We start from the raw sequence: 70,936 nt of genomic DNA, 5'->3' as shown, positions 1-70,936 counted from the left end.
CATTTATAAAATGGGCGGGGAGGGGAGGGTTGGAACAGATAACCTGTAAAGTCCTTCCTGGCACTGATAGTCTACGGCTTATTGAGAAAACCTAGCCATTCTTTGGTTCCTTACATGGCTGGGTTCACTTTCCGTGCGAACTCTCTCCCTGGCACACATCTCATTATTTGCCATTCTTTGTTAAGTGTAGTTTTCTCTGACTAGACCATGAGCCCTCCCAGGTCAGCACTGTGTCTTGTCCAGTTTCGTGCCATCCTGACTCAGGGCCTGGCACATAACAGACGCTCAGTGAATGTTGTCAAATGAAGAGGTCCGAGGTGCTGACGACATCTCTGTCCTCAGGTGATTGAAAGGCTGGGCTGATGAATGAAACTGAACACTCATATACTTAGAAAGGACTTCTACTGGGAGAAAAAGATTTCAAACAGTCTGTCTGAAAACGTTCTTCAGGGGTACTTTCCCATGTCATCTGAGGCTGGTGAATAAGGTAAAGTTAAAAGGGTGGTACATCTCCATTGGACACCGTATTTTCAGTTTGTATTAGTTTTCTGACTTCTCAGTTTAGCTGGTGTCTGGCCATCTCTGATCCCTGACAGAATTTTAACATCATAAGCATCTTCGCAGGCTGATGGAGAAGAACCTACCATGTACTCCTAGCCACTCGTTCAGGAGTGCCTGGGGTGGTGTTGGGTGCTTCATTATCTCATCTGAGCTCAGGTGATGTCAAGACATCATTTCTTAAGTGGAAAACTCAGTCATTCACCCAGATGTTTTGTCTTTGAGGGTTAGAAACGCTGACCTTTGGTAACATAAAGTCCTTATCATGGAGTCCATTAATTTGAAGACATCAAAGAATATATAAAATGATGAGACTGTACAAAGACTGCTGAGCTAGAGGACTAGATTGAATGATTTCTTTCCCATCAGAACGGCTACCATGGTCTTAGCTTGGTCACTGTTTTTTTGTTTTGTTTTTTTTAGGACAGCTTACATTACTGTTAGATTTACTTTCCCTTGTGAAAAATTATTTTCATTAATAGGATCATTCAAATGGGAAACATTGAGAGAGGATGCTGCAGTTGGGCAACAGTTAGCATGACAGCTCATGCATCGGAGTCCTGGGTCTCATCTCCTTCGGGCCTGGAAAGGATCCTCGACAGCACAGGGTCCAAGATGTGTTGGCTGCTGGAGTCCTCGCCAAGGAAGTTCAATTCCTGAACAGAGTCAGTGGGCAGAACGTTCTCTGTAAACCTAAGTCAAGAGTCTGGAAAACGGCCGGACAAGTACTATGTCTTGCTTGACTGAGCAGATAGAATGAGAAGAAAAAATAAAAGAGAAGATGAGGATTGAAGCAATTCGAAAAGTAAAATTCAGAGGTAGAGAAATAGAAAGAGGGGAAATATTTTACTGGTCTAAAATTGAAGAAATGTAGACTTGAGTATATAGGGACTTGTGCCAATGAGTTCAGTCCTCTGGTTATATCAACAGGGGAGCTGAGGCTCAGAGAAGGGTCAGGACTGCCCGAGATCACACAGCTAGTTAAAGACGTACCTGAAATTGGAATCCAGGTCTCCTGGCTCCAGGGCTGGTAACAGGACACCGTAAAGTTAGCCAAAACTTATTTTATTAAGATCATCTATGTTTATTTAATAAAGACAGAGAGTCAGGGAAGACAAAACAATTTAATTAGTTATGATTCACCAACTGGCCTTCAATTCCTTCTCCCCTTTTTTTTTTGTGAAGAGTGTTTATTAAGGTTCAACTGGCCTCCCATTCTCTCTGAAACTTTGAGTCTTGCAAGAGGAAGAAACTCTAATCTTCTACTTTGTCTCAAGAGGAACCTATAAAAACACCTACTTGAGGTCTCACCACAGCAGCTCCTCAGAGAGTAAGATCTTATCCAAATCTGCTTTTCTTTTGAAGCCTTTTTTTCCAGTCTTTAAACATAAGACAATTCAAACATTCCTTGGGTAGCATATGCCTCTTTAATTGACTGGGTGGCGGATAATATTTTTGAAGAATTGACTGCTATATTCTTATTCCCCTCCCATCTCCATCTCCAGCAGACGTATGAACAGCTGAGATTTCCTTCTGCCCCAGGCCCTTCCTCTCTGGTCCAAACAGCTGGGGCCTAATCCCATCACTCACTGCTTTCAGCAAGGGTGTCTCAGACAAATGCAGAGAGCCACGCATCAATTCCTGCATGTCACTAGGGAAAAGCAAGGGACAAAAATGGAAGAGTAACCAGGGTCAGCTTATGAGGACTTTAAATGCTGAATGAAAGAGTGTTTTCTTGATCCTATAGGACTGGGATGGCCAGAGGAAGTCTTTAAAGTGGGAACACCATGATCAGATTCGGTGTTTAGAATAGACTGTGGTTGCACAGTAGATAGGGGTAGCAGACAGAGTTAGCAGTAGGGAGGCCAATACCAATCTGTTGTAGAGGTAATTGCAGAGGGAGAGGTGCTGATGGCTTGACCTGGGGCAGTTCCAATGAGGATGAAAGGGAGATGGATTCAATAGGAAAAAAAAATAGAAGGGAGGATTAGAAGGACCTGGCTATGCTGAGTGTAGAGAGTGCAGGCAACTGTGAGACTGGGGAGAGGAAATGAGGGAGGGAAGTTGAGGAAAATGAGAATTCTGGCCTGGGGGCTACAGCATATCCAGGGGAATATGGGGGGCAGAGGGGTGCGGCAGGATGTGGTGCAGAGGTTGGGGGTAGGGTGAGAAGGAATGGCAAGTTCAGCTGTGGCGCATTTAAGGAGTTTGTGGGACATGCAGGGGGACAAGCCCTGTGGGGAGTTGGAAACCCAGGTCTGGGGTCAGGAGGGCCCACAGCCAAACATGTGGACTCGCAAACCAGATGGTGATGGAAGCTGAAGGCAGGAGGTGCCGATGAGTTTATGCCTAAATGAACATCCAACGCCTTAACCATAGGGTCTGCGTCCTATGTGCTGTCACTGTATTAATCTTTCTAAAGCACCACTCAGACCCAATTACCCTACCTGTACTTGCAAATACTCCTACATTTCTTATAAATTCAACTGCCCATTTTTTTTTTTTTTTTTTTGCGGTACGCGGGCCTCTCACTGTTGTGGCCTCTCCCGTTGCGGAGCACAGGCTCCGGACACACAGGCTCAGCGGCCATGGCTCACGGGCCCAGCCGCTCTGCGGCATGTGGGATCTTCCCGGACCGGGGCACGAACCCATGTCCCCTGCATCGGCAGGCGGACTCTCAACCACTGCGCCACCAGGGAAGCCCCCATTGTCTTTTAACTGAGATCACATACCTGGTCTCAGGATTTCATGAAGCTCAGGTTCTTTATGTCTCATCACAGCAAGAATTCAGTGAGAGACAAAATGATAGGTAAGAAGTGGATTTATTTAGAGAGATAACACATTCCATAGCCAGAATGTTGTCCATCTCAAAAGGCGAGAACGGCTCTGGGAGAAACACATTCCACAGACAGAGTGTGGGCCATCTCAGAAGGCGAGAGGCCCAGAATACGGGGTGGTTAGTTTTTATGGGCTGAGTAATTTCATAGGCTAATGAGTGGGAGGATTATTCCAACTATTTCGGAGAAGGGGTGGGGATTTCCAGGAATTGGGCCACCACGCACTTTTTGGCCTTTTATGGTTGGCTTCAGAACTGTCATGGCACCTCTGGGTGTGTCACTTAACATATGCTAATATATTACAATCTGTGTATAATGAGGCTCCAGGTCTACTGGAAGTTGAATCTTCCACAGTCTTGGACCTAGTTGGTTCTAACCAGTTTCTGTCACGTCCTCAAGGGCTATGTCATTCTTTAAAGGTTATGCCCTGCCCCCTTCCCTCCTGTTTCAAAGGGATTTGGGGTGAGAGAACCAGGCCTGGCGGGACCACTGAGACAGAAGAGGAATCAGCCTCCAGGGATCAGGCAGTCTCTGCTCTGGTGGGCACGGGCGCTGGCAGCCAGAGCGATTCTGCAGACCACCCCATCCCCATCCCAGCCAGTCTCCATCCCACCACATTGTGGGTGTCGAGGGGCCCCAGCCGCTGTCCTTCCTGTTGGACCACTGCCATGGACGGCCAGGAAGCACTTCTGTCAATGCCCAGAGGGTCTGCATAGTCCTGTCTGGCTTGCCTATGTGGACAGCTCCCTTTCCAACTGCGCCAGGATGAAGGGTGGCATCTCAAGTATCCAGAGGACTGCTGGTGAACTTCTCTTCACCATATCTACACTTCTGTGAGATTACATGGAAATGGCTCAAAATTTCCCTCTTGCAGAAAGAGATATACTCCTGTTACAGATACTTTTCTACTGGCATCCGATGATGATCGCCCTTGTGTTGTAGATATTTCTTACTGCTGGATGTCTTCTGTTTGCCTATCCAGATACACTCTCTGCTCTTGTCCACTCTGCTCTCTTCCCCAGAGGCTGGTCAGTGTGGGCTGTAGGGCTTTGGACTTCCTGCTGGGTTCAGCCAGTGGGGAGCCTGGCAGGAGATTAGAAGGATGAGAAGAGTGAGGTCAGGGCATTTATTCCCCCAGCTGTGCTTTCAAGGGAGCCCTTCCTGAACTCTTCTCTCCTGAGTTCCTGCAACCTCTCCTTCTTCTTGTTCTTTCCAGTAGGGGTGGGTAACAATTTCTCTGTTACCAGGCACCTCAGGATATCACACTTATTTCTTGTTTCCCTAAGCCCTGCCTATATCCTCATAACTAGTGCCTTCGTTAAGCTTCCTTGAATTATCCTAATTTGGTTGTGACATCTGTTTTCTGCTGGAACACTCCTGCAGATTATGTTTTCCAAAGATGGTTAAAACAACATCTCCCATTCCGCATGTTCTTCTTATCTTATAATATGACTTTGACAACTCTCCCTTGAGAGGAAATGACACTGTGACTTCTGAACTACTTGTAAAAGACGATACAGCTTCTGCCTAAGTCTCTTGGGAAACTTACCTTTGGAGCCGAGAGCTGTCATGTAAACAGTTTATCCTAAGGCTGCCATGCTGTGAGGAAGCCCAAGCTGGCCCACTCAGAGAGCTAACATGGAGAGGCCCTGAAACTATATGAAAAGAGATGCCTGGCCAGCCCCCAGCTGCTTCAGCAAACCCTATCTGGCTGCAACTACAGGAGACACCCCTTCCAGAATCGCCCAGCTGAGCCCTTCCTGAATTCCTGTCCCATACAAACTACAAAAGATACTAACATGATTGTTGTTTTAAGCTGCTAAAATTGGAGTGAATTGTTAATGCAACAATTGATTACTAGAGCAGACCCTGACGGATATGGTATACAAACAGCGCTCCCTTCTGAGCTGTGAGTTTCCTGTGGTGAAGGGATCATGCCTTATTATCTTCCCTAGAGCTGCTATCACACAACAGTCCATTCATGAATATTAGTGAATGGGTCCAAAAGATGTGACCGATTTGAGTTTTGGTCCTCAAGGGAGATTTGCGCATTCTGCTCACTTGGGAAATAAGAAATGGAGACTGTTGCATTGTTGACCTCATAAAGGCAGACTGTGGGTTCTGCTTCTTTTGCTTACAAATAGGCCTCTTTGAACCCCAGTGACCAGGAGCAGATATACCTCAGATTTAAGATGTACTTTGAAAATAATATTCGTCTTAAGAAGTAGAACACTAATTGTGCCAAAATGAGATCGTGGACTTTCCCAAAGACTTATCTAAGGCCCCACACTAAGGGTGGCCTCCCTGTTTTCTCTCCTTTGTGTGTATGTGTGTATTTTGTCAGTTCAAGGCCAGAAAGCAAACGGTCCTAAACTGGGAAATGGAGTTAAATGTGGGGAAAGAGGCCACTGCTTGGATAACATTCCTGAGATGATGGGTTTGAAAAGTGGGAGTGCCAGAAATTTCCTGGAAAGTTTATTTTTGCTGAGTTTTAAGCCTGACTTCAGACCATTAGAGCTCTTGGATAATGCCAGTTTGTTGAAACATGCAGAAAGCCAACCGTCCCTAGAAATGAGGTTCTCTCCTGCCAGCTAGAGTTTTGTGGTCTGGCTCGCCTCTATGCTTGAGTTAAGCCAGACCTTAACTTTCAAAGCAAATTGTCAGGAAAGGTCAGAGGGATGCTGTGCTGCCAGTAGGGCTGATAGGAGTGCATCTAGACCACTGCTTCTCCCAGGGAGCTTGTGAAAACACAGATCCAGACTCAGGTGGTCTGCCTCTCCACCGACTAGGTTTTGAGAAGCAGCTTTGTAGAGGGCGTGGCTGACTACAGGAGGGCCCCATCTGACCCACCTCCATTGGGCAGTCCTTCCGCTGGGGTTCAAAGTTATTTTTTATTTCAAGAATCTTCTAGTAAAACGAAAATGCCCTTGGGTTGGGATGGGGTGCAGAAAGGGTCTCCACCTGAATCTGGGCAGGAACTATGTCATTGCTATTTAAAATAAAATTCATCATAACAACAACTCAATTTATTGAAATTTACCCTTTGCTGGGCTCTGTGCTGAGGGCTTTGTGTGTTGTGTTGACTCACTTAATCCTTGTGATCCCCTGGTGAGGGGGGTCCTAGTGTGCCCTTCTTACACGTGAGGAAACTGAGGCACAGAAAAATTAAGTTCCTTGTCCAATTTTCAAACAGGTGGTGTCGAGAACACTGAGATGGGCCATCAGACCTCAGAGTCCCAGCTCCTGGGCAGGAGGACACGGGAGGCTCCTGTACATAGCAGAAGGGTCAGCTCCTGGAGGAGGATAGGGGAGAGTGGGATGGGTCAGCCTTGCTAACCTCTTAGTATTTCCAGGGACGGCATGGCTACATATTTGCCTGGAAGTGGTATTGTTTTGTCCTCATTAAACCATTCCTCCATATCTTTATTTAGCATTTGCTGAACATGCAATGATGTGTTAGGCCTTGCACTAGGCATTAGGGTAACACGCTGAATGAGCCACATCCCTGCCTTCCACAAGTGCAGAGTTTCCTCGAGGAGGGTGACCTGCAGCAGTGCCAGGATGACAGAAACAGAAACACACGCAACCACAGGCTGCTAATCTCACGACCATTTTCATGACCCTGGAGCAAACTCTTTCAAATGCTGAAGTTACAAAGTCTCTGCCCCCAAACACTTAACCCCCTCAAAGATTTAGCTGGTGCACTGGTGGCATCTCAGTTGACACCCTTTGCATATGCCCGCCCCTCTGTCTTTGTTTATGCTGCATCCTCCTTCTAAAGAACCTTTTGACCCCTTCCCCCTTGTCTAAATCCTACCCAAGGGACAGGCCACTTCCTCCATGAAAACTGGACAGATCCCCCCAGCAACACACGTCATGCGGGCCTACACTCATCTAGGGTGACCAGTTGTCCCAGTTTGCCTGGGGGTGTCGGGGCATGGCGGGGATGGGGAACTAAAGCATTTCCTGGTGGATTGCGTTTCTATTGCCACATAACAAATGACCGCAAACTTAGCTGCTTAGAACAACACCCATATTGGCTTACAGCTCCATGGGTAGAAGCCCAGGCGTGGCATGGCACGGCTGGGTCCTCTGCTCAGAGTCTCAAAGGCTGAAATTCAGGTGTCCACCAGGCTGAGTTCTCATCTGGAGGCTCTGGGTAAAAATCCATTTTCAAAGCTCATGCAGATTGCTGGAAGAACTCAGTTTCTTGCAGCGCAGGGCTGAGATCACCACTTCCTTGCCAGTCGTCCGCTGGAGGCCACTCAGCTCCTAGAGGTTATTCATATTCCTTGCCATGGGATCCCCTCCGTCTTCAAAGCCTCATTGGATCCTCTTGTAATTCAGATCTTTCTGAATTCATCTCTGACCTCCAGACCTGGATTTAAAGGGCTCCTTTGATAAGGTCAGGCCCACCCAGCTAATCTCCCTATCTTAAAGTCAATTTATTTACACCTGCAAAATCCCCTCATAGCAATACCTAAATTTAATGTTTGATTGAATAACTGGGTGAGGCTGTGTGTACAGCAGGGGCTTGGAATTTGGGGAGTCCTCCTAGAATTCTGCCTATTACATCTGGGATGAAAGCCTGGGATGGCTGGTCACTCTGTTAGCAAATTGAGCAAGGGCCAGGCATTGGTTATTCATCTCTCTACCTCACTTCTGACCCTACGCCACTGCTCTGTACATGACAGGTTCTTTCTTGGTAAGATGCGCTGCTCTGGATGACAAGGCAGCTGACCTCAGTGACATGTAGCATTAGGACAACAGGGCCTAATGGCTGAGACCGTGAGCACCGAGTCAGACAAACCTGGATTCAAATTCTACCTTACCAGCTTTTGTGATCTTTCACTAGACACCCAAACTCTGAGTCTCATATATTTTTTTCTTCTATAAAATAGATATTGCTACTATACAGTCCTAATAACGTTGCTATGAGGATTAAATGAAATCTTGTACATTAAGCATTGGACTCAAGGCCTGGCGTATAGTAAGTGCTCAATGAAATCAGTTATTATTGGTATTACCATACCAGAGCCAGTTAAATGCTAGCAACCAGATATTGCTTGTGGTGTCTCTGGGCAAGATGCAGAGGGAAGGGCTGACCGTTCACAGTCCTCCAGTGCTTAGGAAAATATTAGAAGGAAAACCCAATAGAAAGGTTTTCCTGCAGTGATGTCCTGGCCAGCCTAGGTAACTGAGCTCTACTCTGAAAATTCCTCTGGGAACTTAGTGCAAGAAACACATCTTCCTTCAATTTAAAACTTTTGGGTGGTACAGCAGTACAGATGTTAAATATTTGGTGTGTATGGCTCCAGAGGGTAGGGGGGTGGGTCGGTAATTCTGAATCCTTTGAACATCTTAGCGGCCTCTCTGGATGAAAGGTGCATATGTTGAATGTGGCAGTATATGAAATTAAAAGAAAATAATTTTCTGCTCAAACAGCTGTGGGGTCTCTGCAGACCAGAGGGATGTCTCAAAGCAGTTAGTGGACCCTAGGGCACAGGGCCCTTTGGAAAACATCTGGAAACGACACATCTCACTCCAACACAGCCTATCAAGGATAAAGTTGTTTACGGAGGAATTCCTCAGTTTCAGGGCAATTCCTTGCAAAAAAGAAGGCCTTCTAGTGCAAACTTGTGCCACGAAGAAGAGTGTGCTAAAGGGGATTTATTGTTTTAATTAAACTAATTTCAGCTTTGAATGATTCTTTACAAAACAACACACAGACACAAACAAAAGACACGCAGACGTTCCCTTCCCCTCTCCCTACTCCTAAAGCACACAGCTAGGGCTTTAAAGGGGGACTTACTTCCTTTGTCCTGGAGCCAGCAAACCAGGTGGTCACACAATCAGCAAACCAATAACAATGACAGACATTACAATTTTCTACTTCGCTGCCATAAACAAACACTGAGCAATGGGGCAGAGAAGGCCTGGGCCATCAGCAATGCCGATAGAAAAGGAAGACAAACAGTGTTGGGTCCCAAGATTTAGACGAGGCCTCAGGCATCTCCAGAGCTAAAAAAAAAAAAAAAAAAAGAAAGAAAAAAGCCTCCTCCCTTCTTCCTACACAAATGTTCCAAGGAAGGATCCCTTAATACCTAAGCTTAGTGGAGCTTAGCGAACTGTAACAGGCCCAAACAGGGGCCGCTGTGACCTCCGCAATAAATCACTTTCAAGATAGAGGTTTGCCTCCCTCTTTGACCCTCCTACACAGCCATAGATTAGATTTAAGGAGTTGAAGTTGAAGGGAACTGTTTTTTAAAAATTGCCTTTTCCACTGTTTATTTATGTGGATTGGATTTCCCATGATGAGCATTCTTTTTTTTAATCTTCTTAAATCTGTGAGCTGTCCTGTCCTCTTTTTCCATACCCTTTGAAAGGAAGTTCCATCCCGAATGACTTTGATGTCATTTACTGTAGCCTTTTTCAGTGGTTGTCTCTGGACCGGAAGGGACGCAGAGATCATTTGAGTCCAGCGATTACCTAACACAGCCCGGTGGCTCCAGGACCTGTGCAATCAGACTTAGGGGGTTGGCCCCGAAGGTGCGTTTAAGGGCCCCCACCCCTTATCCCACCTTTGGTGAATCTGATATGGCTGCTTGGTGGATATATATCTGGGAACCACAGGACGTGGGAATCTACTCCCACATCATCCCCCTCAATGTGTAGATGTAAAACTGAATTCCCGAAAGAGGTCATGGTCTGTTCAAGGTCATCTGATAAGTTAGGCGGGGGGGGGGGGGGGGGGGGGGGGGGGGGGGGTCTCCTGAGTCCAAGACAAAGACTGGGACCTTTCGCCCGCAGCTGTATGTGTGCGATTCTGACTGCAGGGCTGAGGAATGGCCCCGCAGTGACAGGGAGTGGCAGCACACTGGTATTACAGGGAAGCCGCCTCTTACGGCAGCCGCGTTCACGTCACCAAAACCTCACTTGGAAGAAACTCAGTTCCTTGGCCAACTTGCTCCATCTGGCTCAGCGTCCTCCAGCTCATTTCTCTTGTCTGGTGTGTTTGTCCAAGATTGGTCGTTATAGCTAAATTTGAGATTCACAGTAGCAATGATGTCATTACTGGTGAACTCGTTCTTTCCCCTTCCTCGTTCCTCCCCCTTGCCTTCCTTCCTCCCTTCCTCTCTCTCTCTCTTTTTCAAAGAAGAGAAAGCAGTTATTTTTTTTAGTCACTAATCCTTAGAATATTTGTCCCCACTGGGACTTCATGAGCATCTATAGAATTTAGCTGAGGCGTTGCGAAGCTGAGTGCAAGCACCGCTTCTGTGCCCAGGAGCCGTCTCCCTCCCTGTCCCTCTAGTCAGGGCGCTTGTTGGGAGCGTCGGTTGAGGGCAGCTCTGTGCCCTGGATTTAAGAAAAAAGTTTAATCTGGTTCACTCCTCTGTTTGTCACTGTGGTCTGTGGGGCCGGGGGATGCAGTTTTCAGCTCTAACATTCACAGGAAATAGTTTATGTATAATTTAGAAAACCAGTGACCTTAGTATCGTTGCTTCTTTCTCACCTTCTTTTTTCCCCTTCTTCTTTTTCTTTTCCCTCCTTTCTTCCCGTCAGCCTGTCTCTTCCCTTCATCCTCCACTGTTGTCACTTTTCTCTCCCTCCTCCTCCTCTTTCTCATCTCCTACCCTAGACCTGGCAGCAGCAGAAGGAGGGGGGAGGGGAGGGAGAGAGGAGGGGGGAGGGGAGGGAGAGAGGAGAGGGGAGGGAAGAGGAAAGGAGAAGCAGAAACTGGTGAATGAACGAATACAAGAGTGTCATTGTGATGATCACAGCCCTGGTTAGGACACTGGAGTGAAGGTCTGGGATGGTGTGTTGCACAATTTGAACTTTTGAAGCAATGGGTTCTGCCAGGGAACTTCCTCCCGACGCATTCTGGGTGATGTGGGAAGCAAAGTAAAGGTTACAGTTCATTCTGAGAAGAGAGTGAATTTGATGGTCTCCATGCTGAATCGAAACTCTCTTCTCCCTCTTCCACCGCACAGTCTCAGAGATGGCTTTTTCTTCCTACACTGGATGGACCTCAGCTGCAGCTTGAGGGGTCTGAACATACCAGTAACAGCCAAAATGACACCCACTAGCTTCTACTCCAAACCAATTTCTTCTCCACTAACTTTTTAAATGCACCACAATTTTGTAGACTGGGAGCCCTCCCACCTTCAGTGTGACTGCTCGGACATATTGCAGATGGAAGCAGAAGAAAAAATCTGTAAGATATCTTGTCTTTATTGAAACTTTTCATATTTTATACATCATGAATGCTTTGCATTAATTTTTATTTTAAAAATATGGAATAAAAATGGTATTTATCTTGATTACTGAATTTTTTTTGACTCTTCCTTCAATTTTGTGCACTGGTCTCAACTTCGCCTAAACCCCTCCCGACTCTCTGAGGCAATTTAGTTAGGACTTGTGACCAAGTCCTAAATCCTGCTAATTCCACCTTACAGCTTTTTCTGAGGGTCTCTCTGTCTCTGTCTCTCTGTCCCTCTCTCAATTCCGCTGCCACCACTCCATACGAAGCCACCACTGCTTGTCTCCAGGATACATCAACAGCCTCCTAACTTGTCTTCCTGCTTCATCCACCCCCGTTCCCTAACAATCCTTTTCCCCCAGTGACTCCAGGGTGACTTTCTGAAACACAAAGCCTCAACTTGACATTTTCCAGGGTCTCCCTACTGCCAACCAACTAGAACCCATCCTTAGCTCGACATTGCAAGTCCTCCAGTGTTTGGCCCCAACCTTCCCTCTGTCTTTACTTTTACTAATGTATGAAACCATTGGTTCGCTTTTGCTTGGTTAGGGAGTATGGAAACTAGGTGTAGAGAAAGTATTGGGTTGGCCCAAAAGTTCGTTTGGCTTTTTCCATAACATCTTACAGAAAAACCTGAATGAACTTTTGGGCCAACTCAATATAACAATAGATCTCTTGAGAGAATAGGTATTTGTGAAAAAGTAGGTCAGTGATCAAGGAAGTTTGGAACTGGTTTCCAATTTCCCCTCCTTGGTGATTCAAAATAATTATTAGCATAATAAAACCTCTGAGTAGGTAAAGAAACTCTTACCATAATGCAACATTCTCCTAATATTTGTCCATTGAATCTCATCTTAAAATTCAGATTAACCTTTTAAAGGATATGTTTTGCAGAACAGTTTGAGAAGCGTCAGTCGAATAGTGAAAGCCTTTTGGACAATCAAGCTAAAAACCAAGGTTCTAGGGTTGCTACTGGTGTTCGTTCACTGATCCCCTTGTTCATGTTACACACAATGCACTCTGAGGAAACCAAATGAATATAACATTAAGTTTTTGTCTCCAGGAGTTCACTGGGAAAATTACAAACCAATATGGTAGGAGAAGTCATAGTGGTAGGGACAAAATAAAGAAATTGTGCTGGGGGACCTTTGAAGAAGAGAGATATTTGAACTGGGTCTTTATTTTTAACTTGTGGACATATTTTATTTTATTTTGAAAATCTTTTGGCCATGCCACACAGCATGTGGGATCATAGTTCCCCGACCAGGGATCGAACCCACGCCCCCTGCAGTGGAAGCACTGAGTCTTAACCACTGGACCACCGGGGAAGTCCCCTTGAACTGGATCTTGAAAGAGTAAGAGTTTACGGCTGGAGAAAGTGAAGAGATACTTTCCTAAGAGATGGACAGTGTATGTAAAGGGGAATAAAAGGACATTGCATATCTCAGAAATGGTGAACGGGACTTCCCTGGTGGCACAGTGGTTAAGAATCCGCCTGCCCATGCAGGGGACACAGGTTTGAGCCCTGGTCTGGGAAGATCCCACATGCCGCAGAGCAACTAAGCCCATGAGCCACAACTACTGAGCCTGCGTGCCACAACTACTGAAGCCTGCGTGCCTAGAGCCCGTGCTCCACCACAAGAGAAGCCACCGCAATGAGAAGCCCGCGCACTATAGCGAAGAGTAGCCCCTGCTCACTGCAACTAGAGAAAGCCTGCACACAGCAGCGAAGACCCGACGCAGCCAAAAATAAATTAAAAAAAAAAAGAAATGGTGAACAGAGAACATGTGATGGCATGAGGTCAGTGGTGGAGAAGAGTTTCTGGAGAGGACAAGTCCCAACTTTCACAATCAAGAGGGCACTGTGTGCTGGTTCCCCCTTGAGTTGTGCAGTGCACAACCTGCCTGCCTGAACGTGGAGGCCCTGGAGCAGATGTTAGAGAGTCAGACAAGGTCATATCCTAGAGGGATGCTAGAGTTGAAACTTTAGTGAAAAGACAGCCATGGCCTAGCCAAGTAATACTGCTTTTTGTTTAACTTTAAATCTATACAATATACGATTATTTAATTTAAAAAATTTGAACAAAATATAAATTTAGAGTTAGAAACAAAAGCCCCGCCCTTCCCTTTCCCCTACCCTAACCACAATCTTACCCTGCTCACTCCACTCCCAGATGACACCTCTATCAATGGTTTGGCTATATCCTTCCAGAATTTACATACATGTATTGGTACATTTATGAATATATTAGTTAGTAACGTTTTTACTTTAAGTGGGATCATACCCTGCATGTTGTTCTGCACCTTGATCTTCTCACCTAATGATGTATTATGAAGAGTTTCCAATGTCATTACAAGTAGAGATGCACCTTCTTCTTTTTCATGGCTGCCATGCTAGGTACTGTGGTTGGCCCCGCCCATCCACTCCGCCCCTTCCCCCTTGGGGAGGATCCTTGGCATTTGGGTGGGGTTGACCTCATCCCTAGTTGTAGGGATGAGCCTGTTTCGTATCAGCCTCAGCAGTGAGCTCAGGATCATTCCAATCTCGGGGAGGGGCAAGATGTTCCTGGGTGACCGCAGGAAGAGCAGACCCCTCTGTCCCTCTGTCTGAGCTGCTCCGTGTGCAGATGCCAGGCCCGGGAGGGCTATTGAAGTTTGTCGGCTCTGAGGGAAGCCAGCAGAGGATGAAGGTAATGCATGGAGGAGGGTGAGCTACGAGAATAATAGAAACACGAATCTGAAACCCTCCCTCCGTGTGGACGTCTCCACTAAATAAGCCAATGAACTGCTGCAGAGTTTAGGACTGTTTGTTGGGGTCTTCACTGAAATAGCTGCACGGTATTCCCTGGATGAACTACTACTTAACCAGGCTTCCGTTGTTGGCCGTTAAGATGATTTCTGTGGTGTTTTTATTTGTTGTTTGTTTGTTATTATAAATCAGACTGCAAGAAACATCTCTGCAGTGTTTTGTATATGTAAAATATGTTGTAGAAAAAAAATAACTGAAGTGGAATTGCTGGGCCGAAAGGTATGCATACTTTTGTTCGTTTGTTTGTTTGTTTGTTTTTAGCGGCACTTGGGCCTCTCACTTTTGGGGCCTCTCCCGTTGCGGAGCACGGGCCCAGCCGCTCCGCAGCATGTGGGATCTTCCCGGACCGGGGCACGAACCCGTGTCCCCTACATCGGCAGGCGGACTCTCAACCACTGCGCCACCAGGGAAGCCCAGGTATGCATACTTTTACTTTGCTAGGAGCTGCCAAATTATATTACACTTTCAAAAGGACAAACCACCACCACCGAGTTTGGGGGTGCTGGGTGTGGTGGGGGTGATGAGATATTAAACACATTAAATGACATCCTCCAATCAGCACAGATGCTGGCCATCAGCGTGAAGCGTTGAAGCAGGGTCTTGGGGGTCCCAAGGGAGAGGATGGGGGGCTGGGTGGGCAGGGCACACAGGGGGTTTGGGTCAGTAGCCATTTCCCAGCTCTTACAGAGATACTTGAGTTCCTGGGTGTCTACCTATTCCTGCACCATTACAGGAAGATGGTTGAAAATGTCCTAGCTACGTTGTGATGTTGTGGTGTTTGGTGAGATGATAAGCTTTTCGTCATTGTTCTTTTTCAAAATTCTCTTGGCTACTTTCTCACATTGTCCCTCCCAGAGTTTGTGCAGAAATCTCTGATTTCTAGATGGCCGATTTCATCCTCTGCTGGAGAAGGAATGTCCCATCCTTTCCCGAGGCAGATATTTGACCAGGCCTACCGGCCATTCATTGGGTCATTTTCGGATTTAACTAGTTAGAATCAAAAACAAAATGACAGGGCTTCCCTGGTGGCACAGTGGTTGAGAGTCCACCTGCCGATGCAGGGGACGCGGGTTCGTGCCCCGGTCCGGGAAGATCCCACATGCTGCGGAGCGGCTAGACCTGTGAGCCATGGCCGGGGAGCCTGTGCGTCCGGAACCTGTGCTCCGCAATGGTAGAGGCCACAGCAGTGAGAGGCCCGCATACCGCAAAATAAATAAATAAAACGACAGAAAGTGGAATAAAAGTCTCAGAGAATGCAGTCCTAGGGGAAGATGATGAATAGAAGAGAGACCTTTCAGCCTGCTGTGTCCCATTTTATAAACGAGGACCCTTGGATCTGGGGAGGTGAAGTGAGGTAGGGAAGGCCACGCTGAGAGTGGGTGGGGGATGGCGAAATGGCTGTGACCTTCAACCTGGAGCTGCACCCCCCGCCCACCTGCCCCAGGCTGGATGGCCTCTGGGTCCTGGCAGTTTTGTGGATGGGCACAGCCCTCTAGAGCTGCCAGGGCACATCTGTGCTAATGCTGCATGCTCCCTGCCTGCTCACACACCTAGCAGAGATGAGGTCTGAGTCCTTGCTAAATGTACCCAGGCCCTTCTGGAGACATTCTCTAGAAGAAGATCCCCCCCTTACCCTGCTGTATTTTCTTCATGCCTCTATCATCGCCTGGGGTATTATTTATTTATTTCTATTCACCATCTGTCATGCCCTCCCTCCCCCAGAACAGGAGCTCCACGAGGGCAGGGACTTGGTTTTGACCATATCCACATGCCTAGAACAATGCCTGGCACATCGGCTGCTCAGTAAATGTTTGCTGAGCGACTGGACGCTACGAATGACTCTCTTAGTTTGGTCTGGCCACTAAAACAGAACACCACTGACTGGGAGGCTAACAAACAAGTTTAGTTCTCACAGTTCCGGAGGCTGGAAGTTTGAGATCAAGGCACCAGCAGATCTGGTGTCTGGTGAGGGCTTGCTTCCTGGTTCATAGATGGTTGTTTTCTTACTGTATCCTCACATGGAGGAAGAGGCAAGGGCACACTCCCAGGTCCCTTTTATCAAGGCACTAATCCCATTCATGAGGGCTCCACCCTCATGACCTAATCACCTCCCAAAGGCCCCACGTCCTCATACCATCGCATTGGGTGTTAGGGATTCAACATGTGCATTTTGGAGGGACACAAACATTCAGAACATATCAGACACTGAGGAAGCTCTCGTAGGTTTGCAGCCTGTTTCTCCAGGGAGACGAGGGAGCTGACACCAGTCAGTGCCACGGCCCTGTTGGAGGTGTGAATCAGGCTGGGCATGTGGAGACAGATAGAGATTGAGGACACAGTCTCAGGTGTCTTGGTACCAGGGCACAAAGACCTCAACCAAATAACCTTAGGGAGTTTAACAATTCTTTTTATCATTCGCTGGATTTCTTTTCAAAACCTTCAAATGCTGAGGAGGAACAAAAATAGGGAGATTGTTTATGATCTTTGGTCTTTTGTTTTTTTTAACCTTGAAGCTGAATGAACAAAAACAATGGAGCTCACCCCAGAAGAATGTTGAAAGCCTTGGTGTTTCACCCAAGTTCATTCGGCTGTTTAGCGGGGAAGGAGGAAATATATCATGGAGTGGTATTGACAGGTGTGGGTTTACTGAGAGTTCGGCCAAGTTCAGAGGATATTTGACATGCATGGCTTGCCACCCTCTTCTCAGGACCAGGAAAAAAAGAACCACAAATATCTCATCACTTCACTGAGCCTTGGTCTCCTCACCTGTAAAATGGGGTAACAAAGACCCACCTTGCAGTGTTTGAGGATCCAACAAGCTAGTGAGTATGAAGTGCCCTGTAAACCGTCAGATGTTGTACAAGTGCGTTGTTGTTTTCATTGCGAAAGGATTGGAATTCTGCATGGTAAAGTTGGCATGCACAAATGGCAGGAAAATTTACTGAGATATCCACTTGGACTTTGTTCTTTACTGTATTTTTCCCCCTCTCATTCTAGGTAGATAATTAAGCCTTTGGGTTTCCTTGTTTCAGGACTCTTGGGGCTGTAGGATTGAAACGAGGAGTTCTTCGAGATCATTCTCTCCCCATTTCTGGCCTGACTTTAGAGAGGATTGTGCTAACGGGAGAAGGAGGCAGCAGGGGAGGCTGGGGAGAAGAAGGGGAGAGAAGGGGACGGGAGGGGAGAGTGGGCTGGATAGGTTCTCCCAGACCTAGAAGAGAAGTGGTTTGGGGTTCTGGGCCCTTATTCTCTTCTCGCCCAGGGCCCCAGGGTAGAGGCAGAGCCTCAGTGAGCCCAGGGTCTGCCATCTTCTGCAGAGGCCACAGCCCAGGAGTAGGTGAGCTGACAGCCTGTAGGGACCTTGGACTGTGAAGACGTCAATCACCAGAGGCCCTTACAGCTGCTCCACTTCCAAACCTTGGGCCCCTTCCATGGCCCCCAGGTGGATGGTCCCAATGCCACTTCCAGGATGAGAGTGGAGCATGACCGAATGGGTAAATGTCTCCACCAACCTAATGAACTGGATGCTCCTAATCAGAATTCATTTGTCTTTAGAAAAATCATAAGGCATTTCTTTCATGCCCATGTTTGTGGAATAAAACCTATTACCTGCTCCACATAGAGCACAATATCTAATAAATGCCCTTGGACAAAAATGTTACATAAATAGCAACACCTGAAAGAGACATATCCTGAAAGAACCAGTAGAAATCAGGAAATCACTGTCTTATTTTTGCCTCTGGCACTAAAAATCTCTGTAAACTTAAGTCACTTTCTCCATCTGTGTCTCTATTTATTGGTTAAATTAAGGAACTGGACTAAATTCCTGGTCCATGTTACTACAAATTTAGAATGGATTTGGGAAACATGAAATAGTCATGAAACCATATTCTTTTTTTTTTTTTTGGCTGTCTTGGGTGTTCGTTGCTGCACGTGGGCTTTCTCTAGTTGTGGTGAGCGGGGGCTACTCTTCGTTGCGGTGCAAAGGCTCTAGGCGCGTGGGCTTCAGTAGTGGCAGCACGCGGGCTTCCGTAGTTGTGGCTCATGGGCTCAGTGGTTGTGGGTTGCGGCCTCTAGAGCTCAGGCTCAGTAGTTGTGGCGCACGGGTTTAGTTGCTCCGCGGCATGTGGGATCTTCCTGGACCAGGGCTCGAACCCGTGTCTCCTGCATTGGCAGGCAGATTCTTAACCACTGCGCCACCAGGGCAGTCCCCCATGCAACCATATTCTTAACTAAAGATATAGTTTAGAAACTGCTCCAGTACTGTACTGTAAATTTCCACTTCAAAAATAATTGATTTTTGGAAAAAGAGAGTTTCTGCAATTGCAGAAGACATGCATAAATGTGACATTACCTGCTTAAGCAACACTTGTTCACGCACTTATGGTGTCTCTGTTAGGACTTTGGTCTTCATGGTAATGTGTACTTGGGATTTTCATTTTAAAAAGAAAAGGGCCTTTGAAAAAACCAATCCTTCCATAACGGGCTCATCTTTCACCAGGGCTGGAACAGTGTAAACATGACCACATGAGGCTCCGTGTTTATGTTTTCTCAATGATTTCCAGATCAAATTTGCTGTGTTTACAAAATGGAGACACTTTTTCTAACCGCTGGCATTGCAAATTCAAACAGGGGCTGGGGGGTGGGGGTGGGGGGTGATGGCCCAGCTGGGCCCTCTCTGCTTCCAGTTATCCTGCGTCTCCGACAATGTGTTCACGGATGCCCCGGCAGGATGCGCCTAGCTCAGCAGCTGCCTGTGGACACTGGCTTTCATACTTAAATTGAATCAGGATGCCAGGTTATTATTACTATTACTACTATGACTATTATTATTATTATTATAAACTTTATGGCTCAGGTCCAGAAGTAGGATCCTGACTACAGAATTATTCTTTTCTCTTTTTTTCCATGCTTGACAATTGCTTTACTTTTCCCCACGCCTCCCTCAGTTCTTACCTCCTCAAGACCTGGTGAATCTCATTTTGAAGTTTCTCTTAATTCCCTTGAATCATGACCAGTGTTAACCTGATGCCCAGAAGCCCCTGGGTGATCATGAGGTTTGCCAGTCATCTGTTGAGGTACCCTTCGTGTTCTGTAAAACTTCAAGCACGAAGTCCTTGCATGCTCTACCTTGAAAAAATACCATATCCCTTTAAAACAACCGTTTCACTTAAATCCCCTTGTACTAGATGTTTAATGCTTATAAGACATGGTACTTGGACCATGGAGCTGGCGCCCTAACTGGCTATCCCAGTGTCCTAGTTGGGGCTCTGTCGGTGGGCAGTGAGGTGCCCTGGTTCCTCTGTCACTGTCTGCTGTTTGTTTTTTCACCGAGGCCACGGGGTGGAGAGCAAAGAGTGGACTTGCCTTCAAGAGCCTGATTCACAGCCCGGAGCTGATCCACCAGCAGCTTGACTTGGGTGGAATCTGACTCTTCGAGGCCCAATTTCCTCTTCTGTCCTCTCGCCTCACAGAGATCAGCTCTGGTTCCATGGAACATGCCGGGCATGAAAGAATGTTGTAACTAAAACACCATGGGAGTAAAGCGTTCCGTGACCATCAGGCTCAAGGTTCTTGGGGAGGTGGCTAGGGATCAGGGGTGCTGTCTATTGCTCTGCACCTGGGAATATTTGTAAAAACAAGTCTAAAAATTTTTTAAAAATCATTAACATCCCTGAAACTCAGACATAAGTTTTCTTGGACTCCACCATCACTATAGCAAACTCCCTCCCTCCCTGGGCTTCCAGTTGTCCCTCTGTCAGCTGGAGGGATGGCCTTAGTGGTGTCTAAGGAGCCTTTAGCTCCAAAGTGCTGCAGCTCTGTTCCACGGCTCTCAGGCTGCTGTGTAGGGAGATGTGATGGGATTGGAGGGGAGAAAGGGAGAATCTAGTTATACCTCTATTGAAGATTTCTCGGGAAATAAATAAACAAATGAAAACTTTATTACCAGGGAACTCAGATCTAACTTAATTTTAGTGACCATCTTATTAGAGGTTTTGATTTCACTCAAAATATGTATTCCTTGACCGCCGCCCAAGACCAGACACACACCATACATAAGTGTGTGCGTGATATACACGTTCTTATTTCTGCTTTCTTTCTTTCCTTTCTTCCTTTTTCCTTCCTCCCTCCCTCCCTCCCTCTTTCCCCTGCCCCTTCCTTCCTTGTTTAATTGCACGTGCCTTATTGCATTTTTAAATTTTTTGAAAATTGAATAAGTAAAAATAGTACATTTTTAAAAGTGAAAAAAATGACATAAAGGAAGTAGACTGTGCGCCTTTGTGTTTTCAGTTCTGGAATCTTGTTCCTGCAACTCACAGCACAGGAAGCTCTGCTGGCTATTAATCAAGTAATGCCTTGACCTGGATCTGGAGGTGTTTTTGTAGTGCTGGCTCTGATGTTGATTGCTGTGTGACCTTGGGACAGTCCCTTCCCCTCTCTGGACCACAGCTGCCTCATTCAGAAAATGAAGGAGTTGGACTAGATAGTCTGTAAGCTACCTTCCGTACTTAAAGCTCTCCATATAGGTGTCTCTCACTTTATAAAACCCAACATCTGAAACAATTAATAAATAAAATCTACCCTCCCCAAGCACCTTTTTACTTAATACACAGGCCAATAAAGGTAAAACGGCTGGCATTATAAAAAAGAATTTTAAAAAATAGCTGCTTCATTTTAGAAATAATTTGATTTACGTGTAGCATTTCAAATTCTCTTATACCCGTAACTGATAAAAATTTATCTAGTTGGACATTTCAGAGATGGTTCTTTATCCCTAGCAGCTGACCCTGCCACGTCTATCAGACAAATTCCCAAGAAACATGCCTATAATGTTCAGCGGAAATCTCTAATGGGTGTGATCAAATCAGGTTTAATGTTAGCTTTGGTGAACAGTTACTTTGAAAGCCTATGTTGCTTTCTCATTACCATTTTATTTCTACCATTAGCCACATTTAAATGTATAAATCACTACTAACATCTTTCAGAATGAAGGTTAACCCTCTCACCTCAGAGCTGATCCCCATTGCAAGTGAGGACATGGGGCATCACGGAAAGAGGAGGGAGCATCGTGGTGTGACCTTGGGTAAGTTGCTTCCCTCTCTGGGCCTCAGTGCACTCATAGGTAAATGCCGGCTTGGTCTAGGTCACTCTGCAGGGCCCTTTGCCACTGATGTGCAAAGATGTTGTCATAATCTCGGCAGTTGCTGCGCTGTTGTAAGAAATGTATCCGTTAAAGCAATTCTGATGGCTGTCCCCCTCGGTTTATGCTGGGGTAGGGTGGACCAACCGACAGCATCCTTCAGCTTCAGAAGAGAAAAATGGTTCCTCAGACCCAAGAAAACCACCGTAAAGGAGAGAAGTAGGGAGTCAGCAAAGCCCCTCTCCCTCGGCTCCCTCCCCACTTCAAGTGTCTCCTGGTTGAATTGCCTGGAGACCGGGTTTTCCTGTTCAGTCCTCCAAAGCCCAGGGGCAAGTCTGTGAGTAGGTACTCTCAGGGCCCCTGGGAGCAGGCGAAAGGGCTCAGCCTCCTTTAGATGCTTTAGGGAGGGGCGCTCAAACTTTTTAAGACACAGCAGTCTTTTTAAAAAATAAAATGTGAGGTGGAACCCAATATATAAAACAAATAAAAGTGGTGTTTTGTTGGTATAAACCTATTTTCTATGTTCAAATGTATGACATTAATTATCAACTCAACAAGAGGCTGTTTGTCCTGACTGACATAAAATCTTGAAATTGGAGAATGGGGTGCCGGTTGCTGTCTTATGAGCCTCTGCATTGATCAATTTCCGTAATTCATTTTGTTACATCATGTCCGGGTTGCAAATGGGAAGTTTTTCTGAGGGTGGCTTTGCCATCAATTGATACTCCTCAAGTATGTAGAGGTGGCAACTTTTATTCTAAAGTCAGCCCTAAAATGAGTTATAGATTTCCGTTAGTGGTCTCCCATGTGTTAATATAGTATAATTTATAGTATAATATAGTTAATATAGTATAATATAGTATAATCCACATACTAATATAGTCTAATTCTTTCTTTCATTAAAAATAGTTCTAACTATATTATAAAAAGTATACATTTGACTGTAATCCTTGTAAAACTTCTGAATTACTTAAGTGGAATGTCTTCGGGCAGCAGACATGAGAATTCTGGAGGCTTAAGGCACCCCTGCTGGGAGATGTGGGTGACATATGTTCTCTGCCACACAGAGGCAGGGAAAAGGGCCCACGGTGACCCGCAAGGTGTTGATGTGTAAAGCCATGTTTTAAAGCCAGATTCTCAAGACTCGCTGGATCTAGTTACCTCCCTCTTGTGGATTTTCTGTTCCCTTCGTGGAGTCTTTTATAATGCTCCTGCCTCCCTCAGCAGCCTCCAGACCTCGCCTAGAAAGATGGTTGAGGCTACAGGTTAGAGGAAGTCCAGCCCTCCCCTGAGACCATCATGGAGGCGAGAGTGGTACCACTCCAAGGAGAAGGCGAGTCCTATGTGGAATGAGGCTCCCTGGAGCTGCCTTCCCCAGACCCCCATCTTGCTCCCTAGCTAGTCTCCTTCCAGTGCCAGCTCTGGAGGTTCTGGACTTTACTTTTAGTAATAAAGCCCACATTCCTTGCCAAGTTGTATATGAGGCACTGGGGGGACACGGAGACGAATAGGCTCAGGTCAGGCCCCCAGCAGCTAACAGTCAGCAGAAACGTGAGCTCCTGGGCCGTTTCACCCGAAAGAGAAGCTGGGTTCGTGGTGTGCTTCAAGTATTATTTTCAACATCGACTCAGCTTGTCTCAAAGATCTAATGGTACTAATTCATTTTCTAAGTCCCAGTAAGATCTATTTAAATGTTCCCATCCTTCTGCCCGACCCCACTCCCACCTCTGCAGTGTGAGAAAGCAGCTTCAGGACATCTGCTAATGATTGATGGCCCGGTTCTCTCTTTGTCTTTCTTGGCCTGTAGGTTTAGGTCCCAGATTGTTTCAAAATGGCCAGCACCAGTCAGCATGTGGTATCTCCGAAATCTTAGAGACGACAAGCAGATCACACGCTCATAACATCATACAACTGAAGGAATTATCTTAAAAAATAACAGTAGAATTCTCCGATATTTGTTAGTCAAGGCTGAAGACTTTACTTCTTGGGCAGTGAGGAATAGCATCTGGGAAAGCAATTTTGCAGAGGAAAAAAAATAATAAGGAAAATAAGGAGTCATGTCATGCCTAAGCCTGTATACCATTTCTCCTCTTCCGGGGGTCTCCAACAGTGGAAGGGGCTGGGAGGCACACTTTCCGTGTCCTGGCAAAGATATCCACTGCACAGCCCCACTGAAAATCAAACTGTCTCTTAGGTGAGGGGACGGGACTTAGCAAGTGATTCTCTATCGCTGAGCCCACAGACTTCTGGGATGAAGGCGTTAATGGCGGGGAAGATGAGAAGAGGTCTGTGAACAATTTTCAGCATCTCCAAGAGCTTGCCGGGAATGCCGCATTTGCCTCGATAGGGGTTGTACTGTCCACGGGATGCCCCCTTCCTTTGCTCTTGGCCGTGTGGGTGCACCGGGGACTGCTTCCTGCAACCGGAGGCTCTGCTGGGCCAAACAGAATTGTGATGAATCACCTGGGCTTTGACGGGAAGACAGGTCTGGGGTCACGCCGTGCTCATCCACTTCCTGAGCGGATGACTTTGATGGAGTGCCTTGATCTCTCTGAACCTCAGTGTCCTTGCCTGTGAAATAAGGCCGATAGTCGCATCCACCTCACAGCGTTGTTAGGGGTGGTCCGTAGTGTGCCCTTGATTAAAGGCAGCTGTTATTGTTAGTAGCTTTAATTAACGAAAAATGAGAAATCCAATTATGATTTAATGAAAGTAGCACATTGACAGGCAAAAATCTTTCCAAACTTGCAGCTCAGAGGGGTTTGACGCAAGTTAGAGATCCTTTACACCAGGAGACTGTAAGGTTCTGGACTTTCAGTGGGGCCGTGGCATTGACAGGTGTGTGTTTAAAATTTAATTGAGAGACTTTGATTTCTTTCCTTTGGGCTGACTATGCATATCTTCGGGTGTCATAAAACAAGCCCAGGACCATAGTGCAGGCCACATGCCCCGTGGTGACCTCTTCTAAGCCACCCCTCTGTCCTCTGGAAAACCATTGATTGAAAAGGGCAGAACAATACCCTCTGTCACGATGGCTGCAGATCACATTCAATCAGGACAGCATTCTGTTGATTCAAAAGAAACACACAGACACAGACACACACAAACACACACACAAACACACGTCCCAGCTGGTGACATCAGTGACCTGAGGACAGTGGGGGAGATTTGAGGACAGTTTACCTGGGAATGAAGGTTTCAATCATACTACCACCCAGTGGTGGGTAGAAGTAACTTAGATCGATGAAGCCTGTTCTAGGATTTGGCTTAATTCTCAATAATCTTACCGCTACTCTTTGTTCTTAGAGGTCTTTCTTGGCAATATGTAGAGACCCATGGTTTTTCTTCTTTAAAAAAAAAATATTCTGAACTTAAAGTGCTCTAAGAAATAAAGACTAATTAAAAAAAAGTGTGTGAATTCACTGGCAGTCCAGTGGTTAGGACTCTGCACTTTCACTACCAAGGGCCGGGATCAGTCCCTGGTCAGGTAACTAACACCTTGCAAGCCCATGGCGCGGCCAAAAAGAAAGTGTGTGTGTGTGTGTGTGTGTGTGTGTGTGTGTGTGTGTGTGTGTGCGCGCGTGCGCATGCGCGTGCACATGCTGTGTTGAAAACAGTATCATGAAACATAAAATTTGGTTCCCAACTTTTCATGTAATGTTACATGACTTGAAGGCTAGAGCTTTGTACCTAATATTATGATTTCCCTGTCTGTTGGGCCCACGTGGAAATTTCCTGCTGAATGCCAACCCTCCTCCCCTCTCTCCCAACACACAGCCCTCCCACCCACTCACTTTGCAGTGGATACTCTTTGGAAGATCTTTTAGGTTTTCTTTTTCATCACACAAGGACGTTGCCATATGTAACAAGGTCTTTCTTCCTACAGATGAAGACCTCAGCTTTATGACGAATGGCAGAAGTTCATTTTCTTTGCCTAAGACATTTGAAATGTAATAGTTCATTGAAGAGGGAGGGGGGAAACCCATTTAGTTTTTGTCTTGACTAAAATGAAAGGAATGGAGATTAACAATTCAAAAACAGAGCTTGCTAATTACAATTAACTACAATTACCCAACTTGCCGTGCAGCTCACTGGGAATCATTTCTCTTCTGCTTGATTATGATGATGAAAACTTATCTTTTACTGGATAAAATGAAGACATCTTGATCAGAGAGAAAAATTGTTTCTTAAGACTGGCTGTAGAAGTGTTTGTTTTTATAGAATTTTTTAAAAAATACCTAAGTAATACATTAAAAGAAGTTATTCTCCAGACCTAACTTTGTATTAACATGTGTTTAAATATGGGGAGAAATTTCTCACATAATGAATCCAAACTTAATAAACCAAATGCATTTGGATTTCTACAGTTGGGGACCTTCAGGGTTGCAAATACCTGAATAGGTACACAATTTCTAAATAATCCTGATATTACTGAAGCCATACTCCAAATGCACTGTGTCTGAATCACATGATTTATTGGATATGGTGATTACCGTGTTCTAGAATTCTCCTCTCCCCAGTGGAGAAGAATTTATTCTTACGCGATTACTGCTACACAGTCATGTCGGTCTGATTCTGTTACTAAGCGTGACATCACCTTTTAAGAAGATCCCCCAGAGAAATAAAGTGATTCTAAAAGAAGCAGAGGAGTGAGGGGAAATAGAACTATGAGCTTTAATCTCTGGAATAATTCCAACTCTGCAACAGGAGAGAGCAAGTCTACCCCAAGAAAAAAATTCCACTGGCTCAAGTGATGATGAGGACCCTCTCCAATGGGCAAGACATCTGCCCCTGTCACACCCTGATTTGCCCACCACTGGCCTTAGGACAACCTGTTAGTAAGAGAATGAAAGGTCCTTTTATGTTTTAACCTCACCGCCTCTGAAACTGCCCTTCAGAAACCCTACCTTTCTCGTTCTCTCTTTTCTTGGCAACACTCAAAGTCCTTTGTAAACATCCTCCCGGGAAGTCTCTGTAGATCTGTCTGATAAACTTTGAAAGGGAGAGAGTTTAAACTCCTGTCTGAGAACAGATTGGATGGAGAGCTTAAAAGATTATTCCCTTCAGAGAAGTAGCCGAAAATCACCAAGCTTGAAAAGGTGTCAAGGAGAAATAGAAATGACACAGCCCTGGTCTTTCTGTACCGAGCTTTTTTCTCTCCCCAGACCCAGCGTTCTTATGAGCCTTGCTGAGCAGGAGAAAGGCAAGCCCAGGCTCTTGATTCTAAATGCACAAAATTGGGAAAGGCCAAGACAATGAAACATTAAGAGATGTGCTCAAAATTCTTTGGAGCTAACTAACGTATAAACCCTCCAACCAAACGGAAATAGCCCATTGGGTCAGAAATGCAAACTGTTTTCCTTTTTAAAAGAATTTGTTGGCAACTCAAGTCTCATTTTTCAAATTCATCTATCTCCCTTTCTCCCCGTCCCTCTTCCATCACAGGGCAACGGAAATGTATTTGTCTATCGAAAAGATGTTGATTTCCTCCCAAAGTTAAGATTCCTAAGGAGCCACATTGAAAGAAAGGATAGGGATCCTGATGCGTTTCAGGATCAAGAGGACAGCTCTCTCACTTCCTCTTGTCCTCCTCCAGTTTCTTCCTGTTGGAATGTAGCTACTTGCATCTTATTCACGAATAGTGGAGTTTTCCATCCTGGAAGATATTGTCAGAGGGGAGATGATGGTTATTCCAAAGTGGAGGGATTCCCACATGGGATGGAGGTGGGACCAGAAGACCCCAAAATCCCCTTTCAGTTCTAAGGCCCTGGGGACCAGTCCTTCAATCCTATCCCAGGGGTCCACTTGTGGTTCAGAAACATTTGGTGCAAGTCTCAAGAAATCAGACTTAGATATTTACCCCTCCTCCCGCCCAGATGATCCAGTAGCCGGTATGGAAGCTTTGTGGGAACAGCAGTCCATTGTAAGTTTGTTGGGCCAGATCGTGGAGGATGCTGGACTCGATGCGGTTAAAACAAAGTCGACAAACAAACGAAAACTCTTCTCTTCTTCTAGTGGTGTCTCTTCAGGGAGACCATGACTCTGAGCTCCTAGGTTTTAGAAGTATGTCTATTTTTGAAAATTAAGCTTTATTGAGGGATTCTCGACATAAAATAAACTCATATTAAAAGTGTACAATTTGGTTCATATCAGTACTATTTACAATAGCCAAGACATGGAAACAACTTAAATGTCCATCAACAGATGAATGGATAAAGAAGATGTGGTACATAAAAAAGAGTGAGATAATGCCATTTGCAGCAACAGGAATGGACCTAGAGATCATCACACTAAGTGAAGTAAGTCAGACAGAGAAAGACAAATATCATATGATATCACTTATATGTGGCATCTAAAATGTGACACAAATGAACTTATCTATGAAACAGAAACAGACTCACAGACATAGAAAACAAACTTATGGTTACCAAAGGGGAAGGTGGGGGAGGGATAAGTTAGGAGTTTGGGATTCACAGATACACACTACTATATATAAAATAGATAACCAACAAGGACCTACTGTATAGCACAGGGAACTATACTTAATATCTTCTAATAACCTATAATGGAAAAGAATATGAAAAAGAACATATATATATGTTTCCTATCATATAATCACTTTGCTATACACTTGAAACTAACACGACTTTGTAAATTAACTATAGTTCAACTTAAAAAATGTATGTAAAAAAGTGTACAATTTGGTAAGCTCTGACACATGTGTACACTCAGGAAACCATCACCACAATCAAGATAGTGAATATATCCATCACCCTCAAAAGCTTCCCCTTCTCCCTTTGTGATCCCTCTCTGTCCTCTCCAGCACCCTCTCTGTCCCTCTCCCCCAGTCTCTAGGCAGTTATTGATTTGCCTATGTCCCTATAGATTAGTTTGCATTTTGATTTTATATAAGTGGAATCATAGAGGATGTACTCTTCTTTTTCTGACTTCTCTCACTCAGCATAACTATTCTGGGTCAACACGTTTTCCCATTTTCTTGCTGAGCAGTAGTCTATTGTATGGATATACTACAATTTGTTTATCCATTCACCTATCGATAGACATTTGTATTGTTTTCAGTTTTTGGTTGTTACAAATAAAGCTGCCTTGAATATTTATGGATAAGTCTTTGTAAGGACATATGCTTTCCTATCTCTTGGTAAATACCTAGAAGTGGAACGGCTGGATCATATGTTAGGCATAGGTTTAAGTTTTTAAAAACCTGTTTTCCAAAGTGGTTGTACCATTTTACATTCTCTCCAGTGGTGTGTGCGTTCTGGTTACTCCACATCCTTTCCAACACCTAATACAGTCAGCCGTTTTAGTTTTTGACTGGTTTTAGTGGGTGTGTCATGGAGGCATATCTCACTGTGATTTTAATTAGCATTTCCCTGATGACTAAGAATGTACATCTTTTCATGTGCTTGTTTGCCATCCATATTCTTTTTGGATGAAGAATCTAACTCTTTTACCCATTTTGTAATTGGTTTGTTTGTTCTTATTATTGAGTTTTGAAAGTTCTTTATATAATCTGGATACAGTTCTCTTATCAAATCTGTGATTTGCAAATATTTTCTCCAAATTCTTTTTTCTCTTTTTCACCAGTGTTTTTCTTTTTTAATTTCTCAAAACAATGTCTTTTGAAGAGACATTCTTAATTTTGGTGAAGTCTAATTTATTAATTTTTTGCAATGTACTATGCTTTTTTGTGTTGTATCTAAGAGATCTTTGCCTAACCCTGGGCCACAAGGATTTTCTCCTATATTTCTTGTAGAAAGTTTATAGTTTCAGGTTTTATATTTAGACTAAGATCTGTTTTGGGTTCTTTCTTCAATGTGACATGACGTATAGATCAAAGGTCTTTTTTTTGTTTGTTTTTTGCGTTGTTCATCCAAATGTTCCAGCACAATTTGTTGAATAGATCAACATTTCCTCATTAAATTGTTTTCGCCTGTCTGTCAAAAATCAGTTGACTATATATGTGGGGTCTACTTCTGGATTCTCTGTTCCATTGACCTATTTGCTCATTGCAACACAAATATCATATTGTCTTGATTACTGTAGCATTCAAATAAGTCTCGAAATCAGATACTATAATTCTCCAACTTTGTTCTTTTTCAAAAGTCTTTGGCTAATTCTAGTTCCTTTGCATCTTCAAACTGGACATAAATAGCCTACTGTGGGACACACAGAAGCGAATCTAAACTTCTTTAAACCGCACTTGTTGTCAGTTCCTTAGGAAAGAGGATTCAGAGATAGATACCAGCACTCATTAATTATACCTTTATTTAGAAGTATAGTATATACGTATCTTGAAAGATAAGTGTTTAAGTAACTTGAAAGAAAAGAAGAGAGGGAGGAGGAAAGACAAGCTTCATGGAAGAGATGAAATTTAATGATATAATTTTGATAAGTAGGGTGTAGATAACTTGAGTTAGCACCTGGAGAGAATAATATGAAGTGTGCCCATCACAAAGCCCAATTAGATTGTAAGAAAAGGTGCATGAAGAAAGTGGCTTGTCTTCATATTGTAGAGGACCTCGAAATGGAAGTTGAAGAGTTTGTGCTTAATTCTCTAGGCAACGAAGAGCCATGAAGATTTTCCCTCTGAGACAGGGTTTTTTAGAGGGAGAGGGTTGTTACGGCAGTTGAGCCGACTGCTCGAACTGAAGCATTTCATGCTCACATCCTTATACAGATTCCCTCACATCTCACCTGCTTGCTACCAGAGTCCCAAGGGAGGGAGGGCTAGGACTTGTGGGAGAGATTGATTGGCAGCAGGGCTTTAATTTCAGTGGAATGTTTTCATGGGCGTCGCCTTTCCCTTCCTGGATCGGGGGATGAGTGGAGTTTCCTTGGGAGTGTTTTTCTTGGATACATTCATTGGGTTTCAACTAGAAACACAGGATATTGGTATGGCTCTTCACAGTTTAGGTTGAATTGCAGTCCACCCCCAAAACTTCCTTGAGGTTATGTTTTATCCAACCCTTCTCTCTGTTCAAATGCCTACCAAACAGATTTATAGAATGCCAAAGCTGGAAAGGGCCTCCGAGAACATCTGAACCGTCCTTATCCTCTTACTCCCTCTGTTCTGTGAAGAAATGAAAGTGAGACGGTAACTCAATTCCAATAACATGAATCTGATCACACTGTTTACCTCTATAAAACCCTTCAACACAGCCTAAGACCTTTAGCTAGGGTGACCTGACATCCTGATTTGCCCAGAATGGTCCTAGTTCTTGCTTGTTGCCCTGGTGCAGTTATTCATAGCAACCCTTTTCACTCCCCAAAGTGAACCAGTTTGAATGATAAATTAAACGGTCCTCCTAAGTAATGCTTTCCAACATACAGACGCTGATGGGAGACAGGCAGTCTCAGAGTTACCGTGGAGGTTTTGTACACCCGTCATGTTTATACAGTCTCTCAATCAGCAGAGAGATGAGTAAGATTATTACACTTTAAGGGTCCAAGAAGAATGTTGAAGTTCAGTATAGGAATCACTTGAAAGTATTGAGACACAATGACCAGCCCTCCTATCCAGCCTCCAGCCGCCCCTGCTCATCTCCTAGTGCCCTGCCTCCCTCCTGTGGTCCAGCTCCGGGGAGGGACGATTCGTGGGTGTCATGACTCTTCCACGCTGGTTCAGGGCTCTGTGCTTTTGAACATGTTTTCCCTCTGCTGGAAGATATCTGCCACCAGCCCCTGCCCCTCTTGTCCAACTGATGAAATCCCACCTTTCCTGCAATGCTCAGAACCTCCACACCCCTGTCTCCCCAGCACAACCACCCCTCCCCAGGGCAGAGCCAAACTCTCTGTTCTGAGCCTTCCCGTGCCCTGCATTCTCCTCTGTCCTGGTGGCCCTTATCACTCTGTGTTGGCTGTATTTGTTTACATGGTTGTCTCTCTCCTCGACTGGGAACAACTTGAGGGCATGGTGACTGGCACAGGGAGGGGACACAGGCAGTATGTGCCAAGCTCATTCATTCAATACATATTTATTGAGCATTAACTTTATTCCAAGCACTACTTTGCACAGGATCCAGTAGCGCACAAACGACGTCCCCGGCCCCCGCACTCCAACCCCGTCTGGGAATGGGTGTGGTGCGAAGGGAGCACGGGGGCTGACCTGTGCACCGTGCATGTGTCTGTGCGCACATGCGTCTACGTGGCTCAAGGAGGTTTCCTGGAACCTTGGGCTCTTCTCAGGAAGCCAAAACACTTCAGGACAGGTCAGTCTTTTTCCATGCAGCTTCTTTATGAATTAAGCTGCGTTAAGTCTCTGATCTATTTTAAAACAGAGAAAGGGAAGTCTGTAGAGACAAAGCTAACTTTCTCAAGGTCACTGAGTTGTGTGGTTGGTCCCCAGGGAGAGAAGCCTTGTGCCTTGGACCTGGCTTAGCCCTGGGTGAGGGGTGGCGGTGGGCATGGCCTGCCAGTTCCCCTGGGAGGTAGAGGCTCCCCAGGACAGCCGGGCCAGCGTCTGTGAGGCAGGCTGTGTGGGTGCCTGTCTCCAGACAGGAGCCCATCCCAAGAGCTGGTCCAAGGCCACAGAGGCTGAGCAGAAGCCCGTGTGCTGTTTCTGGTGTGGAGGGCTCCTTTCTCAGTGGTTTACGTGTACCATTCCTGGAGTCGGGGGAAGACTTGGAGCTGGGCTGAAGTACACACCAGGTCCCAAGGAGCTTGGCAAATGATAACACAAACCACTGAAGCAAAAGAAGACAGAGAGGGAGAGGGGTGTGGGGCAGGAGAACTGAGGAAAGTGAGAGAGATTGAGATGCAGAGATTCTCAGGCTGTGGCAAGGGACCAGAGGCTAACGTTTTGCTCTCAGAATACCGTGAGTCACTCTCTTTCTCACTCCCTCTCCCTCTCCCGCTCCACACCCACCCTCCCACTCTCATCGCCATTCATTTCTTTCTGAAACAGCCCTCCTCACCCCAACTCAGAGATTTTATTTTCTTCTCTCATTCGGAAGTTGCAGCAACTCTGGGCAGCCCTGGGTCCCTGGTTCAACACTCCCCCTTCCGGCCTTCACCACCTCCTTACTTACATGCGGGAACACTCTTCAGGAGCAAGAAAAATGAGATGGGACTCCCACAGGACAGAAGGGAAGGTGATGGCGCCCCTCACGGAGATGTCAGTCTCCGGGTGGGGTGGGACCTAGGCCCGGCCCTTGGTCCATGGAGCGGGGAGAGGGGCTCGCCCTGGTGCCCTTGAGGTAGGTGTCCTCCAGCTCTGAGTCTCAACTAGATTCCAGAACAGCCCCTCCCAGCTCAAAGAAATAGAAGCCACAGGGAGGGGAGAGCAGGTGACTTGGAGGTGGCAGAGAAATGCCAGCTGCTGTCAGGTAACCTGAACCCCGAAACCTAGTTACTCAGCTACCGTCAGGCCTCACCAGGGGCCTCACTCCATCGGATGTCCCTCCCCCAGCACAACTTCCTCACTCAGCTTTAACCTTCTGCTGGGGGGCCAGTGCCCTCTCCTTGAGGCTTGTCACGCCCACACTCGCCCCTCCACTTCTTGGGGTCACTTGCCTCCTCTCTGGGCCCATCAACAAACCCCAAGTATCCTCAAGCATAAGGAGGCCAAAGGGCCTGAAACGGTTGTAACGCGAGAGGGAGAAGCACTGGAGAGGGAGGAGTGGGGCAGGAGGAGGGAGTGGCCGTTTCATTTCGAAAGGCTGAGCCTTTCAAAGTGTAGTAGGACCCGGTTAACAGGAACTCCCCTCACCCTCCAGGGAATCTGGCGAGAATCCAGGAAACGGATGGCTGCTGCCGCGTGACCCACGCACAGGGTGGCAGGGCCCTCCCTGGAGCTCGGGAGCCCAACATCAGGTTCCTGGGACCAGCCTGACCGTGCAGGACAGCCCAGATTCCCTGCCGTCTCTTCTTCCCTTTCCACTTGGAAGTTCACCCCAGAGTGGGGCTGGGAGAGAGAGGGGTACCTGATGTAGTGCCCACTACATGGTAAGGTGCTAAACGTAGCTGTTGAATGATTGAATGAAACATGAACCAAACAGAGCGGGGTAGAGGGAAACAAACGAGGCAGAAATAGGAGGGGGCAGAGATCCGGAACGAGGGTGGAGAAAAGAGCAATTGAAAGGGGCTCTGTGTCTGGGGGCAGATAATGTAGACTTGCAACTCATGGAACACAGCCATCTAACTGCAACATCTGGCATAAATACTCCCACAGTCCACACTGTCCACATGTATCGACCCTCATCCAGGGGGGCAGGCCTACTGGGAGGACTCCTGGGACCATATGATCCAATGTTCCCATTTTACAGATAAAGAAACTGGAGTTAAATGAGGGCAAGTGACATTGCCGAGGCCTCCAGGTCAGGCTCTGGCTCCACCCGGCCCCCTCCAGGGGATTTCAAGAGGCACCTTTCCTGGACAAGAATTGATCGATGGCTCTGACTCATTAGCACATGAAACCGGTCAGACCTGGCCTTTCTCTGCCCTCCCTCTGGAAACCACACCCAGCCCTGGGACTTCTAACCTCTTCACTTCTCCCTCTGCTCTCAACTTCCAAACTGGCTGGCATGCCAGCCTTTCAAAAAAGAAGCTCTCATTTTGTTTGAATCACCTTAGGGGCCCCCCTTTGGAAAATATTTTATTTATACCTCAATCCTCCAGAGATGGAGAGACTAGTGTCTCATTCATCTGTCTCTCCACAGTGACACAGTGCGCGCACAGAGTAGGTGCTGAGTAAGAGTTTAATGCTGGGAGGAAATACGAAAACTGGAGACCAGAACTCGAGGCAGCCTGGGGAGCCACACGTTGTACGAGCTTTGCTGGTGGATTTTCTTAGAAAAGCCCTGGACCCCATGGTCTGGCAAGGAGAAGTGACATTACGTGCCTGTTAGACAAGCAAAAAGTACTATTAGACCTTCATTTATACTCAAATACATGCAAAGAACAGAAGTAGGCTCTCAAACCAAATTAGAATCAAGCCAAATCAAGTTGATAGACAAGAGTTAGGGGACTCCAGCTGCAGCAGGCTTGTGAACCCCTGGCCTTTTAATATTACTTTCCAGGGATGTAAGCGCAAACTTCCTTCAATAGCAATTTATGACTCAATTCACATCCAGCCTATTTCTGGAGTTAATATCTCACATCCATAGTCAAGAGCAGTTGTGTGGACATGTGGGCATCATGTGAATCTTGACTTTGATGGTTCTTTTGGGTGGAGTCTGCAAAAATTACATATTCAGCTACTTAAATGTTTCAACCAAGGGGAAAAAGAAAAACACGAGGAATGGCCTTCAACCGTACTTCAAAGATGGCAGCTCAGTTGTTCTTACAAGGTCAAAACCAAAGTCAAGGAAGATTTTAGAGATTCCCAGCCTGGACTTGTTATAGCTCATAGAGTTTCTTGCAATTTCAAGAGACGTCATAGGTGGTTCAAAGCACAATTAAATTTACTTTCGCTTAAATGTTTATATACACATACATCCCATGTGATTATGTACGTTATCCTGATGGTGTATATTTGCCATGTATCACGTTTGCTAGCAGTTGGCTTGTGGGATGAGAACTACCAAGAAATCAAGCAATACGTAGGCAACTCGTATCCAAATGTTGCAGGTCACGGGAATTGCCTTTAAGAGAGAAAAAAAATCTTCACAAAATAAAAACTATCAAATAAGAAAAAAATAGAGAACACTTCTGTACAGAGAGAAAAATTACTATTAAAGGGGAATAATCAATGGAAACAAAAGCCTGAAAGCTTTCAATGTTTTACAACTGTTCATAGTGTTTAAGGATATTCTGGGAAATAAAATTACATGAGTTTCATTCCTTGCATAAGGCACTGGTGCAAGTGAGATGAAGTGGACCAAGTAGGACCTGGGTTTTAACTGTGTTATGTGAGGGCAGTGGGAGCTATGGAAGATTTGCGGGGGAAAAGGGAGAAGAGGGAGCTGTGTCTTAGCAGAAACATCAGTAGTCCGGCGGCAAGAGATTGGTGGAGATAGAGCAAAGGCAAAAAGGCCAATTCTGAGGATGTAGCAATAACTGATGTGCAAAATATTGAAGACAGTTGAGCTGGGGTAGATGTTGGGATAGATGTGGTGGTTTGAGAGGGAACTATCTAAGCTCCTGGTGGATGATGATGGCAGGTAGGTGTGAGGGGAAGGGAGAAATGAAAGATAGCCCTGAGCCTGGCTATCTGGGAAGACGATTATCATTAGACCCTCCAATGCTGCTCTGGCCAGGATGGCAGCCACTGGCCACAGGTGTCTACTGAGCACTTGAAATGTGGCTGGTCTGAGTTGAGAACTGCTGTCAGTATCACACAGACACCTATGTCAAAGACTTAGTTCCCCGAAATAGAATGTAAAATATCCCATTCATAATTTTGCACATGGATTACATGTTGAAGTAATATTTTGGATATATTGGGTTAAATAAAATATTAACATTAATAATGTTTCTTTGTACTTTTCAAAAGTGTGGCTACTAGAACATTTTAAATCGCACACGTGGCTCACATTTGATCTCTATGGGGCATCGCGGCTCCAGTGGTTTCCCATTGCTCTTAGGGTCGGACCCAAATTCCTCACTGAGACCATCAAAGCCCCATGTGACCTGCCAGGCTTTCTGAGGCTGAGTGAGGGCCCCACTCCCCTTGGTCAGCATGTTTCAGGCACACTGGCCTTGCTGTTCCCCTGGCACGCCGTTGCTCTTTCCTGCTGCTGGACTTGCCCCCACCGTGGCCCCGCCTGTCATGTTTTCTCCTGAGATCTTAACTTGCTGGATCCTCCCACCCTTCAGTTTTCTCCAGAGGACTCGTCCCTCCCCCACCAACATGCTAGCTCATGCCCTATTTTATGTTCCTCAGAAGACTTCATCAGTTTAGAAATTACTTTGTTAATTTCTTTGTTTAATGTTTTATTGTCTCTCTCCTCCTGGCTATGACTTAAGTCCTGAGAAATCAGGGACCCCCATCTGCCTTATTCTCCTTTGTATCTCTAGGCTTGGCACATAATGGGTATACAATAAATGTTCGACAAATGAATGAATGGAGAAGTACAGAACCATGGAGAAGGGCTCCTGGCTAGACCGGGGTGGGGTGTTGGGATGACGGCTTTCAGCACTTTTCCTCCAATATGGTCCATACACCATGGCTCTCTCTAGACTGTGACCTCCTGAAGGCCTTCACGTCTGTTCATCACTGCATCCCCAGGGTTCCCAGTCCACCACCGTGTGCAAGGTGAAAGCCCAGAGGATTATCTATGGAATGAACACATGGATACAAAACCAAAGCTCGTGCCATACACCCCACTTCTTCCCACAGGAAACAAAGGAATTGCATCCGTTTCCTTTGAATTAGCTTCTATCTCGAATATTTCAAGTGCTTTGCAAACTGGGAGAAGTTTTTAGTAACTGTATTCATGAAACAGCAGCAAGTGACACTGGTCCTCTTTGTGGCCCCGGGCACCATGGTCAGCCATTTACAAACCTTGCCCTGGCTGGCCAGAGGTGACATTTTCAGACCTGTAAAATCAGGTTGGGCTTTTTGTTTTACTGGCCTTCCTGGCTTCAGGAGTCACCTCCTCAGTGAGGCCTTCCTTGATCATCCATCCCAAATTAGAGCCCCAGCCAAACTTCTGTCCCTTTTATCACAGCACCGGATTTTAGTTTCTTCATAGTATTTATCATGAGCTGACGGTCTCTCCTTTATTTATTTCTTTTCTTTTTCTTAACTGTCTTCCCCGCAGCGGAATACGTGCTCACTGAGAGATGTGGCCTGCCTGTCCTGTTCACTGCAGAAACTCTGGTGCCTGGAAGAGCGCCTGGCACAAAGTAGGTGCTACACGAATCCCTGGTGAATGACTAGCCAGCTGCAATGAAGAGCTATTCTGTGGGCCGGTGACCCACTGGTGCCGTATGCCCCTGGCTTCCGGTATCGCATCCTGAGCTGCAGGTGACCTCGACAAACTGTCTCTTCTAAAGGAACCCCTCAGGTAATACATGCTCATTTTGATCTACCACAAAACCTGGATGCAAACACCAGCAGTCACAGACAGGAAAGAAAAGCCCAAACAAACTATCTGGAAATTCAGAAACTGCTTCATGGCTCTGGGACATTTTGCTTACAGAGACTGTATTGATCTTGTTGCAGATAGCCGCCCTGTATGAGCAGCTGTTCTGGTGTGGCCGCCCCCAGGGCTGGTGCTTCGGAGCCCCTGTTACACCCTTAGGTGCTTTTACCCACTGGTTTCTCTGGGTCATGGTGTGATTCATTCACCGATTAAAGAATGACTCTCAAACCAGCCACACAAATATGATCTTCAAAATTGGATACTTTTTGGGCTTCCCTGGTGGTGCAGTGGTTGAGAGTCCGCCTGCCGATGCAGGGGACACGGGTTCATGCCTCGGTCCGGGAGGATCCCACGTGCTGTGGAGCAGCTGGACCCGTGAGCCATGGCCGCTGAGCCTGCGCGTCTGGAGCCTGTGCTCCGCAATGGGAGAGGCCACAACAGTGAGGCCCGCGTACCGCAAAAAAAAAAAAAAAAAAAAAAAAAAAAAAATTGGATACTTTTCTTACTTCTTAAAGTTTAGGATTTATTTTCCCATTCTCTCTCTATAATTTTTGGTTCTGAAAAGGTCCTGGCAATTCACTTTGCTGAGAATCATTAAGCTTTTTTTTTTTTTTTTGTTCCACCCAGTTTGTTTATTTTTTATATTTATTTATTTTTGGCTGTGTTGGGTCTTCGTTTCTGTGCGAGAGCTTTCTCTAGTTGTGGCAAGCGGGGGCCACTCTTCATTGCGGTGCGCGGGCCTCTCACTGTCGCGGCCTCTCTTGCTGCGGAGCACAGGCTTCAGACGCACAGGCTCAGTAGTTGTGGCTCATGGGCCCAGTTGCTCCGCGGCATGTGGGATCTTCCCGGACCAGGGTTCGAACCCGTGACTGCTGCATTGGCAGGCAGGCTCTCAACCACTGGGCCACCAGGGAAGCCCAGTTTGTTTATTTTTTTATTGCAGTATAGTTGATTTACATTATTGTGTTAGTTTCAAGTGTACAGCAAAGTGATTCGGTTATACATATATATATTTATGTATATATCTATATTCTTTTTTTGGATTCTTTTCCATTGAGATCATTAAGCTTTCCGTGTAAAAAAGACCTTGGCTTCGATTGCATTAGTTCTTCTGCTGCTCGATAGACAGGAGGATGGAACGGACCTGCGCTTCTTGTGCCCTAAGAGATACAGTTACACATCCGAGGCAGCAAAGCAGGAGGAGAACAGGTTTCTGTCACTCTCTAGCTGCCACCTTGGCCAAACCATTTCCTCTCTTTGAGACAAATTATCCACATTTGCTACGAGAATAACATTTTCAGTCCTACTTACCTACATGGATTGCTTTTGGTGTCAAATGAGAGAGTGTCTGAGAAAGCATTTTGTGAGACTTCAAGTATTATTCAAATGTGAGTTGTTATTTTTATTAATATCCTCCTTCTTCTTCTACTAGTAATGTGTAGCTTCCTGAAGGATTTCTGTATGGCAGGCATTGTGCCACATGCTGTGAGTAGAGAAAAAATATGTTGTTTTTGCCTCCAAAACTTGCACAGTCTGGGTTGGGCAGAGAGATAAAGAGACACTATAATCCAGTATCATCAGTGATGTGTTGAATGCACGAGGAGGGGGTGAGAGGGACAGGGAGGGGTCAGGATGGGTTTCTGGAAGCAGGTGAATTGAGCAAAGTCTTGAAGGATGCCTATGTAGGAGGTCTCTGGATGGAGAGGTAGAAGAGTGATGCTTCCGGCGCAGGGACGGTGTGTGTAAAGGGAGGGAGGGCTCATGGCACTGGTGCAGCTTTGCGTGCAGGGGAATCATGGACGGGATGCTGACTTCTTGTAGGGTATAAGGCAGGAGGGTAGGTCAGGAGCAAATCACGCGACTTTCTCCAGAGGTGGAGGCAATAGGAAGCCTTTGGGTGTTTTCTCGGTGTCGTGGTTGTTTGGCTATGTGACTGGAGTGTGCTGGATGGGTTGGAGGAAGGCAAGACTGAAGGAGGTGAAAGCAAAAACCTCGAAGCTCCTGCACAAAGGCAATGACAAAGGGGGCCGAGATTCAAACAACAGGGAAGCCTGATGGTTCCTGGTGTCTTGTGGGATGCAGGGAGGAGATCGGTGATGGGGTTGAGGAAGACGTATTAAGCCTGGGAAGACAGGGGTAGGACACCTCGCAGAGTTGGGGACCTACTGACTTTCATGTAGAGATGGTCCGTGGGTGGCTAGGTCCACGGTCTGGAGCTCAGGACAGAATTTGGGATTGAAGATACCAAATTTGGTGGTGGTCTTCATGCAGACGCCAGTCACTGTGGTGGGTGACGAGTGACAAAAGGAAAAGGACACAGACTTTTCAGGGACAGCAACCTTAATGCGTAGGTCGTGGGGAAAAAATCCCATGATAGTTGTTGAGAAGTCACCAGAGAGGTTGGAGGAAGTCAAGAAAAAGAGGCGTCAGGGGGGCTAAGGAAGGAGAGAATGTCCAGGATGGAGTCTGCACATGGTCAGAACCTCACAAATGTCGACAGAGGAAAGAACAAAAGAGGGACCATCTGATTTGTTCAGAGAGGGAGGGGCATTCAGAAGCCTGGCTGCAGGGGTAACAGTGAGAGAGAAGTGAGGCAGGGGAGGCTACGAGCTAGAACTAGAGTCTAGGGTCCTTGGTGAGAAGGGAGGAGGGCAGTCACGGGTGGAAAGAGGAGTGCAGGGTGGCAGAAGCTGGCTCTGAAAGATGGTGGAAAAATAAATGTATTTATATGCTGAGGAAAAAGTAAAAAATGTAAAGGAGGTTGCAAATTCAGGAATAAGGTGTTCAGGTGTTTTGTGGGCCACGTCCCTGATAAAGGGGAAAGGCATCCAGAGTGCAGTCCCTGAGAAAGAAGGGAAGGATGGAGCCAGGTGGAGATAAGCTTAAGGGGAGGAGGCGGGACCAGTCAGAAGGAGAGCTGACCAGGACCTGACAACCAAGGAGCGGGAGAGCTGGATGACACCACACTTTTCCCAGTGGAAGGAAAAGCCCTGTCTGGGCAAGGGTGTTTGGGGGGGCGGGAATGGCACTGGGAATAGGTCCTCACTCTGCAGCCCTGGGACCCGCACCCCTCATTCCCCTACCCTGCTTCCTACCCTACTCACACGTGGAGTGGGCAAAATGATGTGTCACCCAGCCAGTAGGCTCAAAAGAAAAGCAGAACCAGGCAGTGCAGGGGGGCGGGGGTGTTCATACCGAGGCTGCAGGTAGAGGGGCATTTATTTAAGAGAACAAGTTTCCAGAGAGAACAGTGGAAAGGCTGAGGAGGGACTCCATCAGATGAGGGGCAGCACAGAGCAAGATCTGAACCCGTGGCTGGAGGCTGTACGCTGAACATGAAAACTTGGCTTTTAAAAAGTTAAGTTGAGGAGCTTCCCTGGTGGCGAAGTGGTTAAGAACCCCCCTGCCAATGCATGGGACACGGGTTCAAGCCCTGGTCAGGGAAGATCCCACATGCCCCGGAGCAACTAAGACGGTGAGCCACAGCTGCTGAGCCTGCGCTCTAGAGCCCGCGCGCCACAACTACTGAGCCCACGTGCCACAACTACTGAAGCCCGTGCACCTAGAGCCGTGCTCCACAACAAGAGAAGCCACCGCAAAGAGAAGCCCGCACACCGCTCGCAGCAACTAAAGCCCGCACGCAGCAATGAAGACCCAACACAGCCAAAAATAAATAAATTTATTTAAAAAATAATAATAAGTTGAATTCAACCCCACATAGGTGAGAAACCAGTTGCTATGTCTCAAGATGATCAATTGTTTGAAATCCAACTTCTATTTTTAAACTATCACATGCATGTAAATATGACTATAGCCTCAGGTCTTTGTATAGGAGCTGTGCGAATATTTGAGGCAAGAATGACATTTTAAGTTATCCTTTATGAACTGCTCCCAGCATTAAACTGTTTCAAAATGTCTCTTCTTTGGATGGATACTCCCTGGTTTGCACTTAAAATGAAACCTCAAGGAGATCACAGTGGTTTCCAAGTTCTCTAGATGATCATACATTATGCTCCTTTCCCATCGTGCCCTTCCCCCAAATCCAAAATAAGAAAACAAAAATAATCCAAACGAGTCTTTGGTTTCAGAGTTTTTTAGAGGCTTTCTCTCCTCTGTAAGGTATTAATGGGCAATTCCACAATTACTTTGTTATACAGAGTTTTAAGGGAAATATCTGTTTGATCCTTCAAGATTCTATTCGTATAAAAATAATCTTATGGGTCCTAATTACGGAACAGACACAGGAAAGAATAACTTATGTTCAAGAGTATTTGTTCTTCACAAATCTGGGGTAAAGGAAGCCTTCCTTTATGGTTTGTATCTCATCCCTGACCCCAGATATCTATTGGGTATTCACTAAAATGAAGAACTGCCTCGAGTACTTTTACTTACTTTTACTCCTAAACGTCATATATGGTACTTGCTTCTGAAACTGATTTGACGTGGCCTTTACCCTCTCCTGGCCCCCTTAAGGAATAATATCCCTGTTTTACATTCTGATGCCTTAGGGACAAATTTATGGCTTAGGGGAAAAGCTGATAGAAGAGAAACTACGTCACAGAAAACATCAAGGTTAGGGTGGTGGTGTTTGTCAACTGAAGTAATTTTTCTCTAGGCTGGAGGTTTTCTCAACTGGATTTATAAATTTCATGTCTCATATTGATGACTAAACTAGCAGAATTAGTTTAACATGAAAACAGATCACATTTGTGAATAACAAAATAGTAAACTACAAAGAATGTTCCTTAAATAACATCGCTATCATTGATACTTGCAATTCTAAAAAAAAAGAGAAGATTCATCGATCCCTGCTTCACTAAAGGCAAATTACAATTGGAAACATATCCAGACATAGAAAGAATAGCTGCAGTAAAGCCTTATTTTTTTAAATTTTTTTTGCGGTTCACGGGCCTCTCACTGTTGTGGCCTCTCTCGTTGTGGAGCACAGGCTCTGGACGCGCAGGCTCAGCGGCCATGGCTCACGGGCCCAGCCACTCCGTGGCATGTGGGATCTTCCCGGACTGGGGCACGAACCTGTGTCCCCTTCATCGGCAGGCGGACTCTCAACCACTGCGCCACCAGGGAAGCCCAAGCCTTATTATTAATTTAGACTTCAATTATTTACTTGAGCTGCAAATCATGGCTGTTCTTATTCTTACTATAGAGATTTATAGTATAAATAATACTGAAGAGCTATGTTTAACCTGCTTAAGAGAATACAGTCTTTAAATGACTTTAGTGCATTAGTTTTATGAAAGCAAGTCTTTCTGTAAACTATGAATTCAGACTCACTACAAGTATTTGCCAAGTTTGCTGTTCTTCCTCCTATTGGATATTTAAAATTCAGATTTTTCACTAATTCAGACTGACTTCACTAATTTCTTCTTGTTTAACCAGACTAATTCAGTAAGTTTAGTTACTTCAGTAAGTGTACTAGTGGAAAAACTCTAACCAGCTGGGGAAATATGTTTCCTAAATGGAGAGAGTCTGGTAATCAACACACCACATTCTCTTTTCAGAAAAGAAGTGTGCAAGTGAAGGGGGGTGGGGAGAAAGTGCTTAGGGTGAAGAGGGAAAGTGATGGCATTTTTAACTCTTGCTATTCTGTTTTCCAAGTAAGATAACAAGATATCACAGCGAAGGATAGGGTCTTAGTGGCAGATATTAGATACATCTATCCTGTTAGATGTAGTCTTCCTTTGATGGGTCACACAGGGAACACGATTCTCACTAACACAGCAGGTCTCCAAGAAAACATGTGGCCTATTTCCTTGCAACAGTGGAAGTACAGGGCCCATGCTTCAGGTCTGTTTCAAAATCTTGGGGTTCTTGTAGCCCCGTCACAAGTGTCAAGATGCAGAGGCACACGGAAGCATGCTGAGGAGATAATCACAGACTGTGGACTTGAGAAGGACTTCAGAGACTTCTGGTCTAAGCTTCTCACCTTGTCAGTGAGGAAACTGAAGACCAGAGACTTAAGAGGATTTGCTTAGCATCTCACAGGCAGTGGCCAGTTTGGAACCAGGATTCCCTGACTCCCAGTGCATTCCTTGACCATATCAAGGTGACTCTGCTCATTCAAAAGATATTAGTATTGTAAAACGATTAATCTTAAAATTAACCATTTGACACTAATTTTTCTTAGGTAGAATTTGACTAGTTATTTACTATACCAGCACTTTCTATGGTCACAAAAATTTATACAAAAATTAATCATGATTTGGAGGCCGCAAAAGTTACCTGTTACAATGTGTCACCATCTTTTTGTACCACCAGTGTACACTACTCCTCTTTTATGACACTTAACAGAGAGTAATTCATTTTTGTTTTTAAACTAGTCTGTTGGGCCTACTAGACTGTGAGCTTTATAGCTACAGAGATCATGCCTTTCTTTTCCCTTTATTTCCATGGTACCTGGTTCAATAATTATTGAATGCATACATGAAATTCAGAACCTAGGGAAGAGGCAGTGGTGCTCTCACATGGGGCCCGGTGCAATTACAAGCAGCTCCTGAAATCACTGGGCAAAGGCCAGGGCTGGCTTTCCCGTTTGGTGAACATCCCTCACTGTGGCTTAGGAATCATTAATAGCTGACATGCACTGGGGGCTTACATGCCAAGCTAAATGCTTTGCCTGCATTTATGCATTTCATCTTCACAACCCTATGCCGTACCACCCTGTGAGGTACAAATGACACGTACAGTACAAAGGAAGCACAGAGAAGATAAGTAATTTGCCTGCACTTACAACCTAAACAACCTGAAGCCAGATCATGTGCTTTTAACCTCTGGGCTATTCTGCAGTCCAAGGACTGAAGCAGACAACCTTGGTTGGCTCTATGTTTTTGACCTCTGAGCCAATTCACATATTTGAAAATTTCAGTACCACCATGGCAAACTTCCTGAAATTCCCCCAAACTGGACTTACATATTTACCTCTCTCTGCGTTTTCCCTCACAGTTCCATTCCCATCTCTTCCTGTGGAACGCATCTGTCACCTCTCCGCTTCAGGTGCCAACTCTCTGAAGACCTTACCTGGTTTCCTCTCAAATCAGAAATCAATCTCTCTGTTCTTAGGTGCCCTTTGTTGAAACTTCTTTTCTGGCACGTCCCACATCAGGTCGGGGGTGAGTCACTTGGCTGTTTGTCTGTCTCCCCAGCTAAACTGAGAGCTCTGGGAGGGCAGGGGCTGGGTGGCACTTAGTGTTATCTTTTTAGCGCTTGCAGGGGGCTTACTGGGCACTTAGTAGGTAATGGGTTTTCGAAGATGAGATTCCTTTTTTACGGAGTCGCGAGTTGCCGTCTGTTGGCTCTGTCTTTTTTGGGACGACGGTGTGCGCTGAGCCGCCCTTGCCCGACCGCTCCCCGAGCCGCCTCCATCCTCCGCCCCCCCTCCATCCTCCGCCCCCCCTCCATCCTCCGCCCCCCCCGCCTCCATCCCCCCCCCCGCCCCCGCCCAAGGCCTGGCCTGCCGCTTGGCAGGGCTCCGGCGGCCGCGAGGGCCTGTGCTGCCCTGACACTGGCCTCGGCCCAGTTTCCCGGCTTCTAAATGCGGCCCGGAGCTACCGGGGGAACTGGAAAAACACTGGCAGGCGGCCCCACCCCCGGGCCCGGCGGGCCGGGCGGCCGCGTTTCTGCGGCTAAGGGCCTGCTGCTTGGGAGGCGCTGGGGCCCCGGGCGGGGAAGCGGGGGAGGCGGCCGGGCGCGGGCGGCTGCCTGCCTGTCAGCGGGAGCGGGCGCGGGCTCGTGTGTCAGCGGCTCCCTCCTCCCTCTCCCCCCGCCGCCGCCCGCCCGCCTGCCGGGCCTCCCGGCCTCCCGCCGCCGCCGCCGCCGCCCGCTCCCCCCGCGGCCTGGCAGGCTGCCGGCTGCACAGGCGGGGGTTCGCGCCGTTCTCACGACCTCTCAGGTTGCCTGAGCTCATCTGGGAGCTATTCATTTCCTGCCAGAAAGCAGCCGGGCCTGCTAAGCAAACCACCTTGGCTGCAGGGCCGCCGGGGCTGGCCCGGCGTGGCCGCCCCGACCTGCTCCCCGCCCGGGCCGCGGGCCCTGGCGGCCTCCCTGGAACCCCTGGCGGCCCCGGCGGGCGCGCGGCGGGGGCAGCTCGGCCGCCCATCTGGTTGCACTTAGGAGCCGGGGAGGAAGCTAGCAGCGGGTTGTTACCGGCCAAGGGGTGTGGGAAAAGTTAATTGACTTTAATGACAGGTTTCCCGGGACGGCGGTGACGATGAGGGGGTCCAGCTTAACCCCTGGGTCCCCACTCCAGCAACACGTGGGGTGCAATGGGGCGCGCCTCCCAGCCGCGGCAATTCACCGCTTAGAGAAGGCGCCCGTCTAGACCCAGGAGAGCCCCCTTCTAGTTCAGCGCCTTTTCCGCTCCGGATGCTGCCGGGGACGGCGGGGGGCCGGAGCCCCGAGGGTCTCCATTGAGAGGCTAATGCACGCGGCAGCGAGGCCGGCGGCCAGCATCCGGACGTGGAGCTGGGAGCCGCGCCTGATCTCCAGGAGACATCGTCACCGCCCGGGGGCGGGGGAGAGGGGCTGCTGGGTGCGACCCGAGGCTGTGCAATTAGTTCAGGCCCGAAGGATCGGGTGGGGGCCAGATTGAAGCTTCTCCTCTCCCCCAGCTAATTACTCCAGAAAGAGCCTGGGTGCAGGAGGGCACAGGGCCTTAGACAGAAACCCTCTCATTTTACGGACTTGGAAATGTTCCAGAGAAGGGAAATGACTCATCCAAAGTGACACAGTGAGTTTGGTGGCAGAGCTGACACAAGAGCCTGAAAATCCCCATTGGGGCCTAGGGTCTCCCCTTTCTTTCTGTATTGTACAGAAATGCCTCATCTACTAGTTTAAACCCAAATTCAGGAAAAAAAAAAGACCATTTTCAAACTACTAATTATTTTCAAACGAACAAATGTTTACTTCTTTTCCTTAATCACTCCCCCCATATCTGTGTGCTTTTGATGATATTAATTAAAATCCATTTTTTTCAGTTGTTCCCCTTCAGCGCAGGAAAAGACAACGAGATTTAGTTTTGAGTTGATTTAGTGATCTCACTGTGTGTGTGTGTCAATTTTTAAGAACATAAATGTACTTCTATAAAAATGAGACCCTGTTGTCTCCATTATTTCTGCTGGGACATTTCCAGCGGAGCCAGAGGACAGATTTACCAAGTGAAGCATTTGAGCTTGGAATGGGTGTCTTAAAAGAGCAATTGTTATTATGTTTGTGTTTAAACAAGGCAGAAACGGCAGAAAAATGATATGATAAAGAAGACTGTGTGTGTATATGTGTGTGTATTTCCCTGGGGGGAAGGTGTGTTGGACACCTTTCCCAGACACAAAATAATGCAAGTAGGAGCCAAAATTTTTAAAGTATCTTTTAAACGTCTCACTCTAGGTCTGAAACTGGGTGGAAGGTATTTGAGAAAACTGACTGCTGTCTGCTAGATCATTCCTGTGATAGAGCGGCTCTCCACACTGGCCTGTGGAAAAGGCCAGCTAGGTGGGGGAGAGGTAAAGCTTTTGAAACAAGACAGAAAATCGTTGGCTTTATCTTTGTTAGGAAGGCTTCAAAGATTGATCTCTCCCGCCTCATCCTTCTCCTCCCAGAAGCCCTTCCAAAAGAAGGGGGGTGAGAGGAGGCTGGCGGGAGGGGCCGGGCAGGGAGGACGACTGGCCGTCGGTGGGGGAGGAAGGCGCGTCCGCCAGACCCACAGCGCCGCTGATGTGTCTGGTCTCGCAGGGCTCGTGGTTTTCATTTCCCCAACACCTGGATGCAGTCAAACACCTGGCCAAATCTGACAAAATCTGACAAGCCTTTGTGATGGGATTTGGAAGAAATTCCCTGCTGATCCTGGCACAGTTTAAAGCTGTCCGCTTTGAGTTAGGACTTGTTAAGGAGGGTTATGTGAGCTGAAACCGGAGACAACCCTTTTGCTTCTATCTGGAGCCCACATCTTGCCTGGAAATGGGGCATGACCAAGCAAAGGGGTCGCTTGCTGTTTGTATTAAAAGGGGAAGATGGCCTGTGTGCTTGCCAGCTAAGGCCCCCACATGCTTTCTCTATTAGAGCCAAGCGCAGAAACTTATCAAAAACATATGTCTGGTGTTAATCATCTGGACTCGGGCTCCACTTGGGAGTCTAACTAGCTGTTCCTTGGCAGAAGGAATCTGTTGACCTTCTCAGCTTGCTTGAAGAGGGTGCAGAGAGGCATTTCAAACTTTTAGATGCTGGTACAGAAAATGTCTAGCTGCACCTAAAGACTGACTAATTAAAGGAAGACTCCGACACTTGAAGGCTGGAGGCTGCAGCTATGAAGACTGTTTTTACTTGGATGTTGGTGAGCTGCCCCAGGGCAGTAGTGGTGCAGGAGCCACCCGTAAATGTGCAGTGGGCAATAGTACGGGACTGATGAACTTCATGAATTCAGCCCTGTTCCACCCTCCTCAGAAGGAGCCAGCATGAGTGCCAGGACTGAATGAACTACCCAATTGCAACTAGAAAAGTTTTTGAAATCCTTTAAGAGATTGACCACAAATTGATCAGGGAAGCCATATCAGATGGGTTCTCACAAATTAAATGGAATTTAGTTCAAGGAGGGTTGGTAGAAGGTTGGACAGATTTTTTAAAATGTTCTTTTAATAACAAAAGAGCCAATTCCTGAATTCTCAGATTACACGTAATTCAAATTCTGCTGAGGCCTTTTTTACATATTCTGAAATAATCAGTTCTAAGACATAAGAGCATTCACTCTTTTTTTTCTTTTATTATATTTTCTCAAATAAACTTCCCAAAAGGAAGATATTTTAAGAGCATTTTCAAACATCTTTGGCATCACATAAAAAAGAAATCTCGTGTAAAAAACGAAATGTCATCTGAACTTTTATAATACAAAGGCGCAATCCAATATGAACATATAAAATATATACAAATATAGTGCATGGTCAGTCACTTAATACAGCTCTCTACAAAAAAGTAACTTTAGAAATTAAAAAAAAACCAAAGTAACCACTTAATCACAAAAGTCCTCCCTTCTTTCCCAGCCTCCAAGTTCCTGTTTAGTGTCCCGAGGGAAGGGAGGTGGGTTGGGGAATTTAGGGGGAGGGGTGGCCTGAGCCCCTCAGTTCCGCCACGGCCTCCACATGGAGTCCGCCGTGAGCGAGGGGCCGCTGGAAGGCGACACCGCGTTGGGGCCCACGGAGGTCCCGCTGTTGCTGGTGTAGACTGGGATGACCGGGCCGCTGTGAGCGAAGGCCCCGTTGGGGATGAGGAAGGCAAACTGGCCGTCGGGAGCCGGCACCACCTGGAAGCCGCCGAACACCTTAGCCGCCTCTCCAGCCGGGCTGCCCAGCTTGCAGGGCGCGCCGCCGGGAGGGGGCGCCGCACCCCCGGGGATGGGCACGAGCGGCGGAGGCGGCGCGAACGGCGCGTGCTGCGGGCCTCCAGGTCCCGGAGGGGGTGGCGGCGGCGCCTGTAAGGCGGGGTGCGGCTGCCCAGGGTAGGTCATGGCGTTGATCTGGGTCATGCAGTTAGCCAGGTGGCCGAGGAGCCGGGTGCGCACCTCGGTGTTAACGCCCTCACACGTGGACAGGAAGCGGGTCACCTCGTTCATGCACTCGCTGAAGCCGGCGCGGTACTTCCCCAGCACGCTCGGGTCTGTGCTTAGCGCGGCTGCGGGCCAGAAGGAGACAGACGGGTCACCGAACAGCCCTGGCCCCGAAGCCGCCGCCTCCGCCCTGGGAGGTCCCCGCCGCGCGCCTCCCTGACCACCCGCCCGCGGCACTGCCTCTTGGCTACCGGGCTGGGTTTAGAAAAACCATCCGCCTCTCCACACTAGCTTGGCGACCGAACCCGAGACGCTCCCTCTCCGTTCCCTGTCGCTCCATTTAAACCGATCTCAAGCCTCAGATTTGCCTCCTCCCCACCCTCTCGCGATGTGACCTTGGATAATGCCCTTCCCCCCTTCTCCACCATCCGAGCCGTATTTCCCGTTCTGTAGTGGAGGAGGAGGGAGTGTTAAACCAGATGACCCCAGGCTCCACGCAGCTTAAAAACCGCCACGGTTCTAAGTCCTTTCGCTCCCACCCGCTTCCCCCACTGCCAAGCCGCCCGCAGCCCTTGCTGCTACAACCTCTCTCCCTCCCTTTCCGGAACAGTAACAACTTGGAGTTGTGGCTATAAATAAGCCCCAGACCGTGGGAACGCAAGAGTGAGCCAAGGCAGTAAAATGTAGCTGAATGCCTCTCACAACCACGGGCGGAAGTCTGGAAGAAATCACCGCGGGGAGAGAGGGACGCCCGCAGAAGGGGACGCGGCGAGCCGCCCTCACCCGTCATCTGCGCCCGCTGCAGGTTCCGGAGGTGCTTCACTGTCATTTCCAGAATGTCTGCCTTCTCCAGCTTAGAATGCCGTGAGCTCTGCACCGAAGAGGCAAGGGAGGAAAGTGAGAGCCCTGCCAGCGGCCTCGGAGTGCTGGGGGTCCCTCCCACCCCCGGCCGTGGTGGCGACATCCCTAAACCCCGGCTAAAGAGGCTCAGTCCTCCCGCCTCAGAGAATGCAGTGCAGGCGGAGAAGATCCCGCTGGCAAGGGGGTTTCACTCTTAGTACCTGAGAAATAGTATTTTGTTTTTTTATTTTAAAAAAAAGCAGAATTACCCACTTACATCTTTCTTAAGAGCATCCAAAATCAGTGTTTTCAGCTGGCTCAGACTTTCATTTATTCTTGCTCTTCGTCTTTTCTCCATGATAGGCTTTGATGACTGTAAAGAAAAAAAAAAGAGCGCTGAGTTCCCATGGGACCTGCCATTTCACCCCTCGATTTTAAGGGAGAAAGGAGCCCCCAACCCCGTCTTAATCTCTTGGGGCTGCAAGAGATGCAGGTACTGCCCTTACCTTTCTGTGCTCAGATGCTGTCTTTGGTTTATCCGGTGTCGTGTTGACACTGGCTGGGGTAGCAGCCACCGGGGACGAGGAATTTTTCTCCATTATATCAGCTGGCATTTTCTTTTCTTTTTTTTTTTTAAATCCCTAGAGAATTTTATTTTTGGAGTTCTTCACACACACAAAAAAAATTGTTTTGTTTATGTCCCTTCTACTTGAGACTTTCGCAAAACTACTGAGCAAGTGCTGAGCGTTTATTACAATATCTTATGGCTACTTGGTGATCGGTAGCGCAATTCCAGGACCAAGGAGAGAGGTAGACGGGGGATTCCGCTGTTATCAGCACCAGCTCCGGATCCTGTGTGATCCCCAGGCCCTGGCGGCCTCTATATATATCTGGGACTGCACGCGAACGGCTCGTGTGAAACTTCCCAAACTTTCTTTCCCACAGTAACTTTTAGCCAATGGGAGGAGGAGACACGCGGCACCGCTCGTGGACCGCGCCCCCCCATTGGCCGCCAGGCACAAGGCCTGGCGGCCAATGGCGCGCGCCTGAGCCCGGGGCACCAGAGGCTACAACGTCAATCAAAAGGATTTTAACCCTTTGCTACTCTCCCTGCTGGGCTTTGCTTTAGAGAGGATTTTTCCACATTGGGTTTGCTCTAGTCTAGTTTATTTCTTTTGGGGCTAGAGTCTTTGCTCCTTACTTCCGTTCATGTGTAACAGAGCTACTTTGACGCTAATAAGAAGTTCATTTGAAATATATTTTTAAAAAGGTTTAGAAGGGCAAGGATAAAAGGTTATAATTGCAGTGGTTAAAAGGGGGGAATTGTGTAAGGGTGTAAGTTACGGAAACATCCAAGTGATTTCCCGCTCAGACTCCGCACATTCGGGGCAGGAGAGGGGTGAAAGTCGACCATGCAGAAAACGGACCAAAAAAATTCCTTCTTGCATGCAGAAAAAGTGCCTCCATCTTACATTTGCAGGTTTTTCAGAGCAAGGTGGTTTTTGATCCCCGCCCTCCCCCCGACACACGCCCACCCCGGCCCGGCCCTCATTTCTCTTCTAGAGTTGGGGCTTTGGACCCCGCGTTTCCCCAGGAAACAATCAGAATAATTTCCAACTGAGCAGAAAGGAAATGGAATTTCAAATGAAAGATGAACAAGGGGGGCTTTGATGGCAATGCCTCAGGGACGCGCGCGCGTCCTCGCCACCCTTTCCCTTTCCACCCGCCGGCTCTCGATTCTGCCGCATGTTGAGGTGGCGAGCGGAGCGGCAGCCTCTCCCTCCTTCTCGCCCCGCGGGCGGCCGGGGCAGCCTCGGCACCCGGCGCGCGCGGGCCCTTTAAGAGCTACACCAGCCGAGCTGCAGTTTGACATCAGCCGGCCGGCAAGGGCGCGCCAGGAGCCGAAGCACGTGCCAGGATGTTTTATTGCCGCCGCGGCTGCGGCCCGGCCGGGAGGATGTGTGTGTGCGTGCGTGTGTGAGTGTGTGTGCGCGCGCCCCGGGGGCAGGGAGGCGGGGGGCGGCGGCGGGCGGCGGAGCGCGGGGGCTGGTTCCTGGTCCCCGGGAGAAGCCAAGAAGGTAAATAGCAGCTGCTGTGCTAGAGCCTGGGAAAACCCCGCCCCCTGCGCCTTGGCCGGGGCTCATTGGCGCGCGCTGCGTGTGGGGTGTGTGTGTGTGTGTGTGTGTGTGTGTGTGTGTGTGTGTGTGTGTCCGGGCCCCCCTCCTCTGGCCCCCGCCGGGCCAGGAATCCGAGGGGGCGGCGGGAGCCGAGCCCCGGAGCTTACCACCCACCCACCCCCCCCCCCAACTCCGCCGGGCCAAGGTCAGCCCTTCCGGGCGGGGAGCGCACGCCCTGGGGTGGAGAGTGGGGAATTATTCCAACCCCCCACTCCACCCCTGATTTCGGGCTTGAGGTTTTAACTCTGCCGAAAGCCTCACTAGCAACAGCCCGGGGGAGGGGTGGGGGCCTTCTTGTTTGCTCCCAGCCTCGGCCCTCCCTCCCACCGCGGGGCCTCCGGCGCCCGCCGCGGTCACGAGATGCCTGACCGCACTTAGGAAGCGGCCGGGTCAGCCTCCTGCCTCCGCTCGGCGGCTACGGTTAAAGCGGCTTCGCGCCGCCCGCCCTTTCCCCGGGTCCAGGGCGGCCGGGCAGCTCCCCCTCGCTGCGCCCGGGAGGCCGCCGGCGGGCGGCCGGGAGGAGGCGGGCGGCGCGGGCGGCTGCGTGCTGCCGGTTGGCCGGGCCGCGCGCCGGGAGGAGCCGCCGCTGCCGCCGCCGGGTGCCACGTGGCGGGCGCCGGGCCGGGAGCGCCAGGGCTCTGGCGGCGGCCTCCCTGGGGGATTTGCCGCGCAGGGCGGGCGACGCGCACTGCCCCGGCCGGCCGCCACCGCCGCCGCCGCGTCCCTCCCTCCCGCCCGCTTGCCCGGGTCGCCGGGCCCCACGCCCCCACCCCTTCCGCCCTTCCCGCCGCCCGGGAGCTCGGGGCGCTGCTCGGGCGGTTCGGGGCGGCCCGGGAGCCGAGCGCGTCTTGTTTGATGTCGCCCCCCGCCCTCCCAGCGCTTCCCTAGGCTTAGAGGCCGCCGGAGGCCTGGCACACATTTCTCAGTCACTTCATTCCTTCCTTCCTCTGAGCTCCCCACTGAGATAATGTTGTAAATGATTTCACCAGATCTCGTCCCGAATGAGATTCAGCGGTTCCCGACTCTGGGTGACCTTGGGCAAGCCCCTGTCTTCTCATTACGGAACGCATGCTCTGTGCCAGACACTGTGTTAAAAACCCTGGGATCACCACGACGAGAGATAGAATGGCAGCCTGTAAGGAGTTGCAACTCTGGAGGCAGACAGACTCTGATTTTCTGATTGATGACCGAGCATTCCTCTATTATTCCTTTCTTTTAGGGCTTGGATGATGGCCCAAGCCATCAGATCAGGAGAACCTAAAAGAAACACTAAACCACACCTGTATGGGCAACACTGTTTCTGGTCTATATGGGGGGGGGGGGTACAGGGATAAATACAATAGTTATTGCCCTCAGGGAGCCTAGGGCAGAGAGACACTGAACTCTTAAGTGCAGCTGATATCTGCCTATTTCCACGTATATTCCTTTGGTAGGTCCTAGGTTCAAGAGAGACAGTTATATGTCTAGATAGAAGTAAAATGAAGTTTTAGGATAATTGAATTACTCATAAATTGTGGTATCCTGGAAAAATTCCTGGAGGAGGTGTCCTGTGCTTTGTATCTTGAAAAATAGGTAGGATTGGAGCTTTGGAAATGTGGTGAGTCATGGGGCTGGGGAGGATGGCCGTACCCATGGCCCTGAAAGCCTAGACTTTGGAACTTGAGGTCTTTATTCAGGGAACATGGTCTGGAGCCTAGGGTATGTGACAGCCAGGAGTGTAAGAAGGCACTGGAGGAGGAGGAGACTTAAGGCCCTTAAACATCTTGCTAAATGACTTTGGATTTATCTTTAGACAGTGGAGAGCTATGAAATGCTCTCGAGCAGAGAAGGGACATCAAAATTCTCCTTTAGAAAGATGGCTCTGGGAAAACGTGGAGAGTGGTTTGCAAGGTTCAGAGGCAGAGGGCCAAGTTAGGAGGTTCAAACCAGTAAAGGAGGTTCCTACCAGTAAAGGAGGTTCCTAGGTGACAGGTGTAGACTGACACTCACCCGGAAGCACCTGCCTAGAACTAGCTCACCTGGGCGTTAACTGCACGTTGTCCAATGATCCAAGTTCTGCAGAAACCTGCCTACCCTTTACTGCAATGTTCCTCCACAACCTGGAGTCCAACCAAGGAATCCTTGTGACTGGGACCAAATTTACCTTCCAAGCCTCATTTCCGTCTTCCAGGACAGCCCTCAAGTCTGCAGCCAAACCTGTACCTCATTGCAGGCTGAGTTTACTCGCTCTTGCCCCTCAGGCTACTCTCTGGGATTTTTTTGCTGTTTTCTTTACACACTGCAGAGTGGGCTGTGTCCTATCATGTTCTGAAGAAATGATGAACAATGCCTCCTTTGTTGACCTGCAACCTGGGCCAGTGGGGAAGGACTTTTCCTTCTTATTTTAAACAGATGGAAAAGTGGTGATGACAGAAAATTGTCTGTTGCTTTTGAAAAAAGTGGAGTTTCCCTGTGTGTTTGACATCCTCTTGGTGAAAGGTGATGAGACTATGAAGTTACCCTGCTTTCTGCTGTGCAGACTTTGCAAGCTTCTTAAAAGGCTTCTGCTCAGCATCTGACTTTTTAAAAACTGCATAAATACTCTGACCCAGATTCTTCCAAGGAATGAAAATCTTCCCAGGGAAGATTGTTAGTTAACCCTTTCCAGGTTACCCCCAAATCTATGAGAACCAGTGACTTCCTCTATTAAACTCTGCTATGACATTGACTGCTGCCTGCTCTTGGGCCCTAATTAACTAGCAGGGCATGCCACCCCCTGTCCCTTCTAGCCTAAGAGCCTGTTTTTTTTTTTTCTCCCCTGATTCTGTCATCTCCTGAGGCTTTGGCACCCTGAAGGTGCGTGGAGAATGTTGAACATAGTCAAGTTATGGTCTCACTGCAGTGCCTAAAACAGCCTCGTTGGCCAAATAGTTAATCAACAACTCGTTTACTGCCACTTTAGGAGTGCTTAGACTGGTAGAATGAGCAAATAATTTAAACACACACACACACACACACACACACACATTTTCAGATAGAGCCGGTCAAAATTTTGCCATGAATTTGTTTCTGGACCAAATAAACAAACAAACAAAAAACGAAGCCATGAAATTGTCAGCCCTCCATCCCAACCATTCACGTAGAAACTTTCTTTGCAAGTGTGCTCAGATGCTGTTTTTCAGCATCCTTATCCTGGGCAGTGAAAATAGTACCAACCAACGGGACACTCTCCGCACCTTCTCAAATGGGTAACTAAGCTCCTAAACTCAAGAAAAGCCTTTTGGATTTGGAAAGCCCTCCTTAGAGAGAAACAGCCTTTATTTTTCCGTCTTCCTCATCCCCTCCACCCCTCCCCCCAAAGCACAGAGAAAACTGAACCCTGTTCATCAGTGGAGGTCATTTCTTTGATCCCCATGTGAGACCAGCAAAACACCAGGAATCTTTCCCACTGTATCATGCCCAATAAATACAATCAGGGGCTGCTGTGTTTGTCTCCTTCCCCCTTTCTGCCCTGTGAAGGGTGATTTTTCTCCATCTTATTGCATCACCTGTTTGCTTTAAACCATAAAACAAATAACCGCATCTCTAGTGAGACTCTCCTTTGTCCCTGGGTATCGGAATGGTTTGTGGGTTTGGTTTAAAGCTAAAGAAAGGAGAAAGAGTGAGAGAAGAAGAAAAAAGGTATTTTGCCTGAGGACTTGAAGCTTTTTTTTTTTTCCCCTCTTTTCCTCCGCTTGACTGACTTTCTCACACTCAGATTCCCTGCAGCCTGCCAGGGACGTGGTAGCTGCCCTGCCAAAGAGCTATCCTGGGAGGGCTATTGAAAGAGCTTTGAGTAAGTACACACTGGGCGGATTTTCCCCTCCCCTCCATACCTGCTCCGCACCTGTACAGGGAGCAGTCCCACACCTATCACCTGATCGCAGCCCTTTCAGAGACCGTGAGAAAAATAAAGCCCAGGATAGAAGAGATGTTTGTCTCTGTAGGGCTGCAGCCAGCTCCCCACAGTACAAGTGCCCAGAAACAGCACATTCCTGCCCCGGTGTGCACGCGTGTTTGCCCTCGCGCGTGCTGGCTGGGGGCACCGAGAAGGCGAGGGAAGCCGGGCATCACCTGCATGATGTAATGACTGCCTTGCTGCCTTCGTCTTCTGGTATCTGCCTGACCGGTAGTTTTGTGATCCTTTACTAAAATTATTGTTGTGGTCCTTCTAGATGAGTCCATATATGCTCATCACAGCAGAATTCACGACAGGGATTTCTGACCTTAAGGTTCACGGATGAACCCCCAGGGAACCCCCTGAAATGGAATTCAAAATTATGTCTCTCCATGCATATTGAGCAGGAGCTTAATAAATACTTTTTGAATGAATGAACAAATGCATCATTTCCCGCCCCCCCCGCCCCAGCAAGGAGAGGGTCCACAGCTTTTAGTAGAATCTCAAAGCTTTTTTGACCCAGAAAGGTTGAGGAAGCTGGTCCAGGCAATCTCCAATTACAAGTGGGTACTCTAAGGCCCAGAGAGGGCCAGGGACTGGCTCAAGCAACATAGGGCCAGAGTGGGGGCCAGAGGCCAGCTCGAAGCCCTTTCCATCACGCCAGAGTGCTGTGGGCTTTGGGAAACTGAGGATGGGTTTATAGAGTTGTGATCACTGCCAGAACTTGGATTTAAAATAGACACTTTAAATAAATTAATTAATTAAATAAAATAGATACTTTAATAAAGATACTTTGAATTTCCAGAACTTTTTTTTTCTTAATTTTGAGGCACTTGAGCGGCTCTGCACCCAGCATTTGGATGGAGAAAGGGATAGGCAAGAAAGCCAAGTGTCTACCCACAGAAGAGGATTCAGGAATGCTTGCAGCAAGAGTCCTGGTTGCCATGCAGTGGCATTCGAAACGACCGCAACTCTGCATTCCATCTTTGATAAAAATAAGTTGCTACTTCTAAACAAAACTGCCTAGTTGGTTTCTGGCCAAGCTGGGACCTCGAACTGCAAATCGCGGGTGACGGTGGAAAAACAGAAACTTTCCAGCATTGGCTCCTAGCAGGCTGTAATGCTTTCTGCTTCCCCCCAGCCCTTTGGAAAACTTGACCACAGCCAGTGGGACCAAGGGAATGTGCACTTTTCTAATGGGCCCAAAAAGAGGATGGTTGCCAGGAAAGCCTTTCCCATGGGGCGGGGGCAGGGCACCGGGGACAGCTTAACTCCCACATTTGGCCACAGCAGCCATGGCGGGCAGGCTTTAAATGTGCTCTCAACTAACCTTTTACTCTCTGAGCAGGGCTGCAGTGAGGCAAGCCTGCAAGCCCAGGGATGAAGGCGGGCATTTCTGAGGGATTGCACGGTTGCTGACTTGCACCCTTGTGTGTAAAAGGCTCAGAACTGCACGGGGGCTGGTGCCTGTAGGGGCCTCTGGAAGACTCAGGAAGGTGGGGGGAAGTCTTAGCCCCTTTAAACCCAGGACATGGGTTTGCTGGGCTTGCTGATAGCTGCTCAAATTGTGACATCAGATCAAGCTTCTCAAAAAATCAAAAACAAAAACAATGCAGCTAACCAAGAGAATCATTTGGATAAAACCTAGGGCCAGAAAGTGATATGGGATGAGTGTATAAGGCATATTTAAAATCAAAGTCGCTGTCATTGTTACCCTTGCTTATTTTCCTCGGCTTATAGGAAAGGGGTAGGGGAGGCAAAGTAAGAGACCTAACAGGTGGCTTAATGGGTCCGTTCATTGAATGCATAGGAAAATTGAACCTAGGAAGAAATGACTGGACTAAGGTTTAACAGCCTCCCCAGAGAGGGAGGAGAAGGCCAGAATTAGGCTCGAGTTTCCTACCCACCAGTCCAGAAACCCGCCCCTCTGTATCTGTATGAGAAGGATGTTTTGAAATATCATCTACAGCAAGTGACTAACATTACCACCAAAGATGGATTTTCTGGTTGAGAATCAGAGCTACCTGCTGGTGGGCGAGTGTGGTGGTGTGACAGAATGTGCCCAGCACACAGCGTGGTTAAATGCCAGGCTTGCTGCACCGTGATTCCCTCTAGAATTTGCTCACCACCCTGTGACCTCTGGAAAAGAAGAGATCTTGATTTCTGAGTTCCAGGAGACAGGAAGCTGCTCGCCAGGGCCACACAGAAAAGCAGAGGGAGAGGTGAGAAAAAGAATGAATTTTTCCAAGTGGTAGAGAGATGGTATTTGCATGTGAGATATACATTTTCCTTTTATGTATCAGGTTTAGGGAACAAGAAAAGACAGTCCGGGCAGCTGCCACAACTGCCACTTAAGACTCTGGTGGGTTCTAGCATTTCGGGAGCTTCTGGTCTCTTCCACAGAGTTGGAGGGCACCTGTCTTCTTGCCTTGTAGTATTTGACAGTGGACAAAGCACTTTATAGTTCATTACAGCATTCTGTCCTCATATATAGCCTTATAACCTAGCCTAGAAAGACATGGTGGAAGGCCCAGGGATGGGGAGAGAGAGGATTCAGGTGATTAGTTCAGGAGACCATGGGCTGTTGAGGGCACAGGATATAGGATAGACAAGCTTCCTGGAAAGTTGTACCTCTAGAGAAACAGGGCAGGGAGCTTAGAGGCCGGGAGAGAACAAACTTTCCTTTCTCAGCCACCGGCAAGAATAAGATGTCAAGAAACTGGAACAGAGGGAAGAAGGGAGATGACTGTCAATTTGTTAGAGAGTATCAGTAATCCGCAGGACACATCTTGGGCGGGGAGCAAGGAGGAAGGGTACTTTCTTGTGGCAGGAAGCCAGGGTGGAGAAGGTGAAGGGAAGGAATCCCACTTAGCAGGAAGATGACTGAGCAGGTTCCGGAAAGGACATGGAAAGGTGATGAGCATAGTTTTCACTGGGCTGAGCTGCTTAGTTCAGCATCTGGTACCTTCTGAGGGGCTTCCTGGAAAATCTCAGGAAGGGAGACCGGGTCTGTGCCTGAGGGCGCTTGTAGAACTCTGGAACTGGTATCACTCTTCCTCACTGGTTATTTGTTCTATGCTTTTGTATTGCTATAGGCATAACACAAGAGCCCACAGACTGGAAAAAGCGGTGGGATTGTTTGGGGGTGATGGCAGGGAATGGGGGCAGTATGGAGACTGCATCCTGCTCTGTAGCCAGTCTGAGGGTGGTCGTCCTGGAGAGGAGGCGGCAGGGTGACTCAGCGGAGGGGGAGGCAAGCACATCAAATTCTTCTAGTGCCAGGGGAAGGACCGAGGACCCAGGGTTCATCTCCAGCTCCCTGACCGTGTGGGCAACTGCCCACATATTGCAGTGCATTCTGGGTCCCCTCAGCCCAACTCTGCCTCTACTCTGGAAAGTAGGGGAGAGGAAGCTCCTTTTGCAGGGCTGGGCTTCTACAGGCCCCTTGACTGAAATCGGAGAGGAGCCTGGAGGCTGTGAGTGGTGACACCTCCTGCCTGACCGATGGAGCTCTCTTGATAAAGTCCCTGAGCGTCGGCTGTCTCCTGGAGCAGGTTGCCAAGCTATGCGGGTCTCATCCCCATGGATCCAGCTGTGGCCTTTATCTCACCAGGCTCCCACAGTCACAGAGGGACCTGGTACTCAAGTTCAAGTAGTTGAGCTCCCTGTCCTGGGGGGCTATTCAACCCTCTACACCCTCCTCACTTACCCTCAAAGTCCCGGCCCCTGGGACAGACCTGGACTTGGTCTAGAACTCCAAGTCATCTGGACAGAGGGTGGAGTCGCAGCTTGTCTTCTGTGTATGGAGTGAACCTGTGTGGACGGTAGCCAGACAATCTTGTCAGGGGTGAAAGCCGCCCAGTCTCCAATTGCCTGTTCAACTTAATTCAGGTCAATGGCTATTTGCAAGCACCTACTACGTGGAGGGCACAACGACATGTCTATTTTGACAGTTACTTCCATCCTTTCCTGCTATTCAAATGCTATCCATCTGTGCAGAGGGGCAACATCCCAGGTTTATATTATAAAAATTGCCCCTTTACTCTCCACATTCTTCATCTCTATTGCTTCTCTGATAAAGAAGCAAAGAAACTCCTTACGGTGTCAGTTATAATATCTTTCACAGAGTCAGCACCCCCAAATAATGGACAATAAATGCACGAGTGAACTTCAACTTAAAAGAATGTTTTACTGGCGATTCAATGGCCCCCTGAGAGGGTCAGGGTACATTTCTAAATTTTCCTCGGTTGCTAAGTCCAAGGAGTGGGTTTACTTTGACGCCTCTGGGTAAGCACCTCTGGGCAGCAGGGACACCCCTGCGGACAGCTCTCCTATGTTGCAATCAGGAGAATTGAGAGGAATCTACGGCTGGCTGTGTTTTCCCAGGCCTATCTTTATTGATGGTTATTAAAGACACACCAGCACACGGCAATACGAAAGTACAAAGCAATTCCCAGGGTAAGGTACGTGGGAAGGAGCGAGATACTGAGCTCCCAAACAATTCTACTGTAATCGCAGTCTGCCATATCTACGTATAGTTAATAAGTAAGATGTAAGCAGGCAGGTTCCACCACTGGGTAGCAGATGGAAGGGAAAAAGGCCACGGGAGAGATCACTGGTCCTGCTGGAAAATTGGGAAAGAAAACAAGGAGGATACCTGGGAAAGGTGAGTCTGGCGGGCAGTCACTGGGAGGTGCGGAAGCCTACACCTGGTCCCCAGGAAGGACCACTGCTCACCTCTTCTCCTGCCCTCACTGTCCCTCTGCATGCCAGCCCCTCGTGGAAGATTGCGTGTAACCAAGAATAGGTAGGAATCACGCCCAGACACACTGGGTTAAAAAAGTGTCAATACAGCACACAAAAACACCTGTTTTTATAGAGTACCCCCAACACACCTGTTGTTTTACGATGCCGAGTATTATTGATAAAGGGGGCTGTAAAGTTGAGGTGAAATGGCCTCTTATATTTAAATAGCACCTTCCTCAATGTTTTACAGCTGAGATTTGACTGACCCGTTGATTATTTGTTAGGAATGTTGAGCGCATATCTCTATGTATGTTCAGGGTGGCTAAAAAGCAAAGGCTCTGGAGCCTGACTGCCTGGGTTCACGTTCCAGCTTATTCACTTTCTAGCTATGTGACATGACTATTCTGTACCTCACTTTACTTGCCTGTTAAATGGGGAGAAATTCATAGTACTTACCTTCTAGGATTGTTAGGAGGACTAATATATGGAATATGTTTAGAACAGTGCCAGGCATATTGGACATACAATATAAGTTCTTTTATCATATTGCTATATATATATGCCATATATATGTTTATATTTATATCTGGCATACAAGATAGACACTCATTCATTTAAAAAATATTCATATGTTAATATTCTCAAAGAAATGGATGGACGACCACTGTGATAATTGGTCCACAGGTATTTGACAAATCAAAAGCTTCAGCAGTCTTTTATGAATAAAAGGCTGTGGGACCAGGAGGAACCTAAAAAATTAGCTGGCTTCTTCTTTTCCAGGGAGGAGGGTCTCTACCATCTAAGCACTCTGGTGGCTTTGTTTGTGGGCAGGTGCAGACCTTGGTGTAGCCCTGCCTGGAATAATTAAAATGAGCCTCAGGCCCATGGAAAGTAGAGCTCTAGATGGAGGCAAGGGCATCGGCAGGGGCCAGGCACACAGGATGTGGACTGGAGGTGGATTTATTCCCGCTCGCCGACAACACGAGGGACCGGAAGGGCTGTAGAGGGACACTTCATCCAAAAGAGTAAACATGGGCAGGCCCTCCCTGGATGCCAGTCACACTTCCATGAGGTAAGATGAGTGGGGAAGATGAACGTCTGAGACCTTTCCTGCTTGTAGGTGCCCGTATAATTTATGGTCTAAACTGGAACACTTTTGAGAGTGAAAACTAATGCTATTAACAATTATGTCAGGACAATTGGCATAAAAACTGGGACACATGACCATCGTAGTTCTGTGGGCCTACAATGGCAGGTCCTAGATTGTTCATCTGTCTATTTAGGTATCTTTTATCAGAGATGCTTCCTAAGAAGAAGAAAACAATTTTTTTGGCCGTGGCATGTGGCTTGCGGGATCTTAGTTCCCCAACCAGGGATTGAATCCAGGCCCCCTGCAGTGGAAGCCTGGAGTCCTAACCAATAAACCGCCAGGGAATTCCTAAGAAATATTATTATTATTATATATTTTTTTCGTTACGCAGGCCTCTCACTGCTGTGGCCTCTCCCGTTGCGGAGCACAGGCTCCGGACGCGCAGGCTCAGTGGCCATGGCTCATGGGCCCAGCCGCTCTGCGGCATGTGGGATCTTCCCGGACCGGGGCACGAACCCGTGTCCCCTGCGTCGGCAGGCGGACCCTCAACCACTGCGCCACCAGGGAAACCCGAAATATTATTTTTAAGTCACTAATGTTTTAGCATTTCTTCATCTTTGGAAGGTGATGCCATTGATTTACCTTCCATACAGGGAGGAGCCCCAGTTTTGAACCTAGGGGACCTTAGTGTGTATAGGAGAAGGGACGGTCAGAGGGAGGCCCTGTGATGGTTGGATGGTTGTGCTTAAGGCATGTTTGACATGACTCGGTTTCTTCTTCGATAGAGCAGGTGTGGTCCAAGCTTCCCCACCTGCGAGTTTGCACCCGGGTTATGGCTACAGCACAGCAATGCTTCCAGGGACTCTTGCACGGACCAACCATGGCTGAGTACATCCATTTTTCTTGGGCATGTGAATGTGGAAAAAGCGATTGCTGCAATTTGACACTCAGGCCATTGTGTAATGGCTGAAGGAAGACTCCAAAGGAAAGAACATTTTCCCACCTGAAATATTTGCTCTTTTTGCTTTGAATTTGACTAAGTCTTTAGTGGTAAACAAAAACCAAAACCCACCCCAAAACCAAAAGCGGAACAAACAAACAAAAATCACATTTTTTTTTCTAAACAGTTCAAACTCAAGGTTTGGGCTTTGTTAATTTCCTTAAAAAAAAAAAGACAAGAAAGAAAAGAAAAATGGCTCCTTCACCTGAGTGTTCTTATATGTGCCTATTTAATGATTAATAATACCTTGTGGGCTACCGTTGGATGTGGCCTCTGCTGGTTTGAACAGGAGAATTCTGATTCACACTTCAGGCATTTATGAATCACAAGTGTTTACCCTGAGACAATAAGTGAAAGGGGGGAGATTAAAAAAAGAAAAACACCCAAATATGCTGGGTTCTTTGAGGAAAAACTGGAGATAATGTGGGCTCTCCGTCTTTGATACCCTGTGCGGGGCCCACCGCTTTCTCTCACTGAATAAAGATTGTGTGGAGTGACCGCGACTGGGCCTTTTGAGTTTTATAGATTTTCCCTTTCATTTGCTGAGCGGTCGGGCAACTCTTCCCCCTTGGTTTCCATGTCACGTGCCTTCGTTTTCTTCCCACCTGTCTGGTCAGTCTGTGTCAGTGGTTTGCAAGGGAGTCTCTTCATGGGCGTTTAGGGGCACCCTTTCTCCAGAGTCCCACTCGTTACCCTCTTCATTAAAGGGGGGCTGGAAGGCTGGGGGGAACGAATTAAAGAGGTTCAGGTCTCGGCGACTGACTGGGTCACGGTGGGGAAAGAGGATTCTAAAGATGCCACGCAGGGCTGTCGCTCGAACAACTAATTGTGGAGACCCTTCTTCCACAATTCTGCTTTTCTAAAAATTATTATTCTTTAAGTTAATTCATTAATTAGGCCGCGTTGGGTCTTCATGGCTGAGCACGGGCTTTCTCTAGTTGCGGTGAGCGGGGCTTCCCTTGTTGCGGAGCACGGGCTCTAGGCGCACGGGCTTCAGTAGTTGTGGCGTGTGGACTCAGTAGTTGTGGCTCACGGGCTCTAGAGCGCAGGCTCAGTAGTTGTGGTGCACGGTGGGCTTAGTTGCTCCGCGGCATGTGGGATCTTCCCGGACCAGGGCTCGAACCCGTGTCCCCTGCATTGGCAGGGGGGTTCTTAACCACTGTGCCACCAGGGAAGCCCCACAATTCCACTTTTAATAGTAACTCCTAGACTTATTTTCCCTACTTTCACCCCTAAAGCCTAGAGGTCAGTGAAAAATAACTGCCAACTTTGACTCCAACGACTCTTAAAATTTTTTTGAGACAATTTTAGACTCACAGAAAAGTTGCAAAAATAGTACAGCTCTCTTATACCCTTTAACCAGCTTCACCTCTGTTACACACCCCACCCTGGTGACATGGTTATCTTATATAACCATGGACTGATCACTGAAAAATAGTCTTGGTACAAACTATAGATTTGTTTTGGATTTCATCATTTTTTCTACTGTATTTCATCCTGTCCCAGGATCCCATCCAAGGTCCACAGTGCATTTAGTTATCTTGTCGCTTGAGTCCCCCTTCAACCTGTGACAATTCCACCGTCTTTTCTTGTCTGTCATGATACGACAAGAGTACTAGTCAGTTGCTTCGGGGAGTGTCCTTCACTGGGGTCTGTCTGATGTTTTCTCACAACTATACAGAGGAGCTTTGCCGCTAAGGAGAACAGCACAGGGCTGGTGAGCCCTTTCCAGGGCAGCATGTCGGGGACTGTACAATGCTGCTATATTTCACTGCTGTTGTTGACCACGATCACGAGGTGAAGGTGGTTTCCACCAGAACTGGCCACTGTACAGTTAGGATTTTCCCCTTTGTATTTCCTAAATGTTTGGGGGGTGTTACTTCAAGACTACTCAACTATTCTGTTTCTGCTTACACTTCCGCTCGCTAATTTTAGAGTCCATCAGGGGATCTTGCCTATGGCAATCATTCCTGGGGTAGTCTAATCATTTCCCTCATTCCTTCTATACTTATTAATGGAACTTTTCTTAAGGAGGAGTTGCATGACTTTACATGGTAGAAAAGCAGAAATTTTAAAAAATAAATAAATAAAACATATAAATAAATAAAACTCTAAAAAATCCTTACTCTTTTGGAGCTTACATTCTAGATGGAGAGGTAGACAAGCAAAATAAATAAATGGGTAAGATAGTATATTAAAAGGGGACAGGTACTAGAGAGAGAAATCAAGCAGGGATGGGGAGAAGGAAGTACCAGGAGGTGCAGGTTTAAATGGCACAGTCAGCAAAGGCCTCAGAGAAAAGACTTGAAACAGAGGAGGGAGCCAGCACGTGAGCATCTGGGGGGGGGGGGGTAGCTTCCTAAACAGAGGAGACAGCAAGTGCAAAGGCTCTGAGGCAGGACCACGTCTGGCCGATGTGCTCTCGGAAAACAAGGAGGCCAGAGTGATTGGCTCCAAGTAACCAAGGGGGAATGGGAGGGAGAGGGAGGGGACACAGAGGGCGGCAGGGCTGGATGGGGCAGGCTCTGGGCCATTCTAACGGCCTGGCTGTGCTCTGAGGGAGGCAGGAGCCACTGCAAGGGTTTGTGCAAAGAGGTCACATGATCTCCTTCGTATTATTAAAGGATGGCTTTGCTTGCTCTGGGGTAGGCAAGCATGGAGGCAAGGAGATCATGCTTAGGAAGCTATGACATTCATTCAGGTAAGAGATGAAGGTGTCTTGGCCCAGAATGGTAGCAAAGAGTTGATTGGGGTTTGGGTGTATTTTTGAAGGTCAAACTAACACTGCTAGGAAAGATCTCCCGTGTGATGGGCAGCTTCTGGCCACCTCCTGAATCCCCCAGGGAGTGTATGCTCCTCCCTCCACCTTGAAGTGGGGCTTCAGGAACAAGTTTGAGAAGAACTGGCTGGCTGCGTTGAGTCTAAGCTCCACAGCCCCTCAGCAGAGTCTTCTACCATCCGGGTCCACCTTCCTTCTCCCTGCAGCGCATCACACATTTCCCTCTGCCACATTCTGCTCAGGCCACCAACACATGCCCATAAACTCCCCTGCTCAGTGCTCTCTGCCAGTCAAGATCCTTCCTATCCTCCAAAGCTCAGCCCCACCGCTGCCCCCAGCCCCGACTTTCTGACCTCCTCCCCTCTTGGTCCCTGGATACTAACTAGACTCAGCTTCACAGAGCAGCCCCTGGATACAGACACACCTCAAGCACCCCTGCAGCCTCAGGGCCCCTGAAGCACAAGAACTGGCACCGAAGACTTCATTAGCCTGTTGGCTGGCTCGTTGGTGTATGGCATATCGTACAAATGAAAATATTATGTTTCCTCTTAATCATCCAAGTACATTTTGCATTATACTCTGCATATATTCCTATTTCTTTTAATATAAAAATAATATATCTGCTCCCTCTTCCCAACTTTTCCAGGAAAATTGAAGTTCCAGATTTCCTCTTGTTGGGCCACTCTGTACCTCTGTGGGTCCTGTGTACCCCAGTTTGAGAAGTCAGGAGAGGCAGGCATCACTGAGGGTTCATTTGCTGCTAATGGATTTCTCTTTATCTGTTCATTGATTTAACTAAAAAGTGCATATGGTTAAGATTTTCAAGCAGTACAAAGGGTAGATACTGAAAAGTAACCCTTCCATCTGTGGCCCTCATCCCCCAAACCTTGCCCCAGAGGCAGTCACTCTTACCGGTCCCATGCATACACATCCGGGGATTGCTAATGAACAGCCAATGGCTGGTAGCAGCCAGCAACTACCAATAGAAGGTAAACTGAGTTGCTGTGAGAACCAGCTCCCAGCACTGCCCTCCCCAGGGCTGACGCGACTCCTGTGCAGAAGGGCCAGTGGTAGCTATTGCCAATGCAGCTAACCTGCCATTTTTATTGTGGTATTAAGCTCAGATCACATAAGGCTGAGTTTGCAAAGGCTCCACACTGGGGTGGAATTGGGGCATTTGGTACCACCCTCTTTGGTTCTAGGTCTGGGCCATTGAGATGTCCCAGGCTGGCTGTTGTCTCTCCCTCCAAGTCAGCCAGCCAGAGGGAGGTGCACAGCCGAGAGCTACATAGAGAGGGAAGGCAGGTGGGAAAAGGGACAGGGACGGAGGAAGCCAGGCCCTGAGCCGTGATAACAGCAATGCCGAGAGTGAAGGGAGATTTCGGGGGGGGCTATGTCATCCTCCTATTCTTCCTGGGGCCTCCAAGGCTCACCTGAAAGGCAGTACTCTCCCTCTACCTTTCCCGTGGGAATTCAGCGCAGCCAACAGAACCCCTGAACTCTGCTGGGCCGCTGCCAGCAACTTTCAAGCCTTTTCCCCCCCTGCCGGTTACAGTGACATGATGTCGTTTTTATTGAGGCAAGATTAGATTTTTTTTTAAGTTTTTAGAAGTGTGGTTCACATGATCTCTAGTACTTTGCCTGTCGCTGGAAGACCACAGAGCTGCCAATTTCAATTTGCTTCAGCTTTTATCACTAGAAGAAGCTTAAGAGAAAAAAGAAAGGGGGGAAAGGCCGGATGAAAATATTCCACTTGGCCCTGGCAGTTAGCTTGAGGGTGGCAGGGGACACACGCATCGTCCCCTCCCGCGTGTGTAACCGGTGTGATCAGGGGACTGAAGTCGGGCCTGGCAGCTGGACAGCACACTGTGTCCCAAGGGTTTTCATGCCATAGCCAGAGAGAAAGCACATAACTGGAGTCATTCATGGAGTCAGGAATGTATTAGAAAAGATGCTAAGCTATTGGGAGATGGGTAAAATAAACCCATAGAAAAGTGGTCCTTCCTCTTAACTCTAATTTGACTAATTCCCTTCTTTGGAGGCAACATTTCCCATTCACTCATTCATTTAACACATTTATTGAGCATCTTCCGTATGTCTGGCTCTGCTGAGGATACAGGGTGATAAGGCTAAGTTCGTGTCATTCACCATTTTTATAGGAAAATGGAAGAATGCCAATTTGCATGGTTGATGGTTTTTCAGGTGCCAGCTCAGCCCTCAAAATGGGTGATGTGATGGAAAATCATGAAAAACGTGAGATCCAATCCCATTGTTTTGGCATCAGGTCAGAGAATGAGGTCTGGAGGGGTAAAAGACGTGCTGAGGAAATAAATGTCTCCCACTCCATGGGAATGTTAGATAGAAGCAGCATCCCTGTATCCCCACCACTGACAGCCATTCAGATCCCTGCTGGTCTGGTCCCCACAATAGCCTGGGAAGTAGGGAGGGGAAAAATTTACCACAGCTCTACCTGGCACTGGTAGGTGCTCAGTGTGTGTTGAATGAATGTTGAATAAACCCCCAATGTACATGGGCGGTAGGGTAGGTTCAAGAGAAATCAAGAGATTGGTCCCAAGTCACCAGTAGTAAGTGGCAAACCCTGGACTTGAACCCAGAGGTCTTGAATATACACGTCAAGGCCCATCATTACTCCTAGAGGCAACACTCCCTGGAGATTTCTCCAAATGACTGCCCTTCCTTTGACTGGCAGGAAAGTGACTCTGGACTCACCTTCCTCAGAGGTTGCAGTGAGTCTTTGGGGAGTCATTTCAATGGATGGAGGCCAAACTGACCTCAGAGGCGGACAGGACACCTCATGAGGAGAGCCTGCATCCCAGGAAGCTTCTCTCAGTGTTGAATTGGTTGGGCTAAGAAAACTGAGTATTGGGTGTTGTTCCTTGAGTATGGACTTCTAAACTGTCCCAAATGAAGTTGGACGTACTTGGGGGGCACGTTTCCTTTTAGAAATCTAGGTATCTCCCCAACTTACACTCTCTCTGTCAATTATGTGGATGAGAAAAAGCTGGATTCAGAGCAAACCTGTGAAGAAGCAACTCCCCATTTGTGTCTCATGAGCCTTGATTTTCCTCTTCCATAAAGGAATGGAGTGGAGTAAGTGCCAGGTAGCTTAGAAGGTGACATCGGGGTTACAGGGAAAGGCAGCCTAATTGGAACCGCAGTATCACTGGACTGGAAGAGACCCAGAACGTCACTGAGTCCCTTCCCCTGCCTCCTGGAGAAGAAGATTAGAGCACACGTCCAGGGGCTGGTGCTGGATATGTCCCTGCCAGGAGATGCAGTGTGGGGACCAGGCAGAGGCCATAGGAAAGTAGAAAGATCAGAGGGTGTGAAAATCCCTCTTCTTGTCCCCTTCACCCTGAGAGCATGAGGTAGTGCAGGCAGCTTCACCTTGGAAGTCAGAGAAAGATCTGAGTTCTGATCCTGCTTCTGCCATGGTTGCATGTTGCTGAACATAGTATTCGTTACCACCTCTCTGGGCCTCAGTTTGCCCACTGGTAGTCTAATGGTTTTCAGAAAATGCCTAGGGAGGAGTTTCCTCCCAGGAAGCTCAGGGACAGAACTTGGAGCTACGCTGAGTGGGAGGGGCTCTCCCTAGCCCTGTTTTCCTTCCACCAGAAGGATCTGGCTTTTGCCTGTTCACACATTGTACGTCCTAACACGATTTTTTGCAAAGAAAATGTTCTATTGGTTTTTTGTGTTCAAGTTTGAAGCCATCAACTAAGATGGTCTCAAAAATCCTCTGCAGCTGGAAAAATCTTATGAGTCTTCCCTTGTGCCTCCCGGGATTTTGGACTTTGCCTCCTCTGACCTGTAGCACACTGTCCTTTAACCACTTGTATGCTGGTTTTTCTCTGCCCAAAAGCTCCTTGCTACCTGATTCCACAAAGGATTTTGGGTATGGGGGAGCTGCTGCACAGGCAGGGAAAGTACCTGCCCCTTAAACTGCTCACAGTTCAGTGGGGTAGGCTGGAGGCAGTGGAACGAAGAATTAAAATACTACCCAGTATCTTCTACTATTCACCACCAATAACTGGGACCTTGTCTTATCTCTCTCACCCACAGACAGCATATGTAGGACACTTAGTAGTTGCTTAGTGAATATTTGCTAAAAGGATTGATCAAAGAATGGCTTGTTCCCCTCTTTGGGAGGAATCACAGATGTATCTGTAGCTAAGGGCCTTCCCAAGACTGACTGGAGCTGTATCAATTCTGTGGCCTCCGTGTTTTCCTTTTATGAGCTGGGCTTATAGCTGTTGGTAGTCATCACCTGTTATGGGTTGAATTGTGTCCCCTAAAAAAAATGTGTTGCAGTCCTAACCCCCAGTACCTCAGAATGTGACCTTATTTGAAAATTAGCATTGTTAGAGCTTTGTTGCTGATGTCATTAAGCTAAAGTGAAGTCATATTGGAGTAGGGTAGGCCTTTAATCCAAAATGACTGGCAGAGCTTCCCTGGTGGTGCAGTGGTTAAGACTCCATGCTCCCAACGCAGGGGACCCGGCTTTGATCCCTGGTTAGGGAACTAGATCCCACATGCGTGCTGCAACTAAGAGTTCACATGCCACAACTAAGGAGCTGCCAAGCCGCAACTGTGGAGCCCATGAGCTGCAACCAAGGAGCCCACCTGTCACAACTAAGACTGGTGCAACCAAATAAATATTTTTTTAAAAAACAACAAAAAACCAAAATGACTGGCGTCCTCATAAAAAGAGAAGAAGAGACACAGAGAGAGAAGATGGCCATGTGATGATGGAGGTAGAGACTGCTGAGATGCCTCTACAGGCCTAGAATACTAAGGAATACTGGCAAACACCAGAATCTTGGACAGGGAAGCAAAGATTCTCCTCTGTAGGTTTCAGAAGGAGCATGGCCCTGCTGACACCTTGATGGCAGACTTCCAGCCTCCGAAACTCTCACAAGACAATGCATTTCTGTTGTTTCAAGTCAACCAAAGTTTGTGGTACTTTGTTTTGGCAGCCCTGGGATACTAATACATCACCCCACCTGTAATATTATGCCTGGAAAAAAACCTACAACCTCTTTTTCCTTTAACCTCTAGGAAATGGTCACAGGAAAATATGTTTGGTTGAACTTATTTTTTGAAGCATTAATTACAGTATCTCATAAAAATATTTCATGTATTTAAAGCTCTAGAACCTTTGTATGTTGGGT

At 47.6% G+C, this 70,936-nt stretch overlaps 1 protein-coding gene and 2 long non-coding RNA genes across 4 annotated transcripts; 1 reads left to right on the top strand and 2 right to left on the bottom strand.

Moving 5' to 3' along the window:
• Nucleotides 1–29,281: 29,281 nt before the first annotated feature.
• LOC141278571 (uncharacterized) lies at nt 29,282–44,993 on the bottom strand. The gene is made up of 3 exons (XR_012331443.1): nt 44,588–44,993; nt 34,229–36,839; nt 29,282–30,696 (listed from the first exon to the last, which is right to left on the bottom strand). It is a non-coding gene; the product is annotated as an uncharacterized lncRNA (long non-coding RNA).
• A 3,399-nt stretch (nt 44,994–48,392) lies between these two features.
• Nucleotides 48,393–50,864, bottom strand: HES1 (hes family bHLH transcription factor 1). The gene is made up of 4 exons (XM_004311333.4): nt 50,543–50,864; nt 50,314–50,409; nt 49,980–50,067; nt 48,393–49,321 (listed from the first exon to the last, which is right to left on the bottom strand). Exons 1-4 carry the CDS (start codon nt 50,648–50,650, stop codon nt 48,771–48,773), a joined length of 843 nt encoding a protein of 280 aa, XP_004311381.2. The 5' UTR covers nt 50,651–50,864; the 3' UTR covers nt 48,393–48,770.
• Nucleotides 50,374–63,861, top strand: LOC109547923 (uncharacterized). Of its 2 annotated transcripts, none has more exons than XR_002173922.3 (3): nt 50,374–50,529; nt 55,950–56,027; nt 56,959–63,861. It is a non-coding gene; the product is annotated as an uncharacterized lncRNA (long non-coding RNA). The 2 variants fall into 2 exon arrangements; XR_012331442.1 differs by lacking the exon at nt 50,374–50,529 and adding an exon at nt 51,038–52,114.
• Nucleotides 63,862–70,936: the final 7,075 nt, after the last annotated feature.

The sequence above is a fragment of the Tursiops truncatus genome, chromosome 4 (genome assembly GCF_011762595.2).
Source record: "Tursiops truncatus isolate mTurTru1 chromosome 4, mTurTru1.mat.Y, whole genome shotgun sequence".
In the NCBI taxonomy this organism is placed as follows: Eukaryota; Metazoa; Chordata; class Mammalia; order Artiodactyla; family Delphinidae; genus Tursiops; species Tursiops truncatus.
Note: the sequence above shows the minus strand (reverse complement) of the source record. Positions and strands in the feature narration are given on the sequence as shown.

Coding starts and splice junctions, on each gene's coding strand:
- HES1 (XM_004311333.4), bottom strand. CDS start 50,650: ATGCCAGCTGATATAATGGAGAAAAATTCCTCGTCCCCGGTGGCTGCT. Junction 50,068..50,313: donor TGGATGCTCTTAAGAAAGAT/GTAAGTGGGTAA, acceptor TCTTCGGTGCAG/AGCTCACGGCATTCTAAGCT. Junction 49,322..49,979: donor GCAGCGGGCGCAGATGACGG/GTGAGGGCGGCT, acceptor TCTGGCCCGCAG/CCGCGCTAAGCACAGACCCG.